Below are 54,104 nucleotides of genomic sequence, written 5' to 3' on the forward strand. Positions count from 1 at the left end.
ATGCAAACAGTGGTTTTAATATTTATATTAGCTAATTATAATTTTTTTAAATAATTCTTTAAACTTTAAAAGTTAGAAGATTTTCTTATAAAGAATTACGCAAAAACGAGCCTTCTGAATAAAGTGTCCTGGTGTGTTTTAAGGATAAGAAATCTATCGAAAATTCCATGAGGGGTGTTGCGGTTTGACTTATTTGTTCATTACCTAATTATTATTATTATTATTTCGGTACAACATAACTGATTTTTAACTTTTGAAAAACAAGTGTAAATGCATTGCTATTTCTAACGCATTTGAAACTATAACGTATTTGTAATTGCTATTGGCAATTCAAAGCAAAAACATCTGTAACTTTTTGCAAAACTAATGTATAATCTAAATTCCTAAAAATTTTGGCAACTGATAGAAAAATCTGTCGCCAACTTTTGAGTTATTCAGAATCAGATAAGAACCTTGATATTTTTAACTTATTTTAATTTTCATGAGCACCATAATATATATTTTTTAGAATTCATTCGAAAAAAAAAATTGTATATGAATTTTGAAAATTTTGTAATGATAAACCTTAATGTATTGTGATATCCTCCTAACCACAACTAGAACGAATACGAACTGCGCATGTGTAGTTAGTCAGTGATGTCTCAGTTTCGAAGTGTGTAAGTTCAATGGCGATTTTCTCCCATAGAGTTCATGAAAATCTATTTTTTTCTTTTCTTACAAAAGCAATTTATTTAAGTTTTAAATAAATTGTTTTTTATTCGTAACCTAGTCTAGTTGGAATTTTTGACTAGAATACGTTACAGCATACTTTTTAGAATTCATTCAAAAATGAAAATTTTAATTTTTTTTTCTGAAACATAGAAATAAAAGCGAAATTTTTGCTGGAGCAAAAATTTTGTTTTAATTTCACTTAACAATTTTAATTGATTCAAATTTAATTAAGACTTTCCAAATGATGTTATATTTTTTTACAATATTTTGACCCTTTCCTTTCCTTCACAAAGTTCCTTCCTAAATTCTCGTCAGATTTCGCACTATATTTTCAGAAACGAAGCACACGTTATAGGTCATTATTAAATTTTTTTTTTTTTGATCTTAAGCTTTGTGTTTCAATGACATTTGTGTGCAGAACAACAATAATGGTAAGATGTATATTTATTTTAATTAAGCATTGTTTGGAAGTGAGCCGTGTTTGGAAGATTTTATCTTTAACGCTGAAAAAGACACCGGTGTTTCATGCTGTATTTTATAACCATAAATTATTAATATTTTTCACTTATTTTGATCTAAATTAATACAAAATAATGGAAAATATATGTTTAATAAAAATTCTGCGTCAAACTGTTAGTAGATTTTTTTTTTTCAGTACGCTTTAAAATATACGTAAAATGAAATTGAATCGAAACAAACTATTTCACTTTATAACTTTATTTTAATTTAACATATATTACATACACAAACAAGAACAAAATATTCAAACACATAAAAAATAATTTAAATTTCTACTTAATATGGAATGCTTGCATCATTTTAACTGATATAAGTTATTTCTTCTCCAGGGTTACCAGGACCTTGGAAAAATTAAAAAGTAGTACTAAATTTTCTTTCAAAATTATTAAAAATTTCGCTTGAGCATAACATAGGCGTTCCCAAGGTTTTTGTAAATCCTTATACATTTACTTTCAGTTTTAAAATATTTTTTGATTGACCTAGATAGTTCATAACATCTCTATTTGTCCAACACCTCTAAGATAAGAGAAAGTCTTCGATGGGTTACCATAAACCAGAAATCGGATCCTTAGTAGTCCGAACGCAGTGACATCTTTCTTATTTGCCTCCCACTGCGTAATTTTGTAGCCCGGGTATTGTAACATGGTTCTTATTTTACCCCACTGTGCAGTTTATGGTTGTTTCATCAAACAACTGAAATGATCCGTGCTGAGCCCTTCTCTCTTTCAGGTGGTGTTGATCTATCTCAATTTTGCTACCCCTTAAAAAATTTGACAGATAGTTGTAAACCGGTTTTTAAACCTTATGACTGCCGTCTTCTGTTATAATTAATAAGATGGGTGAAAGTTTTATTTTCTTCGTTAGAAAACAACGTATTAAAGCATTTTAAATTCATTTAAGCAAATCATTAATACAAAACATTATGTGTACGCGTTAACATTATGTAATGACTTTATTTTGTGTAAGCTATTGTACGAATCCGGTGCTAAGAAATGTAATATTACAATCATTACACTGATAATCTTAATATTTTAGACCTAAAAGATTTAGAAAGAATAAAATTTTTATTATTAGCTTCATTATACTAGATAAAATTTAATTCTGTAGGAAAATTATTATATTTTTACTTCATTGACTTTATTACATTTAATATCTTTAAGATTTATATTTATTCAACATGGATTATTTCATTAATTTATTTTTACCAATTATTTAAAAATATATATAATTTAAATCAGGGTGTGAAATTACAATTTTGAAGGTACTAGCCAGATTAAAATTTATTGCCTGTCGCTATTTTCACGAAAAATATGATCTATTTTTAAAATGAAAAATGAAGAATTTTTTTGTGCCCAAAACGCTGAAAGAATGTAGAAAAATTGAAACATATTTAATGCAAAATAATAATATCTATGTTAAGTAACGCTTTCATTAGGTTTCAATGATTCCAATATAATCCACCTACCATACAAAGTCATTAAATAAGCAAAATATCTTATACTTTTAGCACTTCATGGTTTAATATCACTATCTTTCTACAATAAAATGTGATTTGTTCGAGGGTCCTTTTATGAAAATTCTGGGTATCAAATAGAATTCTGAGATATTCTACCGAATTCCCGTGGTCTCAAAGTTGTGTCCTGATATTTTTCCCAGATTTTGCACGTAAACGCTAACTCTGGAGGGGGGGCGGGGAGATGGTGTTTTAAAAAAACTGTTTATATTTATAAAACTAATAAACAATATCTGTGTCTAGCCAGTGTAATAATTAATTTTAATATCTTTTTGAAATCAATATTTTAAACTAAGCTAAACAAAATGTAATTTAAGAGAAAACTACCACTTTTTACTTTCATTAAACCGTTCATGATCCCGTATATGATACTGGCAATATCTAGGAAAAAGAAAAGAAATTATAAAATTTCAAGATAATCATACTGTGAATAAGTAAGGAAAGTTTGCGAGTAATAGTTACCAACAGTAATAATTGTTATATTGTCATAATAGAAAGGTTATAAAATTTAGTATGATATTTTAAAAACCAGATTGAAAATACTGATCAGAAAATGTTTAAACTATTATTCATGAACAAAGACCTGAATTCACAGTTGTTGCATTAATAATATCTACTGAAAATTATACATATATTCAGTAAACTATTATTTAAATTTGTGTGTAGAAAAAATTTCATTTTCTGGTTTTTTGAGATTCTCAAAATAAATAACTTAAATGGTTAAGAAGATATATTGTTTATTATTTACGAGAGAGGTTTTGCAAATTTTATTGCGAAAATTCAACGCAAGAACGAAATGGGTACAGGAATTTATTTTTTCAGAAAAATAAAACTTATTACTGCTAACTTAGGACATGGAAATAAATAAGAAAGCATTTTTCACCACATAGTGACTGTAGCTATTTGGTACAGGCTGAATAATATCAAACAATTCAGCCATGTATACAAATAAAATTGTCAAAAGAATCGCAGCTCAACTGCAACTAAAATTCTACTGATAATTTCCGTAGGAATCAATTATCACATCATCTCTTGATTTTGGAAAAGGCTTTTTCTTTTAGTGGTAAGGATGATGTCCAGCATCTTTCTTACCCCCTCCCAAACCCATACCCTTGTCCAGAACAACACCAAATACCACTCTGGCATTCATGTTTAATCTTGGTTTTGGCAAAAATGGCAGGAAGAAACTTTTTATAACACTCACTGGCTCTGAAGCAGACACGTGTGTTCCACTGTGTGAGGGTGAAGATATACTCAAAGATATACCTTCAGGAGGTTTGTGATGATAAGAACCACCAGGAGGGCCGTGATAACCCCACCTATTCGATTCAGCTGCTTGTAGTGGATCTGCATGATGCATTTGCTTTTGAATCGGCTTTAAGCCTACTGAGGGAGGTGGACCCATACCTGGTGGCAGAGCAACCAAACCAGGATTATGACTGTTGATAACAGTGTGCTTGTTTTGATTCATCATGTGAGGATCGAACACTTGTTGAGGCTTGTGATCGAATGTTTGAAGTGGTAGAGGTTTCCTGTTGCCATAGATTCCTTGTGGTGGCCCGCGCTTGTTGTTGTACGTTGGATGGTTTGGTGACTGGTGTACTTTGGGTGCTGAAGGACTTGCCGACAATGCATCTTGCATCATAGAATCAAACGGATCAAAGCCTGTTATTTCTATCTCAGGACCATTAAAAGTATTTCCATTGTGGTAATCATTGGCTGAGATTACAATCGGTTGAGGACCGATTCTGCGATTAGACGAGCCATCTGTGCTAGCTCCAATTCGATTGGTTAGGTTTTTTTGATGAATCGGCTGGTTGGCTGTAGAATGGGCAATTCTTTTACTGTGTGAGGAAGCAGAGGTTTGCAGATCTGATTCGTGCCGACTCGGACCAGATACGTGCCATGAATTATCTCGAGATTTTTGAGAATGATCTGCTCTCGAGATGGTTGATGTTGAAGGTGGACTCTGAAAAGCATCCGTACCATCGGGTAATGGGGCAACCACCACAAATCGTGGTCCAGTTCCCCCAGAAGCAGCCCCAGATGCCGATATGAGTTTTGAAAGAATGGCGTTCACGTCGTTTTCTTCTTTTGGGGAGAGTGTTCCAGGTGCTGACGTTGTGCTCGTAGTTGTAGTAATGGTAGTTGAGCTTTGTGTTGTTGGCTTTGCTGTAGTAGTTGTAGTGGTTGTCGTCGTTGTTAATTTTGTTGTTGACTCAGGCATTTGATTCTGGGGTCGAATCTTATCACTCTCTTCATTCGATCCAAATATGTCTCTACGATGATCACTTTCCATAGGAAAATTCTAAAAGTAAAAAGCTTTTGAGTAATATTATTTTAATCATAAATGAGTTTATGATAGCACTGTTAATGCAAAGCTAGGATGGCGGATCAAAGTGAAATTGAATTTTAATCATTTTACCTCATAATACTTTATCATACATTACATTGACATACGGACAGTAAAATGAATGATAAATAAATTAACGGATCACCCTAAATACCTTTTGATCATATGATCGGATCTTCACGTTCTAGGACTCAATCTTAATGATTCGCGGGGGTGACCTCAAATATGACATTTAATTAGTGTAGACGATATTTTAAGCTACAAAATCAGATACAAAAATGTACTTTCTTTGAATAAACATGCCTTTTTTCGGCGCATTCGTATTTCCGATCCTCAAAATATAGGGGGTAGTCGCAATCTGAAAAATATGGTCCCAATAGTTTGGTCAGGAGAACGTTCCAAAGTTTGGACTCTTAATGTTAATTTTAGTTTTTACTTATTTTGCCATATTTTGAAAACGTTTTAAGCAAATTGAATTTGCACGCAATTATAAAATTCGTTTATCTAAAGATAATTCCGAGCAAAAATTAACATTTAGTTATTTAGTTAATATCTTTTTATTTTTTTTTATTTAATAAAAGTCGATGAAAAGCTTGAACAGTAAAGTGTACATTTTTTACATCATTTTAACGAATGTAATTTTACATGGCAAAATACAAAATTTGGACGAAATCGGTCCAATAACTTCTGAGAAATCAAATTTTAAAAAATCGTATTTTAAAAAATTCAATTTGGTTCATATTTTTATTTAGCACATCATTATAAATCATTATGATATATGATTAATAAACAACTTGACTTCCATAGACTTCTTTATCATCGTCCTATTACGCTAAAAATAAAAAAATGCTTTTGAAATTTATTTATTTAACTTCTAAAATATGAACAGAAATAATGTAGGTAATCATCAAAGAGTGAAAATTTCTGATAAGATTTCTGGTTCGTTGATCTGGTTCGTTTCTGATAAGATTTCCGGTTCTGGATGGTTTTGAAAATAATTTCCTTTCTAAAGAATAGTTCTTAGGGATTTGTAAACATTTAGGAGATGTTAGAAACGCCGTCTTGTTAAACTAATAACTGGCCAATCAAATCGGTGCCTCAATTGATTACATGGCAATATTTTTAATTTCGTTACATGCAGCGAAAGTTAAATTAAAAAGTACGCAATTTTACTTCGTTACTTTTCAAATTTAATTAATTTAATTGTTTTTTCGTTACTCTTTTCAGGAAAAAGTACAAGTATTTGTAACGAGACTGTTATAAGAAATCGTTACTTTTTCTTTCAAATGGCTCCCTCAGACTTCGTTACTTTCTGCTTGAAAAAAAATTTAAAAAGAAGTAAATAAGTAAAGAGAACTTGATATCAATTTTTTAAAACTTTTGGGGAAAAAATTATAGATGAATGGTCTGAAATATTTTTTTTAATTCTTATTGTTCACCCTTTTCATATCGTTTACTCTCCTTTAAGGAAAATAGTATTTTTCTTTTCTTACATTTGAGAGTGAAAAAAAGTTGGAGGTCACAGCATAACAGTTACTATCGAAAACAAAATGTTTTGATGAAACCAAAAAACCTTCCGTTCTTGGTTAAAAAGAGAGGTCCCCGCCGAGGTCCCTTAGCTGACCGATGGAAAATACTTTAATTTAAGGTTACTTTGAATTTTCAATTTCCATAAAATGTACTTTAAAAACCTTACTTTCTTCTTTTTCTTTGATTTAGTCTATTTTTTATAAATTAAGGAATTTATGAGTATTCATTTTTAGAAATTCCTAGGTAAATTTCCCACTAGCATATTATTATTTTGCTTAACCAAATTTGTACCAATCTGCTGAAAAAAAATAGATAAATGTATGCGTAATATTATTACGTATGTGTGAATGCTTATCTTCAAGGCAAATAGCAACAAAATTTTACAATAAAAGTATAACAATATACTAAGTGTATTTCTTAATGAATAATTCCAGAAACTAAAGCGGAAAGATATTCTTGATAATGTCAAAACTTCATTAGCTTCAAAAATTATAAAAATGGAGAAATTCATCATGTGCAAACAGGCAATCTAGACGTGCTTTAAAATTTAGATTAAAGGCACACAACAAATGTATCCATCATTAAGAATTTGATAAATCATCTATTACAGTACTCTGTTGAAACTTTGGTCATAAATTTATCTTCTATGAAGCCAAAATTCTTCCCATCCTTGTCTCTTCAATTCATCTTGATGTTCTGGAATCTTGTTTCATTCATATGAACTACCGATTCCCTAATTAATGATATGAATTCCTGTTCAACTATCTATAGTGCTTCAAAATATAACCTGGTCTGATTTACCTCTCTTTACTAAAGTGGTTTTTCTAGTTTCTATTTTCAAATTTATATATTTTATATTTTTTGTTACCAACATTGCGTGTTTCTTTTTTTTTTTCAAATATGTTCTGTATTCCCCGTTTATGTCTAAGGAATGTTAAGCATGGACTTATTTTTGAAACCTCGAAACATGTCAATTTCATCCATCCTCTAATTTTTAAAGCAAAGGATGTTGTTTTTTTTTTACATTATCAAGTATATTAGTAGTATAGTTCAACTAATTTCTCCCCGCAACTTTTAAATTGGTAGCAATCTTCGATAACAATTTATTCTTTATAACATGTGCCTAGCAACAATGGGTTCAAAATTGGCACCATATAATGGATATAAAATATCGGGTGAATCTGACAATTCTATATAGAACCGATGTTGGTTGTAAAGTGGCTTTGAAATATAAAGTGAATAGGGAAATTCTATATAGGGCCAATATAGGAAAATTAAGGCCTTTTGAATCCTTACTAAGCCAAAATTCATGAATATTGGCCCAATGAGAGCCCAAGTTATTTTGCTGCTAGGGGTGTTATAAATTGTTTTGTACACCACGAATTTGCAAAATTCCGAGATATTATCAGAAATCCAGATAAGCACTTCGCAGTGCATTTAAATGCTATGCACGAAATTTTTGAAAACATCAATTTGCTAAGTTCAACCACTTCAAATATCGAGGAAAGTTGAAACTTCCGGGCACTTTGCACTAAAACTGATACTCAATGTAGTAATGAAACTCCTTCTTTTTCAACAATTTTAATATAATGCGTTTGTGATTGTGTTGTTTGGTTATTATCTTTCATTATTATCATCAAAGTCTTATTCTTCAAATGGCTATGCTTTTCGTTCCTATTATCTTACTTGCCCAGACAAAAGATAAGGAGGAATCAAAAAAAAAGAAACCAGGTTTTGCAAAATGAAACTTCATCCATTTCACAATCTCTCAGTTAAAGATGTCACAGATAAAAGAAAAGGAAAGGTGTGTGTAACTTGGGTGATACGCCATTGACCCTTACCTGCATCATGTGATTATCTGCCTTGTTCCTACTGTTGCCAGAGTTCATTACCACATCCGCACTCACAGCCCATGCAGCGACACCTGAAAAGAGAAACCCTGTGTTTTATTGTCGTTTTCTTTTTATGAATACAAATTATAAAATAGAAATGTAGGGCATCGGCGTATTAGGTAACTAAAGGGGGTAAAAACGCTTTCTAGGTCGAAATTTTTTTTAATGCTTTTATTTTATTTTTTTCATTTAGAAAATTAAAAAGAAGAAAAATAAATGAAGTGGCTAAATAAATTTACATTCTTTGCTTAAATAAATTAATAATATTGATAAGAGTCTAAATCATGATATAAACTTTTGGCTATCCGTGATCTGGCAATCGGACTAAAATATGCATAGTTTGGAACCCCAAGTAAGATTCTGCCTCACGTTATTTTGCCCAAGTAAGATTCTGACCCAAGCTAATTTGTCAAGGTGAGATTCTGTTTTACATAATTTTGTCCAAGTGATAAAAATGCTTTTGAAATCTCCCAACTCTATCTTGTCCACGGGAGATACTACGCTATATTTTTACTATTTTTTACATACATTCGATGCTATTTTGTTTACTATTTCGACACAATTTTTTATTTTATTACACCACCAACGAGTAAAAAACACCAATTACGAATACAAAAAAAAAAATATTTTTTAGTACTTTAAAACGTGATATGTAAGTACGTGTACGTATAATCACAATTGTGAGTATACATACGTCACTTAAGTGATATCCTTAGGATAATTTTTTGTATTACCTGCGGAATTCGTGTGGGGATTTATGAATTTTGATTCTATGTAAAAATTACTTTTTCACTTAAATTCATTTTCCTCTTTATGCTTATAAACGTGCATATGAAGCAACTTCAAGATCAAATATTAAGATAACTTTTCAAAAACTCGTATTAACTTGAAAAAAAATTTAAAACATCAACGAGTATTAGAAATAATATGGCTTCGGGAATAATATGACTTGGTTCTATAGATAGAGGGGTGGTAGTGTTAATAAATTGTTAATAAATTTAATTTTTATTGCTTCAATGAAAACTCTCTAAGTAACACTTAGAATGTAATTATAGTCCGTAAATTTTTCTGTTATAACTTCAGACCATTTAAGTTTTTAGGAATTAATGTTTAAAAAACCAAATCAAACATAACCATGACACTTTTTCTATAACTCAAACTTAACTTAAAATTCCCTGCTATAAAAGTGATAGCCTAAATAACAGTTTCATGAAAATAAACTCTATGAATCCACATCAGTTACTTAAAGAAAAGCCATGTGAATCACAATAATCGCCATGTGTATCACAATAAAAATAGAAAACGGTGATTTTAACAATATAGTATAAAAACAGCTAATAAATCAGAATAAAAATGAAAACGTTAATTTTTAATGTGATATTAAACAGCAAATAAATCAGAATAAAAATGAAAACGTTAATTTTTAATGTGATATTAAACAATAAATAAATCAGAAGAAAAAATAATAATGGTAATTTTAACAATTCTCAGTACTAAATAGTAAAGAAAAATCAGAATAAAAATGGAAATGTTGATTTTTAATTATGTAGTATCAAACGAAAAACCAATCAGAATATAAATAAGAACATGATTTTGGTATTGTATTTGGTATCAGATGGCAAGTAAAAGAATAAATAAATATAAATGGTGTCTTAAGAATGCAGTATCAAACAATTAATGTATCAGAATAAAAAATAGATATTGATAGAGCGCAATAAAGACAAAAGTCAAAGCAAAGTACGCGTGTTGTTAATAGGTTAGTTAACAGAAGGAGATAAAAGAAGAGAGAGCCTCCCGAAACCTAAGCTTTAAATAATGACTTTGTAAAATCATACTATCAGAAAAATAATCGAATTATATTTTCACACAGACAGCTGCTTTGTAAAAGAATACAATCTGAAAAATAAGGGTAAATCGAATTATATTTTTACACAGACAATTGCCTCATAAAGGCATACAATCGGAAAAATTATCTTAAAACACTAATTTTTAAGTGATAAAATTGTACCAAATATTGCCCAATACATAGGACGCTTCGTCGTAAGATGTTAAACAAAATGCACTAGAACTTTTTTCGTTAAGTCCTTTTTCACGACATTCGTAGTCGAGTCTCAATGGTTTAAATCAGAGTTGCCAACTCTAAGATTCTAACTCTCCATTAAATTTAGAGTGATTATGAATATTACAACATTTAAGTGATAACTTCGCTTTTCGCCAGTACTTAAAAACTTCATAAGACAGTACAGGATCTTTTATCTTTGAATTATTTGAAAGTCGGTTAAATCGCTACAATTTTAGTACAAGTCGGCGCGAGAATTTTTTTTTTTTTTCTTTTTTCGAAAATTCATTTTTTACGTTTTTGTATTCGTCATTCGTGGTCGGGCCTTAATGGTTTAATCAGAGTTGCCAACTCTGAGATTCCAGCTCTTCCATAAAATTTAAAGCGATTATGAAGGCTACAACAATTAAGTAAGAAAATAACTTTGTTTTTCGTCAGTACTTAAAAACATCATAAGAAGCAACCAAGTCTTTAATCCTTGAAATGTTTGAAATTCAGGGCAACCGCTACAATTTTAGTACAAGTCGGCGCGATAACTTATTTTTGTAAATTAATTTTTTACGTCCTTGTATTATTAAGGTCGTAAATCAAATTTACACGTATAAATTTTTTTTATATATATCATTTTATGAGTTTGATAAAATTTCAGCTTAAAAACTAAAAAATTTTACGAGTCTCATTAAATAAAATGTTAAAGGAAATCTAGAAAACATTTCATAAAAAGTATCAAGTCTATTCTTTTTGTGAAAGTTAAGACATTAATATTTTTTTTAGCACATTTACTAAGCATTTATTTCTCTGTCCAAAGTGGTCTTGACCTTGAAAAAAGCAAATTGGTTAAGTTAACATGATGGATATGAATATAAAGTACCAGTAATCTACATTTAAAGTACATTGTATGTTTCTTGCAACAAAAAGGAAATTTCGTTACGTCATTTGAAAAGGATACAAAAGCTAAAGGTTAGATCGTCTCAAGTCTGCCTCGTTAAGAATCGTGAATAAAATGGGACATGCGAAAATAAACTCGGAAAGAATTTTTAATAACTAATTTTTTTTCTCTCTTTTTTCAATTTGTGTCCCATGACATGAATATTTGCATTTAGGTTAGGTAGGTGTGAAAAAAATATTCAAAATGAATCCATTCAACCTACACCATGTAAAGATACAGAATTACATTAATCATTTTGTCGGTTGACATTTCGAGAAACATAGGCGTAAAGGAAATAATATTTCTCAAAGGAATTTTTCACGCTTATTTTAGGACTTGTTTTTGACTTGCTTGATTGGCAATGTTCTACAAAAGGAAAATGGTATAGAATGTTGTGTCACATAAATATGTCGATTCGTTTTTAGTAATTTTATTTATTGCTACTTTCATTTTATTCATGTTTTGATTTTTAAAAACTTCGTTCAACGATTCGGAGACCATTCAAACATTACGTAAGCATATTTTTGATGATTTTGGACATCTTTTCAAAAATCTGATTACAATAAATCTGTAATCAGATATGTACAGTAAACTTCCTCATTGCTTACATATGAGTTTTTTCTCTAAATTATAATTTAATTTTGCAAAAAAAAATTATTAATAAATATATTTTATTAAAAAATATTTTATTAATAACAAAATATTTTTGTTGTAATAAAAAGAGCTATTTTTAATGGTGTTATTCTTTTTTTAAAAAATAATGATAATTTTACGATATGCGACAATAAAATGTAATATATTTCACGTCCACGATGAAATTAAATATTTTTGTAACAAAATTTTACGATTTAGAAAAGTTAAAATTGTTAAGTTACTAATAATTAAGTTAAAAACATTAAATTTACATTAATAATCAAATTAACAGTTGAAGTAAAGAGTCATATTTAAAACTTGAACTCAATTAACTTTCGAAACTAATTGCACCGAATCAAAAGAGTAAAATTCTTAAACTGTGTCAATAAATTAGAACAAGAGATATTGACTTAAAAGTAGTGAAGAAAAAAACCGATTGTTTCATCTGCTTTAGTAGTTTAAATTTTGAGTCCGTAAAGGAATTAAGGTTTCATAATGCTGTATACATATTATGCATTTACACAATGTGATAAATAACTGGAACCAGCAAAAATGCAATAAAAGTAATAGCATATTCTTCCCCTAAAATAGTACACGCTGAACTGATAGATTAGAATCTTGAATGAAATAGAAAAAAGCTTAGAGCAGAAATATATAACAACAATAAAATTACTTTCTGAGAATAAAAAAAAATCTGTGTTGACCCAAATTGTTTTCTAAATTGACGGTTAATGTTTCTCATCAACAAAGTAAACTTTAGTTTAAGTAATAAAAAAAAAGTGTTGATTGTCTCACTGTAGTATTATTTTTCTGCATTTAATTTCATTGACCTTCGTATAGAAACTCATTAATTTATAATTAAAAGTTAAATTTCGAAAGAATATCGAAATTTTAAGTTTTTAAAACGTCCAGTAAAATTAATTAAAATAGTCTGCAGAAAATAAACTAAAATCACTTGCGGTTTGTATACGCGCAGACGATAATGAGAATTGTTTTAAACACGACAAAATTAAGCACCTCGAAAATGTATAAATATGCGTATTTTAGTTTTATATTGTATTAAAAAAACTTAATCTTTAACGAATACATTTTTCTTGTAGTTGAAAATAATGATATCTGTATAATAGTTATTATGAATAGGTACAAGCAAAAAAAAAGTCTTTATTCTAATTTCAGACTTCTCATTTCAATTTTTTTTTAATTTCATGCTTTTTTTTATTATTATCCCATAATAAGGCCTTTACTGAGGAGTTTACTCTATTTCCCAATTGGCGTAGAAAAATCTTCCACAAAACACGAGTTCCATTAAAATGATTTTCCGTTAAACGATTGTATTAATTTTAAGTTTTTTTTAATGAACAAGGGGACTATAACCTCTTTTCACTTGGTTCATCAATTACCATAATTGCCACACATTTATTTTTGTTTATTGACGGTAAACAGATTGATACTTCAAAATTAAAAGTTATTCAATTTAAAAATCTCTTTTTTTTATTTTATTAACACAGATTGAATTCTTCATCTTTATTTTCAGATTCGATTGAGTTAATAAGATAAATTTACTAATTTTGCTGGGTTACAATTGTAACTTTATCCACAAACTTTTTTTTAAACTCGAAATTCATTTGATTCAAGACTCATTTAAATTCATTTGCATTCATTTATGTGATTACTACATAAAAGTTAACTTCTAACTATGTTTTCCAATTTTAGGCAGTTATTTTGTATTTGTTGTTGTGAAGACGCGGTCTTACTAGGAGTTTATTACAGAAATAAAAATAACTTACTTACTACATAATTTAATTTAATGAGATACCTTCAAGTGACGTACGTACTGTAGGTATCTCGATCCTGATTGGCTTTTTAAACGTGGCATTTGTTTACATTAAATACATTTACATCCAAATTCATTTTACATCCAAATACATTTTACATCCAAATATATTTATGAACTTGAAGTGAGATATTAGCTTTAGACATATAGATTGGCTCTTGCTATAAATTCTTTTGTAGGACACTGCGATTCCTGTATAGAATATTTTACGGAATGCCTGGCGTTTTTTTTTCCCGCAAAGTATGAAAAGTGAGAATAATTATACAAAATCCTTCCAAGCAATCTACTTCGGACTCCCTTACGGAGTAGGCCAAAATAAAACTTTTCGTTGACAAGGCATTCGACGGGAATGGGCTTTTGAGACAAAATATGAAAAAAAATGGTAATCATACACTATCATTTAAAAGACATTAATTCCTAAAAATACAAATATTATTTTGATTAATGTAGTGTTTTATGCATACGTATATTATATATGAAAGTAACCCAACAGTACAATTGAAAAGGACAATATACCGCCGGAGAAACTGTTCGTGGCAAACATACTTTCACTATATAAATAATTTAAAATCACGCTGGGGAACCTGAACTCCCTTTCATTTAAATTTTGAATTACGTATGGAGGTGAAACAGAATTCACAATGAAAAGTTTCTCCCGTGGTATAGCATCCTCAAGAGGAAAGGGGAGGAGTAAATTTAAAAAATCTTACCAATGACAGCGGCCAGTGCAGGTAAGATGAGTCCTATGGAGATGAGGCATTTCATTTTGGTCCGAGACCTCCTGTGGTCATCTTGAGGAGATTGAAGAGGAGGAGGACTCCCGTGGGTGCGACGCCCGTATGTCCTCGCTGCAACAGAACAAGAACATAATATGAATATCAAAAAGATAGTGTGCAAATCTCAGAAAAATTTATATGATCGTCTACCACTATATGAGACAGCACTATAGGCACCCAGTTTGAGATTTCAATTAGTGTACCTTAAGAATCCACAATAAATTCATATAATCGTCTGTCACTATATGAGACATCACTATAGACACACAGTTAGAGATTTCACTTAATCCTCAAGACTCCACTATAAATTCATATAGTCATCTACCACTATGTGATACATCACTGTAAGTACCCATTATGAGATTTCACTTAGAGAACCTTGAGGCACCAAAATTTCGCGAACAACAGCATTATGATGGGAATCAACAAGGCGCTGCAACCGCCTTTATTCACCAGATAAGATTTGAGAAGCTGGTAAGTTTTCCAGTCCCTGCCGGGAATAGAAGCCTAGTTCTTCATGATGGTATCTCCATGCCTTAATCACAGTGCCATCGTGGCACAATGTCTATGCAATAATAATGTGCTATGAAAGGAAGGAACAACTAGTGCATTTTTCCCAGATTATTTCGAAGAGAGACATAAATGAATTAGTCTTTATGGATTAAGTGACATTGAAATGTAAATATTGTCTCAATAATAGTTGGCACGAAGACACTATATTACTTATATGGGCTACAAATGAGACAATGAAGAAAAATTAGTAAAAAAATTGAAAAAACATTGAAAAAAGTATGACAATCAAAGCTGACGTCATCAGGGGGTACCAACTTTGAATTGTCATAAAATGCAAAACTTTTTCTATCAGGAATATATTCTTGAAGAAATGTTCTAACAAGAATACGTTCTTGATAGAAAAAGTTGTTTAATTCCTCTTGGTTTCTCTGCTGCTAAGCGCATTTTTTCCTTTTGGATGTTTTATTTTTATTATTTTTAATTTTATTAATTTTTTGCATTAATATTTTCAAATCTTTTCTATATTATATAAACTACATAATAATAGGGGTTTCAGCTTCGTACTAAAAAAGAAAAATGTGGCAAGGCGATGAAAATATTATTCGTCGATTTTCGAGTAAAGTAAATTATTCTGATAGTAATGTAAACATATTTTCTTCTAAAAACGTGAGTAATGATATTTTTGAAAATAAAGTGAAAGCTAAATCTTAAACATTTAGTTCGATTCAAATATTGATAAACTCAAATTATGTAATATTATAATGTATCAGTGCCTGAAAAATCTCCACCACTTTTATTTTCCAAGTTAATTTCAGATTAGATTCCTAAGTTTATTTAATGCTGTACCAGAGCTCGAAAATTGCATTGCCCGGGACAGCATAAAAAATATATAAAAAAATTCCTATCTGAATACATAAAAAAATTCCTATCTGATATTTATTTTTCACCTAACAAGACTATGATTAAGACCATATTAAAAATGAAATTTATAACATTTCATGTAACCAAAATATTTAGAAATTTAATTAGGTGTAAATATGAATTTATTCTCTGAACTAAAATATGAATAGGAAAAAGTCACGTGAATAGAACCCACTCTATGATTGGTCGAAATTTACTTAGGCTAGACACAACAGCAGACGGAATTTCATCAAACCGACTGATTTAATTTTATTTTATAACCGTCATTGAACAACCGACTTTGAATTTACGACTACAAATATTCAACTCCGTGGTCTCACAATTTTGAACCCAATCCAGAAGACAAGAGAAATTCTGGATCAAGTATTGAGAGAAATTTGCCTCCGTGGAGAACTTTTTGATGGAACTAAACGGCATTTGTGTTACTTTTTATGTTACTATTGTGTTAATTTTTGTGTTACTTTTTGTGTTACTTTTTGTGTTACTATTTGTGTTACTATTGCGTTAGAGGAAAGCCTCTCATGGTTAGTCTGGTGGCAAGAGGACTTTAACCCATGATCCGTCTACCACTGAGGATATTTTATGTCAACAAAACAAAATATTGATGAGTATGAATACTCAAACCAACTTTTAGATAATAAATTGATTTTAAATTTTTGTATGAAAGCAAAATAAATAATATGAAGGTTATTGAAAATATGTATGGAAAACGTTTAACTTGCTGATACTAAATTAAATTTCGTTAGTTTAAATTTAAACCATTCTTTATAATATTTACCGCTAAACTACTATATTGGTACTTTTAGTTTTTTTCCAGTAGTCTTGAGAGAAGCTTCAGCTTTTCATTTGATATCTTTCCCTGTTTTGCTATATCAATTTTTATTCTATTTTAAAACAGTCTGTGAAATGCAAGCACAGCTGTTGCCAATAAGAAAAAGGTAGTAAAGAAACTCTTTTTTATAACTAACGTAGCGAAGTTGAACTGTAGACAAGGTTTCTGATGTGTGAATAAACAAAGAAAATGAAAACTTTATTCACAACTCTATTTTATAGGATTTGATCTTTCCACCCATGATCTTTCCACCACTGAGGATATTTCACGTCAGCACTGTGGTCGGATGCGGAATTCGTATCGACCAGCAATGACCGGGATCGAACCCGGTTCACCTCATTGAAAGGCGATCGCTCTTTCCCCTGAGCCATCGTGGCTCTGTCCTCGCATCATTCTAATCTTTGGCGATTCACCATTTCAAACTATGCCATGTTAATCAGAGGGTAATAAACAATGATCTTCATTCAATTTTATGTGCCGCACTCACTGTTTTGCATTGAAAAAGACATATAGAAAATGAATTATCATGGCAGAATTTCTGAACCTTTTCTTAAGGCATTTGTGGTTTCATTCATTTAGCTACTATTTGAAAAAACTGTTAACTCAGTAAAAAATATTATATTAAAATCCACAGCGGCGTGAGATAAACAAATGATCTTCTTGCAAATTACCGTACAAAACTATGTCACTTTAACCATAGTAAACCGTAAATAATCATCAACATCATTAAACTTTTCATGACGCAATATCATCTGACTGTTTCTCCACTCATTTTAATTTATACTATTAAAAATGAATTATCAGTCACGATTCCTCAATCCTTTACTGAAGAATTAGTGGCTTCATTTATCGACCATTTAGATCTACAGCGAATTCTGATATTTTAACTCAGTTAAAAATATTATTATGAAACTTATCGTTATTTGAAATAAACAAATTATTTTTTTTTGCAAATGACCTTATAAAACTATGACAGTTTAACCATAGTAAACCGTGAAAAATTATCAACATCATTAAATTTTATATGACACGCTTGCATCTGACTGCTTCGCTTCTCCATTTAATTTCGATTTACACTATTAAAAATGAATAATCAGACACTGAGGAATCTTTTATAAAAACTAATTATATAAAAGATTCCTCAATACTTTACTGAAGAATTAATGGCTTCATTTACCTACCATTTGAAGCTACAGCTAATTCTGAAATTTTAGCTGAGTTAAAAATATTATTATAAAATAAACAAATGTTGCAAATTACCATACAAAACTATGCCAGTTTAACCATAGTAAATCATCAGGGTGGCCACTCAAATCAGATTTCAAATTTCCCTGATTTTTCCAGGTTTTCCAGATAAAAATCTTAAAATTTCCAGATTTTTGTTTCTTTTTTCTTATAAAATATAGGATGTGTACAAGAAAAGTGTCTATATTATAAAATATTTTATTCAAAATGCTATTTTTTTAACATATCATCTTGAAAAAAATAATTTATTTTGACAATTTGGCAAGATTTTTTATTTATTTTTTAATGTTTTGGTACAAAATTTTGAATCAAAAATCATATATTGACAAACATAAGAATAAAATTAAATATTAATATATAGTTGGCTCTTAAAAAAACCTTTTTTTAAAGTTAGAATATGTTATAAAATGTTAAAACGAAATAGAAAAAATTAGCATTAATGCAACAATTGTAATGATTTGTCAACAAACATTGCTGTTAGCGATTGTAAAAAAATGTGTGATTGGTTGGTTTGCTGAGAAAAAATAATTCACAGATTTCTTTGAATGGGAGTAGAAAAGCCTTCTGAAAAAGAGTGCGACATAAACTCTTTTATTACTAAATTATAACCAACGTCGTTTTGGAGAATTTTATAAAGTTAAAAATACAAAAACATTTTGTCAAAATAGAAAAAAAAATTACCACCAAAGCATCGGAACAAACTTGAGCCATAAATGGATTCAGTCCATGAAAGAATTTAAAAACAGAAGCTAATGTCCTAAGCCCTTTTTCCACCAGAATCTTTCCTAAATTGCACAGTCCCATAGCCGTCAAAGATTTCTACATTCGTTTAGCAACCGTGGGAGAATTTTATGTGACATTCTAGTTTAACAGAGCTGTAATGGAGCAAATTTTGATGCAAGCAAAGTATAGCTAAGTTGATGATATTTAAACTGTTTGGAGATACACTTCTGCTTAAAAAAAATGGGTATAATGGATGAAATAATTTAAATTAAGAAAATTAGTAAATAATTTAAATTAGTGAAATTAAAAAAATTATCAAAGAAAAAAATTCCAGCTTTTCTTTAAAATTCCCTGATTTTTTCCAGGCATTAATCCAAATTTCCCTGATATTTCCAGGTTTTTTCCAGAATAAAAAAAATTCCCTGATAATTCCAGGTTTTCAAGGTTTTCCAGGTGGGTGGCCACCCTGGAATAATCATCAACATCGTTAAATTTTATATGACACACTAGCATCTGCCACCTTTTAATTTCGATTTACTCTATTAAAAATTAATTATGGTGCACGATTCATCAATTATTTACTAAGGAATTAGTGGCTTCAAATATTATTATAAAATCCACAGCGGCATGAAATAAACAAATGGTCCTCTAGCAAATTACCATACAAAACTATGCCAGTTTAACCATAGTAAAAGGTGAATAGTCATCAACATCATTAAATTTTATTTGACACAATAGCATCTGACTGCTTCTCCACTCCACTTAATTTCGATTTACTCTATTAAAAATGAATTATCAGGCTCCGTGTCTAAATTGCTCAAAGAACTTAATGGCATTATTTAATGCTAACGTTGACTTGTTACATTTGATGCAAATATCTAGTACATAATAATTATATTGGTATGTGATTCAGTAAGTATTGTCTTGAACATTATGCTGTTATACGCAATCAATATGGGCAGTGGACCATGTAAACGGAGGAGTCAAAAGACTAAGTCGAATCAATTGTTCCGTTTTAGATTGTTGAACAAATTGTGATGCCATGCAGAACGTTTGTTAAAAGGGAATGCTTAGCTTGTTAATTTTATGAAAACACGACGATAAAAAATCGTGCTTTCTACGCATTATTTAGTTTAAGTCCTTTCCCATTCGAAACCACTTTCTAAAATCGAAAGTTTTTGAAACAGAAATGAAAAGAATGACTGCTTTTAGGGTTCATTCGGTTGATCTCCTCAAAGTATTTGTTTCTGAAAATATAAAGCTACACAAATTTTTAACCACTTTATGAAGAAAAAAAAAATGGTGGAACTTTCGTGTTTAAAACTAGGCAGACCTAAAAGTAAGATGGGAAGGGGGGAAAAACTGGTATTAAAAATATTTCATTTGTAGCTGGTTTGCAAGGGGAGTGTAGATACAAGGTGTTCCAGGATTATTAGGACAAACTTTATAGGGAAATAGGGGACATCACAAGGATTCAAATTTGCAGAACGACCTATGATCTGAAACATCTTCATTCGCAGCTAAGTGGTCTTGTTAACAAGAGAATTGGAGGAACCAGACTTGCATTACCGCAGTCTTTTGAGGTCTCATTAATCTGCAAAACTGGTGCACAATCTTTCTGCTGCTCTAGCAATTTCCTCTGTCAGACCGTACAGAATGTGCATAGCTACCAGCTTGATGTTCATAAAAGGTTACATACTCCTTTGACTTCAAAGAGCTTTCTCATCCCAATAAGGTGATCCAAGTTCGAATCCTAGTACTGACTGATCAATACAAATTTCCTCTTCTGGCTTTCACCAACCACAGTGTTGACATAAAATGTCCTCAGTGGTAGGCGGGTCATGGGTTAGAAACCCCTAGCTGTCGGGATAACTGTTGGAGGTTTTAGTGGTTTTCCTCACCATGTAAAGCAAATGCAGGTCAATTCCTTCAACTCTTATAAGGCTAGTTGGTTCCAATGCTTGATCAAGAGTTTCCTTTTCTTTTAAATTGGGTTTAAAATTACAAGGCTATGGAGTTGAACATTGTTAGTCGTAAGCTCCGAATTGGTCGGCTCACCAACGTCGATTATAAAATAAAATTGTATAATGTGAGTCGCGGGGACTTATGGGTTAGAGCGTTTGCCGCCCAATGAGATGACTGAGATTCGCATCCAAGCTTTGGCGGGTCTATACAAATTCTCTCACAGAACGCAGTACTGACGTAAAATATCCTCAATGGATAGAAGGATCATGGGTCAGAATCCCCTTGAATTCGGCTTAACTGTGAGGGGTTTTCCTCCCCATGCGGGATAATTCCGTCAAAAAGTCATTCAACGAAGTATTCAACTCCTGGTCCAAAAGTCATTCAACTCCTGGATCTCAATGCTTGATCCAGGAGTTCCTAGTGTTCTGGATTGGGTTCAAAATCGGAGGCTACGGAGATGAACATTTACAGTCGGAAGCTCATAATTGGGCCGGCTGTTAAACTCTGGTAATAAAATGAAAAAATAAGTATACAATACAATTTTTAAAAAAAGGAACGCGTTATTACATTGCTGTTGACCTAATTTTCTCTTTCATTGCTGCCGTACATCTTCATTTCATTTCAGTTTGTTTTATAAACGTTGTTAATCTTGTTTTTGTAAACGTGCAGTAACTGAAAACAATGAAGGATTTCCTATCGTTTCTTCCGTGAAATCGATGTTTCTTTCCTAAACTAACGTTTAAGTAGTTGTTGGGAATCGCTTCAAACTACTGTTTTTTGTATAACAATACGAACTACACTACTTCATTGAAAATTAGTACACTGCAACTACTACACCACAAACTATGAAAAATGTTTTGGTACAGTAGTTTCACTACTTGTAGTGCACTACTTCCGACCAATGTATGTATATATATACGTGTATATATATATAAGATTGCAATACCTACAATATTAGATTAGTTTTCTAATTATAGCGATAATGAAAAGAGGATTTTAACTTCGTGCGTTCATTTTGGTCGAGACAAATGTTGCATGGGTAAAAATGCCACCATTTTCAAAAGCTTCAATCATGATATTTCAAATTATGCCGACAGTTTTGTCATGCAAAATCTTTCAAAACATTTGCAGCTAACGGAAGATTGTTTACAAATAGTTAGCATAGAAATGTTTCCATATTTTAGTCCAACCCCTGCATGTGTACCAAATGGAACAAGCAAGCTGTAAACCTCCAACAATGACACATGGTAATACTACTGATGGGAGATTACTGATTGGAGTGATAAGGGTTAAAGATAGTGAGTAGTTTCTCTCATGTTAGCTTTCACGTCAATTTTTAAAAGTTATGTGTAGCATATTAAATATCAAATATATTTTTTTGCTAAAAACTTTTTTCGGTGCTTTTGTTTTGCCAGGAACTGGGTAAATGTAAGTATTTAAATGTAACTTAGTATTCATTTATACTACACTGCTGGACAATTGCTAAGGACGGATAACACTATCATCCATAGCAACCACAAAATGAAGGGAAGCAAAATGTGGAAAATTAGAATAAGTGCGGGATATAGTAAGAAGGGGTATGCGTATGTAAATTTTTTTGTCCACGTTTGTTCATCACGTGATAGCGCTGATAAGAGCTTTAAAGGTTTTGACGCGTTGTGGAGAGTTGTTGTTTCAAGTCAAATTTTTACAGGAAAGATTTAGTTGACGAACTTGAAATTTTCGGCATGTCTTCCCGATATTACTTAGATGATTTTAAGCGTGGCCGAATTATTGGAAAGATCGAAGAAGGGCGAAAAATAAGAGACGTTGCCAGGGAGTTCGACATCGCTGACGGTGTTGTTTAACGGCTGTGGAAATCTTTTAAAACTACTGGAATGTGTAGTAAGCGGCAAGGGGGAGGTCGTGTTAGAAGTAAGACGCCTGCTGAAGACAGATACATCGTCCTATCAGTAAAAAGGAACAGGCGCACCACAGCTCAGCAGGTGGCAAATCAGTTTCTTGCTACCACAGGAAAGCAGATCTCCCGAAAAACTGTTGCCAGACGTTTGAGGGGAGGAGGACTATACACCCGCAGACCTGTTGTGTGCGTCCCATTGACCAGACAGCACCGTACTGCACGTTTGCAATGGTGTCGTGAGCATCACAATTGGACTGAACAGGACTGGGCATGCGTACTCTTCTCAGATGAGAGTAGGTTCAGTCTGTCATCGGATTGTAGACGCCAACTGATCTGGCGCGAGAGTGGTACTGGTTATCGTCCAGAAAATATTCAGGAAAGGGACCGATATCCGACATGCAGGGTCATGGTGTGGGCCAGCATCATGATCAATGGCCGCACGCGCCTACATGTGGTTGCGAATGGGACTATGACGGGCCAACGATACTTTGATGAAGTTCTACTTCCTCATGTTCGTCTTTTCCGTGGTGCTGTCGGTGATAAATTTGTTTTTATGGGCGACAACGCAACATGTCATCGAACACTCGCTGTTCAGAATTGTTTAGACAGTGAGGGTATTCAACGCCTCGTATGGCCATCACGTTCTCTAGATCTAAACCACATTGAAAATGTTTGAGATGCTTTGGGGAGGCAATTTGCTGGTTGAAACTATCCTCCGACAAACAAGAACACCCTCATCCGTGCACTGACAGAGGAATGGGATAAATTGCCTCAACAGCTGCTGGATAATGTTGTGCGAAGTATGATACGACCTGTAGAATGTTGCATCACACTCCACGGTGGACATATCCCGTACTGACACCTTTCTTCAAGTTGCCTGCTGACATTTAAATGCATTGTTCCATTATTCCGTACGCAGCATCAAATGAACATTTTTTTTCTTTCAGATGTTTCATAGCTTTTGTACTTTCCAGAACAATGAATGTTCTTTATTCTAATGTCTGAACAGTGTGGCAACTATACTTTATCCTACTAGGTCTCATGTCTCGCTTAATGTTATGCTACATTGCAATTTGTGATCCGTCCTTAGCAATTGTCCAGCAGTGTATTAAAAGTTTATTAAAAAGAGCACCAAAAATTTAAAAAATATAAAACTGGCATGTTAAACATCGTATGCAGCGATAACAAAATTCAAATATAAAACAACCAAAATAATTTATGAAGTGGTACAGTTTTAAAACACTAAAATTCTCAGAAAATCATTTCCTTTTAAGAACTTATTTAAAAGTCTAATTATGTGAAGCCTGCAACAAAGTGAGATTTTATGCATATGTTTAATATGTTTTAATGCAATGGTGCACGAAATCGTTTTTCTTTAAACTTACTAATACGAAAATCTAACATAAGAACAAATTCTACTACTACTGGAAAATATTTTCGCGCAAAGCGAATCAATACACATCTCTGAGCATGTGACGTAGCATTTGTCATTTCATAATAAGTTCATTTTGAAATTTTTGGATTTTGTTTTCTGCAAGTTATCATTAAAACCTCAAATAACAAAAACATGTGTTTTTTTCTAAATAAAAACTGCAAGGATTTAGAAATAAATAAGTAAAAAGTCGAGTCACTCATGATTCACAAAGTGTTAACATAAAATCTGATGGACAGAATTAAGTATACAAGAACTGCCTATAATGGGAATTGGAAAATCCATCACACATTATTATCATAATGGTTTTGATAAGACGTCTTTCAATATCTATTTATATTCAAGGAATTGAACTTAGAGATTAAATATTTAAGTAAAACTTCAGAGTCCAATGCTTTAATAGCGGACTTATTCCTAAAGTGGAACTCATTTTAAATGTTCTATAACCGAGAGCTATGTAAATGTTTCTTTTATTCAGAATTCTTTCTGAAATTGACTCAATTTTCTCCATAGTTAAAGGTCGATTCGCTTAATATTTATCTAACAGTTATGCTTGCGCTATTGTTGTATAAGTAGTGGAAATTAGTTGTCACTATAGGATTTATTTAAAAGGCCTTTTCATTCTTTTTCAATTCTAAGTTGTCTTCCTTTTCAATTGCTGAACGTAAATAGAACTTAATTACTTTAACTATGCGCTAAATAGAAGTAAAATCGCCATTCTATTATATAAATAAGAAAAATATGTCCTGAATATTCAAGATTATACAAGCCTATTTATCTTTACAAGAAAAAATATCACTTGTTTTTTTTCTGGGGGGATGTCGTCAAAAAATGGAAGTAAATCTATTCATCAGCATGAAGAAAAAGCAATTTTTTTCCTATTAAGCTTAAAAGCAATTTTTTTCTTATAAGCTTGTATAGTCCTGAATATTTAAAATCATTAATGTCGTAAAATAATAATTTTCTGGTGATGTCCTTCTTAGCCCTTTGTTTACGGTATACCATGTTGCACCATCACATGTGGTCCATATGTTGTACCAGCCGTAAGCAAAGAGTTAGTACCCCGCAGATAATATCTGACAGACTCCGTGGGAAGAAACTCAACTCGAATTCGACAGAAGAGCAAAGACAGCCCTGGCCTTTTCTGGGCTGTAGTGCTAAGAAGAGGAACTAGATGTCCTTTTTTTAATGTCAAGCGTGAAAGAAATAGTAAGGACAAAATCGAACTCATCAGTTTTCATTCATTATCTCTCTAACACAAGTTTGCTACGATATTCAATTTAGGAAAGGAAGAAAAAAACTTTTAGTTACAAAAATTTGACTACTTTGATTTACTTTTGATGTAATTTCTATATTATTTCATAATTTATATATTATTTAATAATTTATATGTTATTTTATAATTTATATATCATTTCAAAATTTATATATCATTTCAAAATTTATATAATTAATATTCGCATACTATTTTATCATATACACATTTTTATGTAATTTAATATTATTATTTATTTATTCATTCTCATCATTCATAAATCACGAGATCATTTAAACAAATAAGTATTCCTTTATAATGAATAATCTCTAGAAACTGAAACTGAAAAATTTTTAATGAAAGAGAGGTTAGATTTTAGAAAGAAAGATTTTAATTTAATAGATACTTAATTAAGTAAACACTATATTTTCGTCATAAATTATAAAGTTAAAGCATTCGAAGAAGATCGAAAGTCGCACTTCTTCCGAGTATCGTTCTTCATCTTTATTTTATTTATCATTCTTTTACTAGCAATTTGCATTTCTATTATCAAATCTGCTTTGTTTCCTTTATTCACGTCTGCTGAGTCTTGAGAATGAGTGTCTATTTTTGAGCCCTCGAAATATGTCTACTTCTCCACTTTTATGATGAAGTGTTACATGCGAATGAAGTGTTTACCTTATCGAGTATACATAAACATTGTAAAAAGGAAAATGACAAGTTTATGTATCTATTTATTGTTAACATATCACCGACTACATATTTCAAATGTGAATAATTTCTCCGGTTAAAATCATTTATTCATTTATCTTTAATATATTAATCATCGACTGAATACTTCCAAAGTAATTATTTTTTTTCGTTTAAAAATAAAGCATTTACGCCTCGTTTGCCATCTATTACACATAAATTTGAGCTTGAGACAGACTTAAATTGAAAAATAAAATCACTGTCAGGGCTCCCACTGTCTGGAAGATTTTTTAAAGTGGTAGCATTTATGAGATACAAAGGGGTGGACCAAATAACGAAGAGATTTCAATACTAATTCATTTCTTCATATTCCTCAAGAAATATTTAAGGAATCATGTTGTAACTTCCGAAGTGTTTACTTCATGCAATTTCTCATATTTATCAATGAAGTTCAAAGCTTTTAGGGGTTTGGGAGACTGACAATAAATTGAAAACGTAAAACAGTGTTTTTAAGCACCCAATGCTAAAAAATGTAGCAAAATATTTGTAACTTGTAGAATTTATTTTGGTTATTATATGCGCTAATTGCACGAAATTTCGTAAGGCTAGCTCAAATATTTATGGAAATATGGACATTTTTATAAGAAATTAAATTTTTTGTCTTACGTTAAATAAATTTAAACTTAAATTTTAAATTGTGCCAAAAGGAGATTGACAAAACTAATTTAGGAAAACTAGTCACTTTTTTCGTTTAAAGGTATGTATTATTGTTGTTGGCTTTTGATGAGTTACAACATTTCTCATTATATTTTTATTATTTATATCTTTTTACTATAACGTTTAATAATCTGCTCTAACTTTAGACGGCAGAGTTTGCCCGTGTCTATTAGGTTACTTAAAATTTCTTAAAAAATTCTATTAAAAAATTTTTTAAAAATTTTTGTAATTATCTCGCCTTACAGCGAAAGATATGGAACAAAGTGTCGTTGCATGTGAACTTATAAATCATATATGTGTAATGGTGTTGGAAATAAGTTTAAATAAATAAAAAAATAATACAATAAAACATAAGTATAGCTACCACTAGAATAAATTTTTACAAAAAGAGTAGAAAATAGATGCAACCCTGTATATAAAATAAATTGATATTTAGAATTTTTTTTTAAAGTAAATAAAATAATAAAGTAAATAATTAAATAAACTTAAAGTAAAATTCACTTCGATATTATCACTGATGACTAGACAAAGTACTAAATTTTATATGAAGCTCTGTCTGAAAATGAATATCTTTTACAGGAGGGATATGAAGAAACGACAAAGTCTTATTGACGTTAGGGATACTTTTAATTGTCGTAATAGATATCTAATAAACTAATATAAGATCCTTATATCTAAGTACTGTGGTAATAGGTTTCTTAGAGCGCTCCCTAGCAAATTAAGTGCTTAGAAAAAAATCCTTAAAAAAATTCGAGAGAGTTGTAAAAGCTATGCTTTTGATTTCCTTTTTAATTTACTTTTTTTTTTCCTTTTCCGGATACACTAAAATAAGGAACAAGTGTCGTGTTGTGACATCAAGCGTAACCTAAACTGATGAAAATAATGTTCTTGGCACATTTATTGATGTCAAACTTTCCCTTCTCGGGGCCTCTCGTATTTCGTTAACAAGTGAATCGAACAATAATGATTCCATTTTGAGAAAATCCGTTTTCCAACAAAATTCATTTCGAAAAAGAAAAATTCGAAATTCACTGTTGATCTAATTCCGGTCGTAGAAGAAATAAGCAGACGATTCGTTTTCGGGTATTGCCGAAGGGTGTGTATGTGATCGGAAGGAGGAAAGAAAAAAATATTTGAAGCAGTTGGTCAAGTTCGCCGTCGAAGGAAGAGGTTAGTGACATAGTTCTAGAATCATAATGAGGGCTGACGCGCTGCTTGGCCAAGATAACTGAGGAGGTGTCGACGATGTTAGAGAGAAATCAAATATTTGAATCATGACAAATGCAAATGGCGTTGATACTGCAATGGGATTCTGATAATGTTAGTCATTGATACTGATCATATCAATGACTATTCTGAATTTTAAAAGCTGTTGTATTGTTTTGTAAATACAGTTGGAACCATTTTTAAACAAATAACTGCCAACTTCGCCAAAAAATGTTTTTAACACTAGATCGCCTAAAGGAAGTCATTTTGAATGCTTTTTTATTTGCAAAAAATTTACAAGTAATAATGCATAAATTAATATTTTCTTTCCAAGTGAAATAGATTTTTTATTGTTAATATTTACTAATAACTTGTTATATAACTGTAAATAATGTAAAAAATATTAAAGATTAATTAAACAAATTTCTTTACATATTAGTTATTCTTTCACAATGCCGTTATTCTGACTGCTTTTGGGCAATATAGGTATAGACAAAGCTTCAGTCTTTCTAGTGTTAATTTACTAATTAATTATTCATTTATTATTAATTAGTTAATGTTTCCATTCAGTCGAATTATTTTTCTATAATATTTAAAAGGTTATTGAAAGAGCAATAAAGGGAATGGTATTGTTTTTGATTTAACTAGTACTTAGCACAAACGCATAACTATCTAGTGTTTATACAGTATTGTCACGGTCTTTAATAATTTTAAAAAGGGTTACAGCAAGATGAGCCTCGATCATTTAATACATCTATGNTTCGCCAAAAAATGTTTTTAACACTAGATCGCCTAAAGGAAGTCATTTTGAATGCTTTTTCATTTGCAAAAAATTTACAAGTAATAATGCATAAATTAATGTTTTCTTTCCAACTGAAATAAATTTTTTAATGTTAATATTTACTAATAATTTGTTATATAACTGTAAATAATGTAAAAAATATTAAAAATTAATTAAACAAATTTCTTTACATATTAGTTATTATTTCACAATGCAGTCATTTTGACTGCTTTTGGGCAATATAGGTATATACAAAGTTTCAATCTTTGATAATTAACTAATTTATTATTAATTAGTTAATGTTTCAATTAGGTCGGATTATTTTTCTGTAATATTTAAAGGGAAATTTCTATAATATTGAAAGAGCAATAAAAGTTAATGGTATTATTTTTAATTTAACTAGTACTTAGCACAAACGCATAACTATCTAGTGTTTATACAGTGTTGTCACAGTCTTTAATAATTTTAAAAAGGGTTACAGCAAGATGAGCCTCGATCATTTAATACATCTATGACTACTATGTGTTATTTTTCAAATGAAATATATATCAGTAAAAAAAAATTGTCCTTCCATACCTCTAAATGTTAAAGTGATATCGTTGAAGAAAAAAAATTCTTATTCAATTTAACATAAATTTACAACCATTGTTACATTCTTTAAAAACGTTTGTAAACGTATGATATATACATAATCTTACATAAATATGATCTTACATAAGTATATGTATATTTTATATAAGTATATTTTATATAAGTATATCTTATCTATGTATCTTAAAAGGCAAAATTATTTAATTCACATTTATTGATTGTTCTATATTTTTAATGTAATTCGCCTATCATATTTTATTTTATAACCGTCGTTGAACAGCAGACCCATTTTCATGGGTTTACGACTACTTACGTTCAACTCCGTAGCCTTGTAATTTTGAACCAATCCAGAAGACAAGGAAACTCCTGGATCAGTACCCCCAGAGGTATTGATTTGTTGTGGGAACATGGAGGACTTTGAGACTCGACAGATTTAACGTGCATCAGTCACCATTTACTACACGGGGAGTCTTCGGCCGGCGAGGATCGAACCCACGACCTCATGGATATGGGCCCAGCGCCCTACCGACCGAAAAAATCCCATCCATTACAATGAACTAATTCGAGCAGCAGTGGCTCAGGGGGGGGGATATTTCTGCATCGTGATCTGTCTAACCAACTACAATCGCCAAGGTGCCGATTAGATTTTAAACTTGCAAAAAAAAAATTTACAAAATATGTAGATGTTTGCCTGGGGGTGGCTACGAGTTATACCTTTCGAGTTAGTCCCTTTCTATGATGTTTTTTTTTTAGTTTCTCGCCGGTCACTGCTCAGAAGTATCCAAGACTTGGTGATTATTCTTCCACAGATACGGAAATATCCACGCTCAGGGTATCGAGCGTTCGCCTCTCTATGAGGTAACATTAGTTCGAATCCCAGCGGTGGCTGGTTGATACGAATTCCACTTCCGGCTAGCATTGACCACAATGGTGACGTAAAATATCTTGAGTGATAGACAAATCATCGATTAGAATCCCCTGGACTTCGAGAAAACCGAGAGAAACTTTCTTGGTTTTCTTCTCCATGCAACGCAAATGCTGGTTAGTTCCATTAAAAAGTCTACCACGAAGGCTAATTTGTCACAATGCTTGATCCATGAATTCTATTGTGTTCTGGTTAGGGTTGAGAATTGGGACGGCTATTCAACGCCAGTTATAAAATAAATCTAATGGTAACCATAATTAAGTATCAATGTTATCTAATTCATAAATAAACAGGCACAAAATTTCGTAGCTGCCAGTAATTGCGTTTTTTGGTAGGAAAACAAAAGTAAAAGTTGTTGAATGAATTGTTGAGCCTTAATCGGTTATACTGCGCCAAACATAAATAGTATCCCATAATCGGGGTAAACCGATCTGATGTAGCCACAAGAAGAAAAAGTAAAAAAACGCTGTAACTCATTATAAAAGAAAAAAACAGCTAACTTTTGCATCATAACAAGTTTGAATGTTTTTAAATTATTGACGTGATTAGTAAAGGCATAAATATAGAAAATTTAAAAACTTTTACATTTCTCTAAATGTATTAATGCCCTGTAAAATCTATCCTAATTCAAGGAAATTCCAAATGTCTGTACTCTAAAAGTTAAAACTTAAAAGAAAGGGATAAAACAAATGAAATGTAAAGGAAAACAAAAACAGGGATTAAATAGAGTCACTAAAAATATTCTTGATAAATTTATTAATTCGAACTAATTTATCTTTTTAAAAAAATGTTTCATGGTGAACATTTGAATAAATTGTTAATTTTATTTTGAAACGTATAAAACATGCTTCATGAAAATTATGTATGTTCGCAATATGTTTTAATTAGTTCAAAAAAGTAAACAAATAGAGATAAAATTAACAAGACACCATAATTTAACCTTTTATTTACCGAACTAATTTAATTCCGGGACTCAGTAGTGCATGATTAAGATAAAAATGGCAATTTATTCGCCTTTGTACTAATTAGTTATTCAATATTTTAGACAGGGATGCCACCACGCTCTTTGCAAAGTATTTTACAGAGTGGTAAGCAATTAAAAGCAAAGGTTTTCAGAATTCTTATTAACTTAGACAACATTTTAAAAGCCTCTACACAATAAAGCTTGTACAAAGGGGCATTTCATATTAGCTTTTGAATCACTCACAAGTAGTGGTGTGAAAAAGATCTTAAACCAAATTCAAAAAACGAAGAATAATACATTAAAAATTAGGAATAATACATTAAAACAAACCACTAACCGAAAATTTCGCAAAAAACTTAGAAAGTTGGTTGCCCTGATTTTAGAAAATATTAATTTTATATAAGTTCCATACGTCATTTTCAAATATAAATGTTTGAGTTGTTTTTATATAACTGTGAATGTCTCTGTTCTCTTAAATAAATGTTCATAAAGAAATAATTTTTGTTTCCCTTTTTTTTCTTTCTAAAACGTGAAAGTGAAACTTTGAAGTTGAAATAAAAAAGTTAGCTATGAATTTCGTTCAAAAAATTTAACAAATCCTTTTCTTTTTAATGAGTTGTTGTAATAGAAGCATCACGGCAGACAATAAGTGTATCGTGAAGGAAATTCTGTTGCGACTAAAAATAACTTTTTTCGAAACAAGTAAAAGTTAATAACTCTAAGTGGTGCAATAAGAACAATATTTCTCGACATTCAACATCGAAAAAACAATATTTCTTCGACATTCAACAACATCACAACAATCAGTTTTTTATACATATTTTTATTTCTACGTCGCGTTGCGTCAAAAGCATTTTAAATTAAATTTAATGTGATTTTCGAAATATTCATATCTGCCCAAATTATCCTGATCATGTAAACTTCAAAATTGATTCAAAATTGCAAACTTAATGAAATTTTCAATTGTCTTTAAACAAAAAGTTAGTCTTCAGTTTTTAATTTTTTAAAGATCGTGGATATCCTTTAATTGAAGGGGTGCTCAAATATGCTGATGAATTTTAATGTGTGTGCTGAATATTTCAATTGAATCATGTAAAATATCTTAGTTTTTACAGCAATTAAAAAACATCACTGCACAAAGCTTAGGGCTGTTTGCGCCCTGGAAAAGGGGAAAAGCTGGTAGTAAAACCACGTCATACCTTGCTTGTTTTCGGTAAAAAATAAAGAATTCTGACAAACAAGAAGTTGTCATGAATGTACCAGACTGTTTCCAAAGAGGAAAAAATAGCTGTTTATAAGTCATGGTAATCATGGATATTTATTCTTTGCGGAAACAAGCTAGAAATCAAATGCCAGTTTTTTTTTCCCAGGGTACAAACAGCTCTGATAAAAATAAGACCTTTTACTGTCGTATCAAGTTTATACATAGTTGTCATACTGTTCGGAATTAATTTTCGATGGATTAATATAATGTTCAGAATTATGAAGAATCTGAAGAAATCTAATTATGAGAAAATCTCTTCTATTACATTTAAACGCCAGAAATAAAATGTTATTTTGAAATTTATATGTTTGGCAAGTCTATAGACTTCAATAAACAGTATTGTTTACATCTATATGATAAATAGGGTTCTTTGTTGTGGTAATTGAGAGACTAACTTTCGACTGGAAGGGTAAAAAAGCTGTGGTGACAGAGAGAAGAGGCATAACCATATAGGCATATGGTCGTTTGTCATACCAAGCATATCCTTTAAAACCGTTTTGTCTATCTATATATTCTTGTAAAAGTCGATAAAATAATTTAGATATTTATTTTATTATATTTATTTGTGTGAATAAAGATTCAAACGTTAAAGTAAAATTAAAGCCAACATTTTGCTTTCATTTCAAATATTTGAAGAAAGAAACAAATGTTATGAAAGCAAAGTTAAGGCCTTAATTTTGCTTTCTACCATTTGTACCAATTAGCCAAATAGTAATATAGAATAATTTGCTTTCTACCATCACCATTTTGTAATAACGCAAGAACGTTAACTGAGCATTTTCTCTGTCAGCTTAACAATCAATTTCAAAATATGACCTTTGCATGATTTCATCAAAAAATATGTTTATATAATTTAGTGGTCACAAATGCTTTGCTTTCTTTAGACAAATTCTAACAACGAAATAACTTAAATGCCCAATATCTTTCTTTTTGCTAGATACACTTGTTCCAAACGAGAACAATTGGCGCTTAATAGATTGATGAAGAAATATAAATATCGTTATCGATATATCCTCAATATATATACATTGCATTATATTCAAAAACTAACCAATACCTGCCAAGACCAATCTAATTTTGATTTCTTTAACCTATATTAAATTTAGAACTCTTTAACAATAATCACCCCCATAAAACACTAACAGTTTATATAAACTGCACAACCTTCATCGGCATAACAAATTCATTTCATATAATGCATTTAACTTCCTTTTAAGGAACATGACTTTATCACATCTACTAAAACTCCTAATTAGCCAACAAAAATATGTTAAAAAGATCTGCTTATTCAAGCATGACAATTCACCCTTTCACCAATAATCGTCTGCTGACTGTCCTAAAGATCATCTTGGGCTCTTCAAAAGCATTTTTGCGATTGAACTTGGAACAGCAGCACTCTTTACGCACTTACTAAACCATTAGATGCTCGACCAAAAGGAGTTAGCAGTGTGGCACACGCAATGTTTGATAGGATCTTCCTTTGTTCAATTGTGTTGCGACTGAGCAAAGAGGGTCAGAAGGCAATCATTTGCAAATCCGCCTTGAAGAAGCGTGTGGTTGGCGTGTGCACCAAGCCTTTTTATTTTATTTTTTTCATGTAGATATAATGTAGCACTTAATAACCTAAGAATAAGGTTGAAAACTGCCGGCGTTTTAGTAAATTACGTGGTAATAATAAAAGTTCAAAGACGTGAACGCAAATGGAAATGCAATATAGCATAATATTTTTGCCTTATTTATGTGTTGATTTACGTTTGAAAAATAAATTTGGTAAAAAATGCTTGCTCATCGGGAAGTAATATTTTACAAATTTGATGCATAACTATTGTTACCACTGTTGGAAATAATACTGAATTTTAGTAGCAAAGCTTCCTCGTTCTCTGTTGGTCTCTTGAAAAAGTGATTTCGTTGCAACCACAATAAGGTTCTTATTACATGTGGATTTCAATAGTTTTTTTTCCAATGCCCATCGGAGAATGACTTTTCGTCATACAGTCATCTGAAGGGTAAATTTGCTGGCCACTCTTTCAGGGGCACCATGTTAGGTGGGGCAATGTTGCTCCCACAGTAAGGACAGATAGTACAGAGAATGAAAGAACATCCATGCCTTTGCATCCGGGATTCGAACCTAGAACCTTTCTGATGCAAGACCAGTTCCCCTACTCAGGCCGGTCGGCAGGTTTCAATAGTAAAATGTAATGTAATTCAATAGTAATGTAATTTTAAAAGTGATGTATGCGTTTTAGTAATATGATACTTAACAACATCTTTCTACGCTTAATATAGCAGGCCTAGAAAGTTTGGCCTTATCTTTCTAAGACTTATTACAGTAAACCAACAGCAGTCTCAACACTCTTTTGTCAGTAAAATTCCATGTTAAGGCTGTTTTTCAAAGTCTTTTTCATGACTCGAAATAAAATCTTTCAGCGATTAATATTCTAATTTTAAAACAGCTGGAATTCGTAACAGCTGTTCATAACTGTATTATTATATTTTATCAACCTCCGGTCAGCGCCCTTAATGCGAATAATGTAAGTGATGCAAAATTTCGGTGCAGCGAAACCCTCCCCCTTTTTTTTTAAATTAAAAGCGTTTGTGATTTGTTTACTTATTTATTTTAATATTTGTAAAGCTATTCCAGCGCTGCATTGTTCAGCTTCATAAAATATGTAAGAATCGGAGAATTATTCAATAATTTTAATATTTTTAATTTAGGTAGAAAAAAAATCTTGGCGATAATAGTAAAAATAATAGTTCATTTTTTTAATCCAATCAACTTTTTCCAACAAAATGTCATAACAGCATGAAAAAAAAAATTTTTTTTTACTTTGAAATATTTATTGAGAAATTTGCAAATTAATTTAAGCAAGTACAGAACAATATAATGATTATAGAAACATTTTCACATTGTTATAAGAGCATTTTTGCTGAAAACATTGTTTTGTTTAACTATTTTTGTTGTTTTTATGTATGAAATAAAATGTTGCAGTTATATTACGCAGTATAGGATGGAGAAGATTCAGAAATCATATCTAGAAATGATACTCAGGAACAATGGGACGGAAAACTGCCACCTTTGTAAAAAGTATTGCTCATCCTTTTTTAAATCACTCAAGTAAGCTTTAAAACAATTTCAAATGAAATTTCTATATTTCACTTTTAGAACTAAAACATATTAAGATGTGCACAGAATATTGAGTTTTAGACTGGAATCAACGAAATAATGAATCCAGTTTCAGTTTAGAAAACTTAATAAATATTTTTGAATAATACGATTCCTATGTCAGCATCGAGGAAATAATTTAACAGACGAACTTTTAACGAACAAATAAAAGTCACTTTCTCACAAATTTGTTTAATTACTAGCAATAAAATAATTTTAGATTTTTTCAGTTTAGCAAAAGTTTTTTACGAACAACTTTCAGATAGTTCCGATAAATTTTAAAACAATATAAAAAGGTCAAGCATATGAAAATATTTATTTTCAGTTGAAAGACATTAAACGGATGGAAGAATAATTCACTGTCCAAACGATATTTGAACTCATGTGAGAATGGAGCAGTTAAACGAAGTGAACTGAAGTCATTTTTCGGATCGTGAAAAAATTGCCTGCTCTAATGATGTGTGTATGGTGATGACTATTTCATCATTTGGAACTATCATCTGAAAATTGCATTCCACGGTTGAAAGATTCCTTTTCATGAAGAACCTCTTGTAGTGTAGTTTAGTATTCAAATTCCCATGCAATTTTATGGCGATTGATTGTTAGATTGCAATACGTCTTCTTCGAGATATTCTCGCTCTCATTTCAATAGGGTACGTAAAAACAAATATTTAGACTGTTTATTTCGGGATGAGCTATTTTTTAAGAGAAATTTGGAACGGCTCAAATGAGATAGCAATTTCAATCAATATTAAATAAATGATTTTATTTTACTTGATTCCTTCAAATTAGACTCACATTTAAATTTTTTTTTTATTTAAAAAAAAAATTTTTTTTTACTAAATGTTTTTTAAATGATTACCTTTAAAGTTTGAAATTTGATTCAAAGTTTTAAAAAAAATAGTTCAAAATAATTTAATAATTTAACTTTTTAATACAAGTAATAAAAAATTTATAATTGGCAAATCTGATAATATATTAATAAGATAGCAGAGTTCATGCGCACTTGGAAATAATTAAAAAGTAAAAAGTTGTAATGATATTAATATAATTTTTTTTCGTATTATGTATTATTATGTTTGTAGCTTCTAGAATATTTTACTCTCTCTCACTCCGTCTCTCTCTCTCTTTCTATAAATATATATATAATTACAGTAGAAATTAGAAAAAGGAAGGATGAAATTTTATTTTAATAGTGGAAGGTAATATTAGAAAATTTTCAACTGCTTTTTTTCTTTTCTTTTTCTCTTCTTTTTTTTAACAAAATTGATACCAGAACTCTTGATCGATACAGATGGGTGACAAAATAATACGAAAACTTCTATAATAACTCCATATCAACAATATTTCTTTCAGCAGAAAATGTCTTGCAAGATTATACACGTCAAAGCTTGTGACATAATTTAAAAGATCAGACTTAAAGCGTTTAGAAATGGTTTCCTCTTCACAAAATTTGCATCGACCAATATGAATGCAGGAAGTTTAAAAGCCTCTTTCCTTTTTTTTATTACTACTATAATTCTAAACGCATATATCACAATCCTTTAGAATGATTTCAAAATTCCTGGTACTAAAGCTCAAAAGAAATTAACTTCCGATGCTTAGTTTGCTGGTGTTAAAGGTAAAAAGAAATTAACTTGTAATGCTCATTTTGGTGGTATTAAAGCTAAAAAAAATTAACTTTCAAAGCTCATTTTGGTGAATTGGAATTTTGCATAGATAAAAAGGACACCATTTCTAAAAACTTCTTGATCTTCCAAATTATGCCAACTGTTTTGCCATGGAAAATCTTCTAAAATCTTTCCTGCTAGAAAGATTGTTGACATAATGTTAGTATTGAAGTGTTTGTATTATTTTGTCACCCATATGTGTCAACAGTTTAATCTGAAATTAAGCAACGTCAAAATTTCAAGCTGTAGTTTTTTTTAGGTTGTAGCAGATATGAGATTAATCTAAGAATAAATGCTCGACAACTTTTTTTACTAAAGGTACTTTTCACATATACAGTAAATTTTAAATTTTCGCAACTGTTGTCTTAAATGAGTTAAATTGAAGAATAAATTTTGTCATAATTCGTAATTGCATCAGAAGTTGCATTTCATAATTGCTGTCTTTTCAGTTACTGGTTAAGATTCTTTTTAAATGCAGGCCTGCTAACTACTACTCCTTTTGCAAAATATTTTATAGAAGAGTAGATATTTCAAAACCAAAGCTTTCAGAATTTTTGGTAATTTTGCCAACATATTAAAAACCTCATTATGAAAGAGCTGGCACAAAATGCGTTGCATATGAACTTTTAAATCATTTATGTGTAGTGCTGTTGAAATAAGTTTAAATGAATAAAAAATAATACATTGAAACCCAAACTTAGGAACCACTGGAATAAATTTTTACAAAGAGATTAGAAAACTGGCAGTCCTGTAAATGTAGACATATAAATAACAGATTTTACGGTTGAATGTATTTTTTAAAAGAATTCATAGGACTTTTATATATTTATTAAAAAAATTTTTAGGGGTAGTGATGGTCAAAATCACTATCAAACCAATTTGTTAACGATAGCAAATTGTACATTTTCTTTGCCATTTTTAAATATAAATAAAAGCAATTAGATTGGCAGCTATAAAATTCAGGGCTGCCAACTTTCTACAATTTTTGTAAAAATGTATTCTAGTGCAAAAAAGTTTATATTTTTGTGCATTAATTTTTATTAATTTAAACATATTTTCAGCACCAGTACCTATGAATGATAGAAAAATTCATTGACTTTCCAACAGCTCCTACGTGGTAATGCTCTTAAAATGTGTGCAAAATTACTAAAAATTCCGAAAGCTTTAATTTTTAAATGTCTACCATTCTGTAAAATAAAGAAGCGCAGTAGTTGGCAGGCCTGCGAATGTATGCGATTACGATGGAATAAAAATAATTAACATTCGATTATCAGTTCGAGAATTATTAACCGTTAAGGCTGTTAACCGTAAAAATACCATACAGCCGCTCTACAGGCCGCAGGAATATACCTACAGAGATAAAATTTAGCGTGCTGAATGGGTCATGCTTGTTTACGAACGCAGTTTTTTCTCCTCTAAGTTTCAATTTGTTCGAAAGTTGTTGCAATTTTAATATTTCTTTATGCGAATTTGTTCTCACTTGTTTTTTTACGTTCCTTTTTGCTTTGCTGCTTAAAATCTATAAGACTTAGAAACGTGAAATTGTTGAATTAATTTTAGAAATCAGTAAGATGAGCAAGGAGCTCGAAGGAATAAGAACAATTTGGATTTTATTAATTTGAAAATTATTAACTGTTAAACTTGTAATAAGAAAATTATGTCAGTCGTTCTACTGCCGATGAAATGCAGCTATACGGTTGAAATTCGGTGGAAAAACTATTTTAAAATTATAAGTTTAGCGAAAATTATTTTTCTTGGGGTGGGGATTCCCATTTGCTTGAAATGTATTACAATATTGCAACTTTAAATGTTTTTGCAATTCTTTTCCCTTAAAATAACAATTATTTATCCATTGTTGCAGGAAAATTTATCTCTCGAAATTTTCATAGTATAAGCTAGCGCTTTACTTGATGTCAAAAGCAACAAAAAAATGAATAAATAAAAATTAGAGATAGATTTGATGTTGCCATACATAAATTTTAACAAAACTAAAGAGAGATAATAACTGTTTCAAAAGCAAACTGTAATATGGCAGAAGGTCATTGTTATATTATTTTAACAAGTGAAATTATCTCTTATTTATTGCTTCTTATTAACTGTTAAGCCTGTACGTCGCACATTCTCAATTAATATTTTTAAATATTTTTTCCAATTCAGTTGATTATTTTTAAAATTCATTTTTCCTTTCACTTCGCTACGATGAACATGTTAATAAAATGTGCTTTCATAAAATTATAATAATTATATGTATTATAAAAAAAACGATCTTATTTACCGACTTATAGGAAGATCAAGGGGCAGATCAATTAACGTCCTTGGAAGTTTAATTTTAAAAAAAAAGAAAATGTTTTTTCACAGCACGTTCTATCTTCACTGTGTAATAACTCTCGAAGGAAACCGATTTCCCAAGTTATCTCTCTTCGAGAACTTAGTAAATGGTAATCTTCAAAACATAAAAAAATGGACATAAACTGTTCTTCTCTCTCGATGTTCAATGATAATTGAGAAACAACTACTGGGGGTGGTGAACGAAGGGAACAGGGGACGGAGACTCTTAGTTGCGATAAAAAGTTGATAACAAAGGCAGAAAGTAAGACGGAAAAGAAGAAAAACTCTTAGCAAAACCATTTCATTTATAGTTGCAGGTTTGTCACGGGAAATTAAAATGCAAAAAGTGATGACTAATAAAATTTCTTTAAAAAAGATTAAAATTTGCCATTTTTATAGCATATTTTTTTCAGTTCACTAATGAAAGTGAATGCACAAAAAAATTTTTTCTAAATATGAATAATTTAAAATGCAAGTTAAATGTTACCACAGGTAACTAAAAATGCAAAAAGTGGTGATTAATATTTTTTTAAAGATATTAAATTAGCAACATTTTCTAACTTATATTTCAGTTTATGAATGAAAGTGGCTTGAAAATTTTTGTTAACATGAATAAATTGAAATGTAAATCATAACGGTAATTACGATGGAATAATTAAAGATCTTGGAAAAGCATATCACATCTTCATTTGCTTATTCGTAAAAATGAAAATAGTATTCTTCAGAAACATCTGTGTTACAATAAATCATCTGAAATTTCATACTTTTCACATAAAAGCTATTAATAGCTAATAAAAGAAGTAAAATAACCGAAGAAAAATTGTAAACTAAGTAAAATATAACAAAAATAATTTAATTATTCCTAACAATTATAATACAATAAAATTTATTTTACGCAAAATTGAATTTAAAATGCAAATTACATTTTTGCTTTCAATATAAGAATTTTGAAAGAAAACTTTAACCAGTTAACACTTGAATGCAATGAGAAGAATCATTCCATTCGACCTACATTTTATATCTATTTCAATGATGCTAAAAATGTCGTCGTGAAAAAAAGTATTAGTAAATTAATGTTTAAATTCAAAAGAAAGTTATTTTCTTTTACCAAGTAAGTTTTAAAAACAAATACAGTATAAAGCTTACAAATCTAAATTAGACGCTTCATATTACTAACATATCTCAGAGAGTATATAACAGACATAGTTGTTTTTCCTAAATTAAAAACTATCAATGATCTAATTATGAGTTCTATTAGTTTTCATTTTCGTTAAAAAATGACCACCGAACACAAACGAGTTAATTACATTGTTTGTATATTGTAAGCGACTATTATCTTTTGTTAGCTAATACTTTATATTTTGAAAAGAGCAATTTATAAGTATTATACTAAATGTTTTCTGTTTAGAAATACAAATGTAAATAATTAATACGAATAATGAAATCATATTACTGCCATTTATTACCTTTACGAAAAACACAATTTTTTCTTAAATAATGGCACTAATGTGTCAAGCTGAGTGTCCAGGAATCATAATAAATTTTTAAAAATTGTGACAAAAATTTAGCAATCTTTGACTTTTGCGATCACCGTTATTTTTTAAGATGTTTTATGACAATTCTAAACAGTCAGTTAAGTGAAAAAGTGATTAAGGCGGTAATGTTAATGTAGTAATGTTAAAATGAATTCTTAACCACTAATATGAATTTTTATGACCCGTGGGAATAAAAATCAATCAATAATCACTCAAAATCTAAAAATATTATATTATTATTATGCTCATTGCAGCAGTTTTAGAATTTTTCAGAATGATCAAAATCAAAATAATTTCGTTTGTGACTGATAATAGTTAATTTTTTGGAGTAAAAAAAATAACCAATAATGAAATTCTGTATCGAAATATCTGAATTAGTATTGAAGTTGATAATTTGTTGCCTAAATTTAAAAAGAAATTATAAATAAAAAATGGCTGTAAATTATTAAAAAAAAAATGTAGCAAAGATATGTAAATTATCATACTGAAAAATTTTGTCGCTAGTTTTAATCTAAACAAAAAGAAGAAGAAAAAAGAAAAAAAACATCACTTACCATAGTCTTCTCTCCTCATCGGCTTGCCGATAATTAACCAAAAATTTTATCTATTTCCTACAATCATCCTCTTCTAAAAATAAACAAGAATCCAAAAATTCGGGGTGTCACATCTTCATACACTCACAAATCACATAACGTTCCAAAATTTAAGCTTACTTCCGAAAAATCAACACAGTTTTTAATTCCTAACTAAATATTTTTGAAAACCGGCTTCAACACATGAGTGCGGAAGGAAACTCGCGCGATCCTACTTTTTTCAACCGTCCGTCTTTCTCAACAGGTTGGATTGCAAATGATGTTGAAGAGTCAGGAGTTGAGTTGGAATAGCCATTGGCGAATAGTTTGCTTCTCTTGATATTTCGAGGTCGAGGTCGCCTGTTTTTTTAAAATGTGTGTTATTCCTATCTGAAAAGTAGTTTAAGAATCGTCTGCGGGAGAAGGCAATGGGGAAAAAAATCTTTGAAAATGTTTGAAATGTGTAACAGTTTTCTTTTGAAGTTTCTCACCCGCGGGGTTATCTAGTAGACACATGTGTGATGTTCTAAACACGGGGTAAATAACTTTAAACAAAGAATGAATGACGGGGATAACTTTTATGTGTCATGACTTTATTCAAACGTTATCCTTGCGTCAATGTTTTTAATAGAATAAAATCATATTTGAAGTGTGTTATCGTGTTAAAAATTTGATGTTAATATTTATTTGGCTAGTTGAAGCTTTAATAATGTTTACTGAATGACAAAATGAAATCGTGTCACATGTGTTGTGGCAAAAAAAGAAAAATAAATAAATTATTTCAACGATAATGCCTGCGTGTTCATAATTATGATTTAACTTTATTTTCATTTGTACTTTATTTTTTAATAAATTCGCTCGATACTCACACAGCACAGAAATTTTTTGGCCACTTATAACATTGTATACTGTTTAAAATCGAACTAAAGAAACTTCACATGCATAAAATAAAGCATTTTTAACACATGCAATAATTTAAACAAATTTAAATACATTTTGATTTCCCCAAAAGATTGAATCCACACAAAAACTTCATTGGAAAACGTAGAAAAATAGATTTCGGTTGACTTTTTAAGTTTTCCCGGTGATAAGCTATTCAAATTATTGTTGTTTGCATGATAACCGATCACTATGTGTTGAAAGAATAACAAAATGCACACTTTATACAATGGAATATATTTATTTTTAAAAAAATATAAGACAATTTGTTTATTTTTAGTTTTTCTAAATATAATTTATCAAAAGGAACCCCGGGGTGGGCTCCTTGAGTGCCTGGGCCCTCGGGCACTGCCCGGGTATGCCCATGCGTAAAGCCGGTACTGCTCCGTACTTCGTTGCAGTGCCCATGAGTTGGAAGCGCTGCATTTGAAGGTAAAAAGGAATATTACTAACGATAATAATGAAAATTTTTAAAATAAGCACTGATAACTTAATTATTTCCATTTTAAAATTTATCTACGAAAAACAAGACGTATAATTCATTTACAAGATTATTTTTTATTATAATCTAATTATATAATAAAAAAAATTAAGATGCCGCAATACTTATCCAAATTTAGAAAATATAAAATTAGTAAATATCATGTCTAACCACTTTTTCAGAAAGATATTTTTTACATCAATACAGAATATAGCCTTTTTACCACAGTACTTTGGTGTAGGTTAGCGATTGGTAAGCCTTTTAGGGCAAAATTAGGAAATTTTGGGTGGCCAGTAGTAGCATTTTTTAAAGGTGTCAACGTTTTCCGAAATTGAAAATTCTAAATTAATTTTAAAAAACATATTGATATTTTAAATATTTATCATTTCTTTGTAAGCATATCTTTTTATAAGGTAAACGATTCAATATTCACTTTTAAAGTGAAGGTAAATTTTTCTGATCTCTCAAAGCAGATTTATGTAAAATTGAAGTATTATACGTATGAAACGTTTTCAACTAATAAAACTCGGGATTTTCGCTTTTAAATCAATAATAAAACATTAAATTAATCTTTATTAATAAACCTAAAATTAATCAGATCAAATTAAATTTCTTATTTAAAATAAATCTAAAATGATTTTAATCACAATGGTCAAATTTTATTAATTTTGTTAATTTTAATTACAATTAGCAATATTTTTTTTAAGTAAAATGAAATTAAGTTTAATTTGAATAAAAACTGGGAGCAACAAACTCACTACTACACTAAAGGGTTTCATTTTAAATTAAAGGTAAATTTTCTTACCTCACAAAATAGGTTTATGTAAAATTGAAGTATTATATAAAACTCTTTCAACTGATAAAACTAAAATTTTAATTTTTTAAATCAATAATAAAGCATTAAATTTATCTTTATTAACAAATATAAAATGTATCAGATTTATCAGATCAGATCAAATTTATTATTTAAAATAAATCTAAAATGATTTTAATCATTATGTGGGAACTTCTTAATTCAGTGACTTTTAAATTCTGTTACTAANAAATTCGGATCATTGTTAATTTGAATAAAAACAGTGAGCAACAAACTCACTACTACACTAAAGGGTTTCATTTTAAGTTAAAGCTAAATTTTTCTTATCTCACAAAATAGGTTTATGTAAAATTGAAGTATTATATAAAACTCGTTCAACTGATAAAACTAAAATTTTAATTTTTTAAATCAATAATAAAGAATTAAATTTATCTTTATTAACAAATATAAAAAGTATCAGATTTATCAGATCAGATCAAATTTATTATTTAAAATAAATCTAAAATGATTTTAATCATAATGTGGGAACTTTTTAATTCAGTGACTTTTAAATTCTGTTACTAAATACTATCCCAGCGATGGCTGGTCGATACGAATTCCGCACCCGGCTCGCACTGACCCCAGTGCTTAAGTAAACCACCCTCACTGCTAGACGGATCATAAGTTAGAGTCCTCTTGCCACCAGGCTAACCATGAGAGGCTTTCGTGGTTTTCCTCTCCAAGTAACGCAAATGCTGTTTTATTCCATCAAAAAGTTCTCTGCGAAAGCAAATTACTCTCACTACTTAATCCAGGATTCCCCTTGTCTTCTGTATTGGGTTCAAAATTACAAGGCTACGGCATCTAACATTGGTAGCTATAAGCTAAAAAATGTGGTTCGTTAAATGGCAAGGAAGTAAAAAAAAGTATAAGTACAGACAGAGTTTTCCGATACAAATTATTTTTATTAAATTTTATATCAAAATAATTGTTGATTTTGTTATCACAAAATAATACAGCTCATATAATCAGCAAAAAATGTTTCGTGAAAAAGTGTTTTCAAAATTATTTAGCCAGGTAGAAAGCGTTTTGTAGAAGTCTTATAATAACTATGATAAAATTGTTCGCTTATCTCTGCAATGCGTTTATAAGTAATCTAAAAATATTTTTGTCATTTAGATTTATAGTTTCAGAGTAGTTGTTGAAAAGAATTAAATAATGTAAACATCTTAGAATCGGCAAGGAATGCATTTTTTATATTTTGAAAACAAAAATATGCAATACGAAACATTACTCTCAATTTTTTAGCACTTTAGGCAAATAAATATTAGATTTTACTTAAAACAATTCATTTTAAATGGGCGTTTCTTTCAATTTTTCTTGCACTGAAGCAAAACGTAATGAAATTAAATCAGGAAAATATGAGAGATTTGTCCCGTTTGATTACGAAACTGTTTTTCTAATATTTTTTTTTATATATACTAATGATCAAAGTTCACATTTTTTTATAGTTTATAATTAATGTTTTACAAATCGTAAAAATTTATGAAACACTATATAATTTGCTACTGTTCACATAATTGCCGACTATCAGCATAATTTTAATTTTTCAGCAAAATGTCTTGATTTAGCATAAAAATTAGTCTCAATGCTACTTTTTGTTCTCATGCAATTCACCTTTTTCATTTCTAAGAATCCTTTTAGCAACTTATCCTTTACTATCCTAGGTTACTTAGTTATCTTACTGTGGTATTTCAAAAATTGTAATTAAAACATGAAAGCCAATAAAAAGTGTGCTTTTTTTTCCAAATTAAGTTCTTTTCTGTTTTAGTTGTTTTCGAGGTCATCCGCAACCTCGCCGCATAATTTTTTAATATTTCCGAATCCTCGTTGCCTAAATTTTATAATATTTCCGCATAATTTATAGCTTCATACTCATGTGGGTTTTCTTCCGTTCACATAATTATTTTTTACTTTAAGTATAAACTACTTAAGTATGAGTAAAGAGGTTTGACTCAGTTTGTATATACTCTTATATAGGGTAGTTCATACTCAAAGTAAAAAATAATTATGTGAACGGAAGAAAAACCTCATGAGTATGAAGCTATAAATTATGCGGAAATATAATAAAATTTAGGCAACGAGGATTCGGAAATGTTTTAAAATCATGCCGTTAGGTTATGGATTGTTTCTTGGTCTTTTTAATATTTTTAAAGATTTCGTTCTCTTTTTTTAATGATCTGCTTCTTCTCCATTTCCTCTTTGATGCGAGTATCGGTCAAAATCCTTTATTCGATACGATAACAGTTTTTTAAATGTTTATCTCTTTTGAATAGATTTTTACTTTTTACATTTTTACGCTTTATCCTAACTGTTATGGTATACTACTTTAATATTACGAAAACATGACTACCAGCTAGTACGATTTTTGTTGAGATTTTTCAATGCCATAGATAAAAAAGCAGAGTAAAAGTATTAAACATAGATAAAAATACATATTAAAGATATATATATAAGCATTTTTTTTAATTTTGACAGGCTTTTACATATATAAGGCATAATTTTCAGGGTTCTTATAGACATTTTTTGAATTCTTTACGCAGTGGTGATAAAAATTCTTTTAAATCAGATTTCTCAAACTCAGAGAAGCCAAGTTGCTCCGAAGAGCGTATAAATATTATCTACTGGTAGCGTTTTAATGTATGATTTTCAGTTCAATAATTACCATTTATATGCATATTACTCACTTCTACTTCTAAATAATTCAAAGGCTTATGTGTAATGCTGCTTTGTTACAAAATTGTCGTGTTGAGCCTTTTAAAATTTGGCAAATGTAACCGAATTCCGCACATTTTAGTTTATAGTTATCTGTCATTTTTTAAAATAGTCTTAGAATACGGAGCAGTTGGCCTTTTCTGGTAACCTAGCTGCCAATTCTTCCAAACCATTTTATTTTAACGTATTTGTTAAACCTTTGCTTTTCAATTTAATTCTTCTATTTATTAGTTTTAATAAGAATGAAATTAACTGCCACTGCAAAGCATTTATATAAATGACCGATTATCATACCTTGGCGTCAGTAAACTCTGGCAAAATATAAAAAGCAAGTTTGTCTACAATTGATTTTTCATTTTACTATCGGTTCTGAAAGTATATTTTTTTAAGAGTAATATATTAAAGCATAAAATTGGCTTTCTCCAAACAATATCAGACGCGAAAATCTTAAAAGTTGGCGAATATTATAAAAAGCTATACGTTAGATTTGGCAATTGCGACACTTAAAAAAATTGGACTACTGTTGGAATTGTTATCGTTGAAAGTAGAATACTAAATAAAATACATAATTTATCCTAATAAAATCAGTTAGTATGAAATTATTTCATGTAGATTATTTTTTAATACAAATTAGTGATTAACCTCAATTTTATCGAATTATTTCCTTGATGGGGTTTCCGTTGCCAATTACAATCCAAAAAGTGACAAATATGTGGAATAAAGGAAAACATTTCATGATAAGGAAAAGTAAATTGCTCCAAGAAGGCTTCCAGCTAAACTCAACAGAACGGAACAATTTAAATTGTATGATGTACAAAGGGTTGAAGATTTAATTTAATTGTGACAAGCGAAAGCGGAAGACTAGTTGACATCTTTTGTCAAACGATTCGAAACTAGATGACAGGTAGTCACGAATATTCATTTGTATTGATTGTATCAAAATAATAATAATGTTGGCATTCAAATTTTAAAATCTAATGTAACAAGTCATTATATCCAGCCGTTAGAACTTGGCGATGTATCAAACTGTGGGGAAGTATGGATATTTTTCTATATAACTACATTTTACAATGAATCGTGAGGAATGAAGAGCACCGGCTGAAAAAGTGTGGGGAAAAAAAGTTCAGAAAAAGCACCGGCCAAAAAAGTATGGGGGGAAAAGTTAAAAAAAAAAGCACCGGCCAAAAAAGTATGAGGACAAAAGTTCAAAAAAAGCACCGGCCAAAAAAGTAAGGAGAAGAAAGTTTAAAAAAAGCACCGGACAAAAAAATCCGGAGGGAAAAGCTCCTCATTAACTATAATTTGAATTTAATACCAATTTAAATTCGGATCATTGAACACGATTTCATTGTAATTAGATACATATTTAAATGATTTGATATTTTTATAAATTAAATACATATATTATGCTTTGATATTTTTAAAAAAATATTTAAGATTCCAAGTTGAATTTGAAGTTGACTGTAAGGAACTTTTTAATGCTTTATACATTTGTCGTTGTAAAGGAAATTATATTTTTAAGCAAATCGTTAAAATTATTTAACTTTCAAAGAGTTAATCTTTTGATAAGTTGAAAAATTTTAACAAAAATGATAAAGCCTTTCAAATATATACAATATGCTAAATCAAGTTTATTTTTAGGTAAATTTTGGAATTGGCCTGCGAGTGTAATCATAATTAACTCTTATGTAGTCATAATTTTTTTTTAAATATCTAATTTAATTCAAATAAATGTTTAGTAGCATAAAATTTTTACTGAATGACCTCAATTGGAACGGATGTGAAATTCGATAATCACTAACGAAGTACTTTTTTTCCCTTCTACCTTTTAGAAAATATTCCATAGATATGTCATTAATATTGTTAAATATAAAGTTAAAGTCACTAACTTAACCGCTTTGGACTCTTAATTGTCTCCTATGTAACAAACGAAATTTTCACATGGTTCTCATGTTTCAATCAGCATTATAAAAACACAAAGGGATATTATTTCTTTGTTTATAATTTATTTATATTTCATTTGTTTTACATTATCATATAATGATTTATTGATTGCTATAAAAAATATTAGTAATTCTCTTTTGAAGACACTAAAGTCAAAAATTAATTGACCGAAAAAACTTTTTAGATCATTTTTTATGAGTTTATTAAGATTTTTATTGTCATGATTTGAAAGAATACACTATTTGTATCAATAACTAGAATATTTAATTGCCTTAAGCCACTAAGAAGCTTTTAATGCATCTCACCTAATGACCTATGTTCGACTTACTTTAAATCACCACCAATATTTAGTAATATTCTATTTCGGAATATTCTAATTTTTCTTTAAAAATTTTATTTCAGACTCAACAAATAAGTTAAAAAATTTCTAGCAGAAACTTCGATTCATTGTATATTAGCATTTTTTTTTATTTTTAACGATATTTAATTTTTGACTGCCAACGCATCTGGGGACACTGAATTCGCATTTCGTACTTGAACTTGGTAATTAAATTTAGTTCAGTGTTCAATTTTAAATTTCGTATTTGAACTTGGCGAAGTCCAAGACAGAGGCTGAACTAGATCAGTATTCCACTATCATTCAATCAATTTCCGTTTGTACTATTCCAATTGCACGACTCGTATAATTATCCCAATAGAAACGTATTACTATTGATTGCATCTCTAACTGACGGAAATGACGTCATCTTAGACATCTCTATTTTGTCGTTTAAAATTACATATTTTAAAATTGTGCGAAAATTTGTATAACTTCAATTTAACAAAAAATAATAAATGCTTTTTACAAATTCATATTTTACAAGGAATTGTCTTTGGATAAGCGACTTTTATAATTACGAGAAAATAATTTTTTGTAATTCGTATGAAAACTTCCCAAAATATAGTGCAAAATACGTAAAAGGTAAAATTTACATTAAAGAACAAGAAACATAATACAAAACTTCGATCGCTCATCTGACCATCTACATTGACCGTATTTTCTAAATAGAGACTAATCCCTCTCATATTTTGATGGTCCGAATTCATCGAAAAAAAAAGTATATTTTTTTCGGAGAGAGTACATTTTTGTGTCTAATTTCATTACTTAAAATATCATCTGCACCATTGAATATATTAGGTGAAAAACTTAAACGATTAAGACAGAGAACTGATATGTGAAAATTATTTACTTGAAAAAATGCGTAATTAAATGTGAAAAAACAAAACAAAAAAACAGCACAATAATAGTACATTTTTGGCCAAAATTTCATGACCGCAAATAAATTAGAATCGGAACATCAAATTAGGTTATGAAAAATATCCAGTTTAGAGGTTTGGTTACAATGAAAACAATTGGAACCAACCATTATAATTATTCATTTAAACAAATTTTTATTGTGACAAAACTGCATAATTTCAGATGATAATTCAGTGTTAACTAGCATTTTTTAAAAGACATTTCAGCAACAGAAACGTTAGGTTGTTGTGACAATGGCTTAGTAGTAGTTAAATCTTATTTTGAGAAGTTTAAATAAGGTTCGAAGGAGATTTTTTTTCTTTCAAGATTTCTATATTAGAACTTATTAACGGGTAGGGCGCTCTTTAGAAGTGCATTGTGGTATAGCAACGCAAAGCGCACTAATAACAGATTGAAATAAATAAATATTTGACTTGTAATAAATGAAAATTAAGTAAATGTTAAATAAATTTTCAGTAATTACTAGAAACGATGCAATTTTTTAGTTTTAGATTGTATTCTACTCAGTCAGTGATCAGTGACTTACGCGGTATAAACGGAAATATCAGTGTCAGTCACTGTCGTGTCACTTACCGTTTCAATATTGATATTTTAACTGACTGGAATAATTTCAACTAAATTTGGGGGATGTAACAAAATAGCATTCTAAAAAAGTATTTTAATTTTCTCAAGCAAGTTATTAAGAATGCCTTAAAAATTTTGAACATTACTGTAAAAAATATTTAGTTTATAATTTATTTAAATTTAAATTGTGTTTTTTTTTTAAACGGAAACAGAAAATGAATAAATACCGTAGTTTACAAAATCAATAAAAGTACTATCTCAATAATATCAAGATGATAGGGAATATTAGGTAATACAGCAGCTCTTTTAAAAGTTTTAATTGCATTTTCTTTTTTTTTTGTCGTCGTATGTTTATTTGTTTTATGACACTTTATTTTAATTTGAAAAAAGTAGGAGTTCATAAGTAAGAGATTGTTTCATTACATTAACTACAACAAGATCGAAGCATTTGTTAAAACATCCGAAACAGTTTATTTATACCTCACGCAGTGATTTGTAATGAAAATGAGATTCTTTATACAAATGTTAATTTTTCCTCATCATAATTTCCGTCTGACCTAACACCCACAAAGTCAACGAAGAATGTCCTTTTTATCCTGATGATGACTACTCGGACATGCCAATGTTGGCGGTAACGGGAAAAAAAGTTTCTCATGACAAAAGTAATTTTTTCATTACACACTTTTATTTATTTAATTTTTTTTATAAAGATCCGGCAGCATTGAGGTTCCACGACGGGAGGGAAAAGTAGTAGAAATTTCTCGAGGTGAAACCGTGTTTCTCTAAAATTTAGGTTAGTAATGCTTCCAGGTGGCGAGCTCTGACGTTCAAGTTCAAGGCTGTTCATCGCCAACTTCGGCACAAAACGTGATGGCGATTATCACGTATTGTCTTCAGAGAGCGTTCGCCTTCTTTTATGGAAGTGAATTATCTTGTTAAGTTGATCATACGGACGCAAGTTGTTTGTGATTCAGAACAAATGGGGCGTTTTTTGTTTGATGAAATGGAGATCATGACTATTTATGAAGTTAATTTACGTTCTTTTCTTTTCTAAAATTAACTTTTCAAACTTAATAATGAATGTATCAATGCTGTGAGAAGAAATGATAATATGTTCTATCCTTGAATAACTTTATAGTTGTGAAGATAGAATGAGATAGCGATTGATCTCTTCGGAAGTGTGAAGTACAAATACATTAGAGAGATTTTGCAAATTTNTGCAGTGTTGTCAAATTAGGGGTTTCCCCCCAAAATTTAGGGGGATGTTTTATCTTCAGTGAGTATTTTAGGGGAATTTGTTTTAGGGGTTTGTTTTAGGGTTATTTGGGAATTTTACTAGTTTCAATTTGGTTACATTCTAATATCAAATTTTATAACTGAATGTGTGAGATGGTAATATGAAAATCAATGTTAAACCAAAACAAAAAGATTAAGATTTAATTTTAGAACTAAACCCCTTTGTTGAATGTAGTAGGTAATTATTTAGCTCGATCAACCTGTACGTTTGGAGAATTTGAATTCAAATTATTTAATTTTTAATGTTCATGGTTTGAGAATAATGCCAAAGGATAAAGAAAAAAATAAGCATGTACAAAAGTACAAGAAAGATTGGGAACACGAAAATCAGTTTTAAGGTTTAAGGGTAAAGGATTTTGAACATACTTCTTCAATGTTAAAAATGTTTAACAGCGAAAACATATACAAATCAGAAAGAATTGACGAAAATATGCTGGATATTTTATCAAAAATTTAAGCATAATGTGAGAATTAAAATATTAAAAAGACTACATCGTTGATAATAAAATATTGGTCAAAAAGTATTGAAAAAAATATCTTAAATATTTTAGTAGAAATTAAAGATTATGTAACGATTGAAATGTAAAAAATATTAATTTGTTGATGTTAAAGTATTAAAAAGTATTAAAGCAACGTTTTCTATACATTATTTAACTTGTGTACTATTTTTTAATACTTATACATTAAGTTAAAAATTTTGGGTTTTTTTTTTTTTTTAATTTTTAGGGGATTTTGCAACGCCATCTGGGGGAAACGGTTATTAGCACCTGGCAACACTGCTTACGTAAGAGAAAACAAGAGATTTTGCAAAAATCCGTAAGTTAAAAACGTTAATGGAATATCATTTTAACTTTGACTACAAAATCAAAACAAACATCTACAATGGACGTAGACTATCTCTTTAAAGCTGTAACATACGATTCAAGATGCTTTGCTCTACGTAAAACTGCGGTTAATATTTTTGAACTTCATTATAATTTATACTTCTAAAATAGTGAAAATATAGCTAGTTTCTTATGGAACTAGTGCCAACCATAACAACCATAATGTTAAACAAAAACCAATAAAATTACGTATTTATTGAATGGAGCAATTGTTGCAAGATCACACGATTCATTTCTAAATTTCATCAATGCATTCCTTAAAATTCGCGTTGCATGTCCTAGTTTTTAGTTCGAAGGCAGGCTTAAACAGAAAGCAACATTTTATAGCTACACTGCTGGACAATTGCTAAGGACGGATCACAAATTGCAATGTAGCATAACATTAAGCGAGACATGAGGCCTAGTAGGATAAAATATAGTTGCCACGCTGTTCAAATATTAGAAAAAGAATATGCATTGTTCTGGAAAGAACTAAAGCTATGAATCATCTGGGAAAAAAATGTTCATTTGATGTTGCGTACGGAAAAATGGAACAATACATCTAAATATCAGCAGGCAACTTGAAGAAAGGTGTCAGTACGGGATATGTCCACCGTGGAGTGTGATGCAGCATTCTACACGTCGTATCATACTTTGCACAACATTATCCAGCAGCTGTTGAGGCACTTTATCCCATTCCTCTGTCAGTGCACGGATGAGGGTGTTCTTGTTTGTCGGAGGATAGTTTCGACCAGCAAGTTGCCTCCCCAAAGCATCCCAAACATTTTCAATGGGGTTTAGATCTGGAGAACTTGATGGCCATACGAGACGTTGAATACCCTCGCTGTCTAGACAATCCTGAACAGCGAGTGTTCGATGACATGTTGCGTTGTCGTCCATAAAAACAAATTTATCACCGACAGCACCACGGAAAGGACGAACATGAGGAAGTATAACTTAAATGTATCGTTGGCCCGTCATAGTCCCATTCGCAACCACATGTATGCGCGTGCGGCAATTGATCATGATGCCGGCCCACACCATGACACTGCATGTCGAATATCGGTCCCTTTCCTGGATATTTTCCGGACGATAACCAGCACCACTCTCGCGCCAGATCAGTTGGCGTCTACAATCCGATGACAGACTGAACCTACTCTCATCTGAGAATAGTACGCATGCCCAGTCCTGTTCAATCCTATTTAAAGGGCC

General features: G+C 30.1%; 1 protein-coding gene across 1 annotated transcript; it reads right to left on the reverse strand.

The window, feature by feature from the left end:
- Positions 1–2,579: 2,579 nt before the first annotated feature.
- On the reverse strand, positions 2,580–42,215 carry LOC107442511 (probable serine/threonine-protein kinase nek3). Its single transcript, XM_016056097.4, has 4 exons — positions 41,923–42,215; positions 14,683–14,820; positions 8,468–8,550; positions 2,580–5,051 (listed from the first exon to the last, which is right to left on the reverse strand). Exons 1-4 carry the CDS (start codon positions 41,939–41,941, stop codon positions 3,801–3,803), a joined length of 1,491 nt encoding a protein of 496 aa, XP_015911583.1. The 5' UTR covers positions 41,942–42,215; the 3' UTR covers positions 2,580–3,800.
- Positions 42,216–54,104: the final 11,889 nt, after the last annotated feature.

Source organism: Parasteatoda tepidariorum, chromosome 2 (assembly GCF_043381705.1).
Source record: "Parasteatoda tepidariorum isolate YZ-2023 chromosome 2, CAS_Ptep_4.0, whole genome shotgun sequence".
In the NCBI taxonomy this organism is placed as follows: Eukaryota; Metazoa; Arthropoda; class Arachnida; order Araneae; family Theridiidae; genus Parasteatoda; species Parasteatoda tepidariorum.

Bases quoted from the DNA above. Each gene is read 5' to 3' on its own strand.
- LOC107442511 (XM_016056097.4), bottom strand. The intron at 8,551-14,682 runs GTAAGATTTTTT...TTCTCTTTTCAG, and splicing joins TGCACTGGCCGCTGTCATTG to GTGTCGCTGCATGGGCTGTG. The intron at 5,052-8,467 runs GTAAGGGTCAAT...TTTTACTTTTAG, and splicing joins CAGATAATCACATGATGCAG to AATTTTCCTATGGAAAGTGA.